Below are 60877 nucleotides of genomic sequence, written 5' to 3' on the forward strand. Positions count from 1 at the left end.
AAATAAGCTCCAAATATTTTCAATAAAATACATAAGAGGCATAGGAGGAGTAAAAACTGGGATGAATATTAGAATTTAAACTTCTAACTCAAAAGATTTTTCACAATTATTTCCTTACAAAATAGCAAATATGATGAAATTTTAGTTTAAAATAATATTGAAAAAAATTAGCAACAAAAAGATGTGTTAAAAAAAAAGTTAACTACAAAAGGTTATTTAAAAAAAAAAAAAAAAAAAGAAAAGGCAAAAGCAAACGACAAAGGTTATATTGAAAAAAGAAAAAAGCTAGCGACAAAAAGTTATATTAAATGATGGAACGAATGGTACAAATGAAGAATACAATGGTCAAAAAAAATCTTTGATGAAATAATAACCATTTGTGTTAAACAAAAAAAAAACAAAAAAACAAAAAAAACAAAAAAACAAAAAAAAAAAAAAAAAAAAAAACAAAAAAAAAAAAGCTTACGGATCATCAGGTGTAAGATTTGGAGCTTCATCGGTGAATGTTGTATCGAAATGCTGCAAATCACGATCACTGGAAACAGATGGATTATAAGGTGGTGTCACTTGTCGTCCTTCTAGCTGCAAATAAAAACTTTTAAAACAGTAAAAAATAATTCACATAAGAAACATAAGAGTTTTTTTTTTTCTTTTTTCGAAGTTTCCTTTTAAAGTTTACAAAAAAAATATAGGAATCCATTAACTAATGCGTCAATAGCGCATATCGATAACTAGCTGATAAAGAATTATATCAGTTCTTAAAGAAATATATCATGTAAGCGAGTGATTTCCAAGTAAAAAATGAGAAATAAATTTTTGGATATTTATAGAAAATATGCAAACCAGAATAACAGTGTGAACATGAAAAGATTTAAAGTAAACAAAAAAAATAATAATAATCTTACTAATTCCCAATCAATGCTTGTTCGAAAAAACGCATGATTTTTCATTTCTTCCAATGCTTCATCAATATTTATATTACATCCCAGTCGTTCACTTGGATCCTACAAAACTTTCAAATCATAAATTTACAGTCCAAATAGTAAGTTTGAAATTTCTATGGGCTAACTTTCACATTCATTTAAAAATATATCTCATCATAGTTTTTCAATAGGTTGAAAACGAACCACATATTTGAATAATCATTACAACCATATAGGAAGACTAATTAAAAAGTCTGATATTGATTTAACAGTAGGATGATAATGATTGATTATAACATTTCAATATTCGCTATACAATTACTAATAAATTACTTGAAATGAAATAGAATATTAACTAACTTTATTCAAAAAACCTTTCAAAATAGCAGCAGCTTTCACCGAAAGTGATCTCGGAATTCGTATTTGCTTTTCAAGAATGATCTGGAATAAATAATCTTCCGTATTTTGCTCCACATCACCTACCATACCAACCACATCAAAAGGTGAACGACCGGCCATCATTTCATACATCAGTACACCAAGCGCCCACCAATCTACGCTAAATCCTGCAAGCAATCAAAAATAAATAAATAAAATAAAATAAAAACAGTACAAAACTTTTGAAATATTAAGCATATATTGATTTACAGTGTCAAATATATATTCAGTCAAATAAATCACAAAATGTTTACTATTTAATTAAAAATCATGAAATATAACTCTGACAATGTCTACTATTTTTTAAATCATGAATTACCTATTAGAAAATTATAAAACAATTCTGAAAATTATTCCATGATATGCAATATTAATGTAACCATATATACTATATAATCATATACTTGTTATTATACTTGTCATTTTAATTACATACTTGTTTTATCAACAAAACAATTATACTGTATCAAGTAATGCATGAAGAAAGCTAGAAAACAAAAAAATAAAGAAAGAGAAAAACTGCGTGTGAAACGTAAAAATTAAAAATATAATCCATAAATACATTATGATAATTCTTTATCTGTCTATTATTATCATATTTCATATAGTCCTAAATTTTAATTACTATTCAAGGATGAATATTTCTTAAAAACAAATGATCCAATTAATTACGAAAATGCTTAGCATTACATAACCATTCATCACTAATTTCTTTATCTCTGTACCATTATCATATTTCATACATTTCTAAATTTCAATTACCATCAACAATTCTTTCGTTTTTTTTTTTCTGGAAAACTTCAGTGAACTTACCATAATCCTCCCCTCTCAAAATTTCAGGAGCAATATAATTTGGTGTACCACAGAATGTACTAGTAACATCACCTGGACCAATATTTTCCTGAAAATCATTACATATATATACACATATGATCAGATTTCAAGTGATACTAGAAATAAAATATTAGTTGAAACTATATAATTTTATCGATTATTACGAATTGTTGCTCCTTTGTTTTAAATAGCACAGAGCCAGAAGAAATATCAGAAATAGTTAACTGTAGATAAGCCTTCTAAAATGCTATTTCTTAAATTGTCACATTTAAAAGAATCAGTTTACTGGGCTATCACTCGAAAATTTTCATAAAGCTATAATACCTTGCACATGCCATAATCAGTAAGTTTAATATGTCCTTCGGCATCTATTAAAACATTATCAAGTTTCAAATCACGATAGATAATCCCACGTGAATGCAGAAAATGCAAAGCTATTATTATTTCTGCTGAATAAAACCTGAAATCATTCTCATAAGAATAACATATATAAGCAAATTGATAACGTTTACATGTAAGTATGTAAATTAGCACTTACCTAGCATGATCTTCAGGTAATTTGCGTTGCCTTTGCATATGAAACATTAAATCACCACCAGGAACAAATTCGATAACAAAAAATAACCGTGAATCAGTCTGAAATGTAAATCATATTCTACAGATTCAAAAAGAGAAAAAAACTTTCTAATTTAAAATCTTCAATGTACTAAAAGAATAATACACGAAAAAGAAAACCAACAAGCATACGGGAAATATTAACCTGAAAACAAGAATGAAGTCCAACGAGGAAAGGATGGTTTGATGCTGTTTCAAAAACCGATTTCTCCGTTTGTACCCAATCAATATCCTAAAATATGTATGTATATTTGTAATGCATCCACAAAAATTCATTAACTGAACGACTTTCTAAAGCAAAAATAGAAATGAATAAAATAGCATTAAAAAATCACCTCATCATCACTAAACATTTGTTTTTTGATAATCTTTATTGCATAAATTGCACCTGTTTTTTTATGTTCTGCTTGAATAACTTTAGCATAGGAACCTGAAAGCATTTAAGTTTTATTTGAAAAAAATAATAGGTGTTCGTCATTTTTTCGAAACTGCAAAATTGTAAAGGAAAAATCACAATGCCATAACATTACTACATGCTGTCAGATATAACATGTTAAAGTTTAAAATTTATTTAAACTGTACTTATACTCAACATTATTGTTTTAATTTTGTGTTATGAGAATATTTTAATTATTAAACGCATGATAAGTTTAATGCAGTTGACATTTCTCAAAATCAACGATCAAAAATGCTATTATTCTTACCTCTTCCAATTACCGTTAAAAGATTGAAATTATTCAACGAAACTGCCCATTTTGAATCTTTTGTTGATGTACTACCAGCACAACGATCTACTAAATTTTGTTGCTGGAAGTAGAAAATTAATATTGTTTTTTTCTTTAATATGAAAAATCAAAATTATTTACATCTCTTCTGGAAGATTAAATATTTTTCATTTGGTTCATTCTATATTACAGTTACTTATAATTAATTTTCAAATTTTATCATATTGTACACTTCAATGATTTTCAATTTTTTTTTTTTTTTTCATACTTTTCAATATTTTGCATTACTAAACTCGTCGTACTGTATACATTATATTTGTCACATAACATCTTTTATGGCAATTCTTAAAGCAATTTATATTTTAAAAAGAAGAAGCCAAACTTACAGCAGCAATATGCTCAGCTTCAATTTCTGATTCTTTAAATGCATGATTATCAAGTCCAATACGTTCCACTGTGGCTCCATTAAATTTTGGTGAAATAATTGGTGCAGAAGGTGATGGCGCAACTGCCATTCCACTACTGTTCTACAAATAAACAATATTCAAAAACCATTTAAATTATAATTTTTGTTTATACTTTAGAAAATAGTCAAAAAAAAAAAAAAAAAAAAACCAACATCACCACAAGGTTGTCGTACAGCTCTATGACATTTTTTATGAACACATAAGCGACAATCAGCACAACGATATCCTTGACGTCCAAGACCCCAAATATAATCATTGCAAAAGAAACATTGTACTCTTCGATTAAGTCTCTTAGCTTGAAATCGATGTCCATTAACATGATAAAATTTCTTCCAACGACGAGCACCTCTTCGATATACCGCTTCTGTTATAACATATCACTTTTTTTTTTTTTTTTAAATATTAAGTGAGAGGAAGCAAAAAAAAAGAAAAACATTTCAATATTACTTATCAGGATTTTAAGAAAAAATGATGATTCAAAAAATAACTACAATATTTCTCTAATGTATTAAATTAAATTTGTCGAATGAAGGAAACTCATGAATTATATGAAATTATATAAGCAAATCGAATAAAGAAAAAAAAAATTTTTTTTTTTTTTTTTTAAACATACTATCTTCTCCATGGCACGGAAGACCAGGTAAAGGAGGAATGCCAAGGAAAACATGAACGTTAAGTTCTGCTTCACCATTTGCATGTAACAAACGTATCGCTTCGTCTAATTCACGTTGAGATGATATCGTACATGGATCACCTGAATTTGTTGATTAGTCGAAACAGTAAACAATAATTACACTTAAAGGGATCAATAATAAGTAGATTTTTGATTTTCTTTGATTTAAAAATTCAATTTCCATTAAACTTCTACAGTATAGCAGAAAAAATAAAACAAAATAGACTGAACTTATAAAGCTTATCCAAAAATATTATGCAATGAATGTTTGTGTAAATTATAAAGTTTGCTATCTTAGAGAAATGCATTGAATTACTAAACATCGCTGAAATAAATCAGAATTCAAAGAAATATAACAAATTACCAGGTATCTTCCCGACGAATCACAACTTTTTACTAATGTATCATAACTTTTTTCTAAAAATCCTACATAGAGCGTTATTTCCTTCTTCCTCAAATCCATTATTAGTTTAATCAAAGCAAACCTTCTTCATCAATCCATTTGACTGTAATCGGTTGATTATAAGCCTGCTTGCAAGCTTCTCGTAAACTGCTTAAAAATGTTTCTAATCGTAGCGGAATTTTAGCGTACAAAACTAACACCTGAAAAATAAAAAATTTGATAAACTAGCAAGAATTCAGAATAACATCTTCAAGAAATAGCTATTACTTAATTATCTAATATTAACTTAATGTAGTATAACATTTAATTGCACATTGAATGACACAAATTGGACTTTCAAAAAGAGGTTTACGATGTTAACTATAAACTAAATCTTGTTCAATTTCTTACCTTTTAAATCTATCAGTGAATTATAATCAATCATTCTTAAAATGAATAAGCAATAGCATCAGTTTGATAGCAGCATAATAATTCATTAAGAAAAATTATGTTTGCAAATAATTTAAAATTTCCGATAAAGAAAAATTCACATACTTGTCCTTGAAAACGTGTCTTTAACTTCACATCTTCTGACGATGATATACTATCTTCATTAGCAACATACATAATTTCTATCGATTAGTATTAGCTAAAATAATGAATAAATAAAATAATAATTAGCTAAAATAATGAATAAATAAAATAATAAAATAATGATGGATTAAATAGCAATCATTGATATGATTTGTGTGTTGGGTAATTATTTTGACTGATGCAACGCAATTATCATAATTCAAATCAAAAATCTCAAAAAAAAAAAAAAGAAAGAAATACATTTGCATAGTCCAATAATTACTATTTATTCATGCACAATCCCTCCATTCTATTATTATACATGAAAAAACTAATATCAAATATTTTTAGAACTATAAAAATCATATAAATCTAATGAATAATATTAGCAAAATTCATTTTTTAAAAAAAAACTTCAGAAAAAATAACTTCCTAAGAAAAAAAAAGGAAATCAATGTTTCAATGGAAATGAAACAATCAATTTCGCTACCTAAGCAATATGGATAATCATACATTTATTTTAAACAACAGAGTATAAGTAACCTGTGAAATGTTTAGGAACATCTTCAAAAGTATATTTATTGAAATTAAAATCTCATAAAAAGCAAAAGCCACAAATTTAATTCCAATAAATAAGAATAAGCAAGTTAAATTAGACAAAAATAACTATTAAATAATCTTATTCGCATTCTATACCAATCCTAATAAATATGATCTAAACTTATTCAACTTTACAGAAATCTATATGTACATTTACAAAGTATAATCTTTTAGCTTTCTGAAAATACATAAACGAATAAGTTTGTTGAAATTAATCAAATGAATACATTTTGCAAGAAAAAAACACCTTAACAAACTTATTCAGAATATATTTTATTGAATTTATTCTCAACCTAAATATATTAAAATGTACCTCACCTGTGTATCTATCTATTAAATATCTCAACCTAGCATACCTTTATTATATTACTGTCCCATTACGTTAACAAAATTTCTATACCAAAATAATAAATAAACCAAATCGAAGTTGTATGACAGAAAAAGTATTACTAAGCCAATTTTAACATATCCATTTTGTTCTTTAATAAATAGAAATTAAAGATAATTTTCCATCATGTATTCATCTGTAATATCAGCGTTACAAAAAAATTTCCACAATGTAACAAGTATGACTGAATTCACGTACGCTAAAATAAGTATTTATCAAATTTATATAAATGAAAATTATTATTATTATTCGTTCTGCAAATAAACACGTATAATACAAAATAATTGAATTTAATAAGTAATAATTATATAACGTAATTCCATTTGTATAATGTGATAAAATTATATATCATATAATTAGTTATGATTATCTAATATCAAAATTGAATTTAATATAACGTAATAATTATATAACAAAATTGCTATAATGTAATTTTATTTGTAATATAACGTAAGTGAATCATAATTATACCATATAATTAATTGTGATTCACGTGATTAATTACGTTTATCTAATATCAAAATTAAGATAATACAACAAAATGTCAGTGTAAATAAGTAAATAAACAAATAACAACAGATGATAACACGTATCATTCAGTAGCGTACCATTTGACGTACGGCCAACTAAATAATCTCGCAAAGCTTTGTGAAAACTCTCATCCCATCCGATCGTTTATTTTTTATTTTTTACTTGTTGAACAATTGAATAAAAAGTTTACTTATTTGAACTTTACTTAAGCATATAAATAATAATGTACTGAATCAGTAATTGTTGTAATTGTAATTTCTTTAAAATATTTTTAACTGCAATTGTAACGTAATAAACGTAACAAAACGTAACAATATTTTAGTACCATTGGGTAATAATACACGATCAATCCGTACATAAGAAATTACTTTACAGCAATAATCCTAAAAAATAATCGAATGACATCAAAGTTTCTTTTTATTTTCCTTTTTTCTTTTTTTTAAATGATGTTAAATAATGAAATATTTTTAAAATTCTTGTTAGATAAGTAGATTTGCGCATTCTCAGATATCACATTATCTTTTTGTTTCTTAAAAAAAATTCTAAATTTATTAATCATATTGTATCATTCAAAAAGAGAAAAGTTTTATTAAAATTATAATGTGATTTATTTACTGTAGGAATTTCGTCTTTATTTATGATGTCATGTAAGAAACAGAGATCGATATCAAAACTTTATTCAATAAAAAAATAAATGTATGTATGTGTAAGAGAGAAAGAATAAAAAAAAAAGAGAGAGTATCAACAACAAAAGATGTAAATATCGATGTAAAATTTCTGTAAAAACTAAAAAAAGTATGATTGAATATAATTAAAAAATGAGTATGTTTTTGCTAATATTACTTGAACATATCTATGTATGATAAAGTTTAATTAATATTTGAGTATTTTTTTTTTTTTTTTTTTTGTTAATATTACTTCAGCATATATTTAATCAAAAAAATCCACTGAGTAATTCCATGTCGTACAACCATTTTTTGTTTTTAATGTTTCTCAAAATATGCTTTACTTTCTTTCACACCAGGCTTAATCGTTTCAGATCCTGGATGCCAATTAGCAGGACATACCTTAAAATCATTTCCAATAAAATATGTGTAAATTGTTTCAATGCTAATTTATGCATGAAATTAACAAATATAGATTAATAATATCAATTCTTATATATATATATATATATTTATAAGATAACTCATGTAAAACAATTAATACAGCTGTCCAATTAAAGTTACAGACTATTTAGTTATCATCAAAAGCACTGCTATTTCAAAATTTCTCCATTCTTTCTGTGTAACTGAAATGATGCGACATTTTTTGTTTTTTTCTTTTAACAAGAGAAAACTTACTTCACCATGCTTGTCAACAAACTGAAAAGCTTGAATTAAACGTAAAGTTTCGTCTACAGAACGACCTACTGGAAGATCGTTAATTGTGATTTGCCGCAAAATTCCTTTTGGATCAATAATGAATAATCCACTGAAATATGCTAAACTTAGTTAACATTATATAAAGATGATCTAATTTTCAGATGCTATTCAATCATTTCAAATAAACAATAATAATTAAGCTTTTAGAATAAAAGAATAAATTGAAGAATACACTGGCTCATAATAAATTATGCATTTGATTAAACTTATACAAATAATTAACTACTTACAATAATCTAATCTTTTCAAATATATCAAATGATATAATATTAATAATATTTCTAACACATACCGATAAGCAATTCCATCATCCTCTTTAAGTACACCATATGCTCGACTTATTACATGATTTGTATCAGCCAAAATTGGTATATTCATTTGACCAAGTCCACCCATTTTTCGATCAGTATTTACCCATGCAAGATGTGAAAAGTGTGAATCTGTTGAACATGCCATAACAGCTACATCTAATTGTTTAAATTCCGCAATACGATCAGAAAATGCAATTATTTCCGTTGGACAAACAAAAGTGCTAAAAAAAAGAATATAATGATAAATATTTAACAAATATATAACAAAAAAAAAAGAAACACATTTTTTCTTTTTCCGTTTATTTCTGTAAATAACACTAAAAAAAAAAAAGTTTTAGAAAAATAGAAAAAAATAGACAATGATTAATATATTTGAAAATGATATTTCTTTTAATTGAAAAAAAAAATATTTTTGCTAGAAAAAAAAAAGGTAAAACATACAAATCAAGAGGATAAAAGAAGAGAACAACATATTTTCCCTTAAATTGACCAAGTGAAATTTCCTTGAAATCACCGTTCACAACAGCTGTTGTTTTAAAATTAGGTGCTGGTTGACCAATAAATGCTTTACTTCCAGCAAGTGTCATTTTCTTTTCTTCCTGCGACATTAATTTATACAAATAATACATCGATCCCATTGATATATAACATTTATGTAAACAAAATATCAAATCGAAGTATGAAAACAATTAGTATCATTAAGAAAGGGAGAAATTAATTAATACTATTTAATATTTCATAGGCACTATAACATTCCAATCATCTTTTCACTATCAATTTTTTATCTCATTTATTAAAATAAAATTTTATCAAATAAATTTTATAATCAAAACAATTAATTCTACACACAAATTAATACATTCTAACAGGAAAAAAAAAAAAGACATCAATTATTTGTTTAAAAAATATCTCATTATGATTGCCAATATATATCATTTAAAATGAAAAATGATAATTGCGCTAAATATTATGAGAAAAAAAAAAAAGAGAAAAAAAAAACTAAATGAATTTATTGAGAACTATCAGAATGATATAAAATTTATCTATCACATGTGAAAATGTGAAAATAAACAAAAATATAATATATTAAAACAATGAGAAAAATAAAATCAAAGAAAAAAAAAAATTATCCTAAATATTATCTAAATATTATAAAAAGAAAAATTAATATCTAAATATTATAAAAGAAAAAAAAAAGAAAAATTAATTTAATTAAAATGACGTAGCATTGATTAAATTTTGAATTAAAGCCAATTTTTAAATGTGTCATTGATTATCGTTAAATTTTTGTTGTTAGGTAGCTGGCAAATGTGACATATGTATAAATCGATGCAAATGCTACATAAAGGGTACAAACAAAGAGAGAGAGAGAGAGAGAGAAGGAAACAGAGAGGGAGAGGGAGAGAGAAAGGTAGAAGAGAAAGAGAAAGAAGAAAAATGAGAAAATGCAATGTAATCTTTAACAATGATGACACCACTATTTCCTTTTATTTCTACAATTTTAAACAATAAGTGAGGGAGAGAGAGAGAGAGAGAGGGAGGGAGAGGGACAGAGAAAGGGAGAAATATCACAGGTAAAAATATCATAAAAGAGTTAAAATGTAATATAAAATTGTATCTCAATTATCACTAAGGATACAACAAGTATATTTTACAAGAAAAAGTAAAATTAAATTAAATTTTAGAATTGAATAATTGTAAAAGTATCTGTATAATATTTTTGATTAGCGCAGATGGCTAATTTATAAATGTATCATATTATTATGCACATTTTATAGCTAATTACAATTAATAGATTTGAGAGTGAAATAAATAATACTGTTTATTGGATTTTTTTTTTCTTTTCCTATAGGAATAATTAAATGATTATAAAATTTCAGATATTTCTAAAATTTAATGAAAACAAAAAAAAAAAAAAAAAAGAAAAAAAAGAAGAAAGAAAGACAAAGTTAAATTAGAAATTTCAGGAACAAAAATTAACTTAATAATATGAATAGTTGACTTTCTTTTTCTTTTTTTTTTTAATTTCTGTTTCAAAGTAGAATGAAAAAGTAATGATATAATTGTTAATTAAATATCTCCAAAATAAAATAATAAAATTAAATAGGTCGAAATAACAATGATAATAATTTTAATATCCCAAATAAAATGAAAAATTTTCATGAAATAATAATATCTCAAATAAAATGAAATATTTTATGAAATAACAGTATCTCAAATAAAATTTCAAATAAAAAAAATCTCATGAAATAATATTTCAAATAAAACGAGAATTTGCTTGAAATAATACTAATGCCAAATAAAATGAATAAATTTCCTGAAAAAAAAAAAAAAAAAAAGTAATATCAAATAAATATTAACTATTCTAATTGTAAATGTCTAAAATATAAGAATAAATCTAGAAAAAAATCAATAAAAAAACTTCCTGAATTTATAACACTTGTTACGTCTAATGCGTGAATTAGGTATATATCATCAGTGTTAGACGTTTACAAATACGTAACAAGAACGTAAAATATGTACGTAAATAAGAAGTGAAATTATTGTACGTTCAATAAAAAGTAAAATATCTGTAATACATTTAAAATATATCAACTTTTAATTTTTTATTAATTTTTTCAATTATTTTTGTAATATTTCATATAAAAAATGAATGCATACGTGTAATACACTTATATAATTATTAATTTAATATAATACAGTGATATTTTAATCGAAGAGAAAAAAAATTTTTTAAATGAAAATAAATAGAACGTACAAAAAGAAAAGAATTGCCAACATAAACATTAATCAGTATAACTAACTTAAAACATATGAAATGTATGAATAATTTGGTAGAAATGATTGCTTTTTATATGTTTGTTACGCACTATTACATTTCTACCATCTAACATTTATTCATTTTAATTAACAAAAAAAAAAGTTAAAAAAAAAGATGAAAATGAAAAAGAAATGAAAGCAAACAAAAATTTTTAACAAAAAAGTTTTCATAGAAAGAATAAAAGTAAATTTAAAAGAATAATAAAGAAGAAAAAAGGGGAAAAAGAGCTAAATTACACATAAGGAGGGGGCAATAATTTCACAATATAAATGACAATTATTTTTATCGAAAAGGAACACAGAAAAAAAAAGGCAATGATTTTAAAAAACGAAAATTGTAAACTTCTTACTCTTCTTCTTCTTCTCTCTCTCTCTCTCTCTCTCTCTCACTCTTTCTATTTCTTGTTTTATTTTAAAATGCCACTAATTTTTGGTGTTTAATGTAAAAATGTAAAAAACATACATTCGTTAAGAAGTACAATTTCACCGTAAATGAACAAAAAAAAAAAAAAAAAGACACCTCATCCAACAAATAATCTTTAACAGTTACAAATAAATTAAACAATTAAATTATATATTTTTGTTTATTTTTAGATTATTCTTTTCTTCTTTCTTTCTTTTTTTTTGATCTTACTAATTCTATCAAACATGATGACATTTCTTTTTTTACGTTAAATTATCCATCATACGCTAGTTATAAATATCAGATACAACTTGACGTGTCAAACTTTCCAGTCCTACAACAAAATTATCCATCGCACCCTATTTATAAACATCAGATACAACTTCACGTATCAAACTTTCTAATTGTACAACAAAATTATCCATCGCAAAAACACTCTCAACTCTTTTACGACCAGCATTACCCATAGCTATTGCTTTATGTTCATCTTTGATAAGAATTGCCATCTTTTCTGCAAATGAATTTGCATTTTCCATTACCAAAAATCCTGTTTCATCATTAATAATAGTTTCACATGGTCCACCACTATTTGATGCAATTACACAACATTTCATATACATTGCTTCCACTGGTACAATACCAAAATGTTCATTGGTTGGTGTATATAGTACTGCTGTTGCACGCCTCAATAACTCCAGTTTCTCCATGTCAGCTATAGTAGTGAATTTTTTGAATAACTATGATTTATAATATCAAATTTCTAGTGTAATAAATAATAGAATATTCGAATTTCATATTCTCGCAAAAAAAAAAAGTGAATAAATAACTAAAAACATACTTGGTGATTTTAGAAATATATACTGCTCTTTGGATAAGCCTAATGCAATTGCATTTTTTTGCAATTCAACAAAATGTGCAATGTTTTCATCATTCATAGTATCATAACCACCAGCAATTACAAGAAAACAATCTTGATAATCATCTTCTGGAATTTTTTCTCGAAGTAAACCTAAAATTGATTGAGTTACTAAGTTTCGATGAATTATTGAGTTCGATGAATTTTGTATACTCTAATTAATTCTTCTGTAACATAAAGCATATCTTTATAAATATTGGAGAAAGAAAAATTTGAAAAACAAACTAAAGGCTTCCAATGCAAGGCCAATATTCTTTTTCCTTTCATACCGATTGATTGATACGAAAATATGCCGTGCTTTATTTGGAATTTCATTTAATTCAGTTATTTCATCGCTATCAAAAAATTTGGTATTCAGTGTCGGATAAAGGACACGAATACTTTGAGCATGAATGCATGGAAATGTTTCACTCACAGTTTTTCTTGTGAATTCACTATTCACACAAATTAAATCTGCCATTGCTGTTGTCCACGTCTAAAAATTATATGAAAAATGTGAGTGGCTGGAAAGTTAAATTTCAAATTCCCCACTTTTCAAACTATGAGAATTGGAATGGAAAAGTTATTTACTTTATAGTTAAAATATGCAAAATATGTATTTCATACAATGTGCTGGATATTTCGAATGAAAACTTTGTGCCTCACTACAGACTATGAATCAAACAGCAAGAAAAGAAAGGATTTGGTTGATAATATATCGTCGGACCAATATTTTGCAGTCATTATCTTTTTTTTTTTTTTTTTTAAAAAAAAGAAACTAAAAATTGATAGTAAGCAAATAAACTCCACTAGTAGATGCATTTATCAGAATTTTATTCTTCTCAAATATGATCATAGGTAAGCTTACTTCAAACCAATCAACAAAAACACGGTAGAATTTCTTCATCATACTTTCCCTCGTTGTTAATAGTTGATCGGGAAAATGACAATAGAAAATAACCGGTGCATTGAATAAACCAAGTAATCGAAATATCCGAAAAATCAACAAACATGAAGAGATCTGGAAAATATTATAAATTACTTAGTATATTGAAATCATAAATTTCAACATTAAAACACAATTAGCAAATAAAAACATTTCAAATAAAATGACAAAGAACATTATGAAAAGTTGCTACAGCATAATAAGATTACAAAACAAGATAAGATTAAAAAAAAAAAAAATAGATCCAATTGTATTCTTCTAAAATATGATGATAGTAAGCTTAATATTTTGCTAAATCAAAAAAGAAAAAATTCTCACAGAATCAGAAAAGACAAGTTCTGTTCTTTTTAAAAATATGCAAATATATAGAGCGGCAATACACATCCTAATATAAGCACATAAAGCATGTCCAAATCCAAAAATTGATCGTGGAAATACATCAACAACTTTGATACCTGAAATTAATCCATGCAAAAATTAGTGATTTTTTGGATGTGAATAAAAACTGACCAATTTATTTTTAGTCTCAATGTTCATGCAATTTTTATTTTTTGTAATCCATGAAAGAAAATCTTTTTCGGTACATTAATAAATAAAAAGAAAACACTTCGTTGCAATAATGCAATCGGATTCAATAACATTTTCTCATTTCACTTTACTAGATAATAGTCGAATGATTTCTTTTTTTGCAACTTTTTTTTTTTTTTTTTGAGAACTAAAAAAGGAAATCTTTCTTAGCACATCAATGAATTAAAAAAAAAAAAAAACCTTCGTAGAAATAATAAAATGTTTCTTTTTTTTTGTCGTTGTTGTTACTATTACTAGTAGCAATAATCAATAATAAAAAGTTGTGGAGTTCAAAACATTTGATTTATTCTACTTCTTCCATCTACTAATATTATGCTGATAATAATAATCTCATATTGTTTCAATGAGTTATTAAAATTATCTCTTCATAAATTATGCATGAAAAATTCTAATGAATTAAAATTTTTTTACTAAAAATTTGTTGCTGCTTGCAAGACTTTTAGTTATTAATAATTTATATCAATAATTTATTCAACAGTAACAAGTTAAGCAATCATTAATTATATTAAATAACTCATCATTAATTATAATAAGTAATGTAAAATTAAAATTAATTAAAATTTAACCAAATTCTTTGGTTTCCAGAAATGAATGCTTCGGATTGAAATGATTTGTCACAAATTGTACTCGATGACCATTTTGCTTCATTGCAATCGCTGCATCCACAACCAATCTTTCCGCTCCTCCGATACCCAAATCCGGATGAATTATCGTTATAAACATACTAAATTGATAATACCATTACTCGTAATTACTAGTAACAATAATCAATAACATTTTTATAATAATAATAGTAATAAATAATTTACTAGTAACAATAATCAATAACAATTAATAATAACAAATAATAATAACAACAACAATAAATAATAATAATAAATATTAATATAGTAACTAGTAATAATAAATAATAACAATAATAAGTAATATATAATAATAACTAATAATAATAATACTCTAATAACTAATAATAATAAATGATAATATAATAACTAATAATAATAAATAATAATAATCACATATAGACACACACACACACACATACATACATACATGACACACAGACACACACACAGACACACACACATTACATACATGCACAACACGTATACTTGTTAGGAAATCATTCTGGAAATGAGGAGAATACGAGACAGGCATACGGAAAGGACGATGAAACGTGTAAGAGACGTGAAATTTTTCTCATATTTTTCGTAACACAAAAGCATTGTCATATTCAACCATTCATATATAGCATAAAAATCTTTCTGTTATTTTCCTAATTTTAGAAATGAACGATACCATCGTAAGTGACGTAAGTAACACGAAACGTAAGAGAAAAACAAAAAAATCGGAACATCCTACTTTGATGCGAAATGTACTCTGGCAAATTGAACCTCACAATTTGCCGTAATAACGTGTAACGTGAAATAAGTAAGTTAGGTAATGTGTTATTGTTTTAGAGTAAGTAAAATTAGTTTTTGGCATATGTTTATAATTCTCGTTGGTAAATTTTCATATTTCATATTAAGAAAAAGGATAAAAATCTTTGGTAAAATAAAATGGATAGTGAAAAGAAAAAAAAAAAATGAATTAAGGAAAAAATTAAAAGCTTAAAGTGAGAGAGAAAAAAAGAAAAGAAAATTAAGAAAGATTTTAAAATTGATGAAAAATTTTTAAATGTTAGATTTCTTTCAGATTTAAATAAAAATAGGATTAAAAATAATGAAATGTTTGCATATTTATTAGATATATATTTAAGTTTATTCTAGCGGTCGATTTATATATGTAATATTATGTTGATGAAAATCTGCACTGTTAGCTCTTAAATTAATATATTTCTATCATTTCTGTTCAGTTAACTTCTATTAGATTCCAAGATAAGAAAAAACAGAGAAAGAGAGAGAAGTCATGTGAATATTGTGTTAAATTCATTTGATCGTAGAAAAGTTGTTGTTATGTTTACATATTCTAAGTAATAATCACATCTGTGTTTTCAGATATTTCTCTTTTTTTTAGATATAAAATACAATGGTTGGTCGAGGTCATCCAAAACGTCATTTAAATAACCAAAATTTGGATATTTCACGACGTATCGGTGAGAATAATATATATTATTTGTAATAAATATATTTTCTTTTTTTGTCAATAGAAATTTTAGACTTCTATACGTTTTTTTACCACTGATGTAATTTTCAGAATTAAACCGATTGAATTTAAAAAGCATTTTGAGATTTTTCATCCCAAAAATGTTTCATTTTCTTTCTTATCGACAGATTTTTTTTTTTATAAATTTTTTATTTTTTTTCTATAGTTTTTATTTTTTTTAAAATTTTATAGTTTTAAATAAATTGTTATAGGACCAATTTTCCGTGTACGTCCAATTTACAGCTATTAAATTAGAAATTGATTAATTCGTAATTCTTTTTTTTTTTTTTCAGATGAAAATCCAAATGCATTTAATTCATCGATTCATTCACGAAATTTGGGATCACAAGTAAGTTGTGGTTCTGTTATCGTTATCAGTTACTTAAGTAAAGCATTAAATGGTATCATTTATTGAAAGAAAAAATACTTCATAGCATTCGTGATTTAATAAAAATCGATAATTTATAAGTAGAGTTCTATATTAGTGACTTATAGTTAGCTTTTTGCTTCGATCTCGTTAATTAGAAAAGGATTATTTTATTATCACAAAATTTCATTTTTATACGATTTTAAGCTTTTTCTCAAAATCATAGTGTCACGATTCTTTGAAAAATCTCAAAAGTTTGCATTTCATAATAGTGTGCTTACGAGTAAAAATTACTTTTATTCAATATTATATTTAAAAAAAAAAATTTTTCTTTTGCATTCTAGAATAACTCAAATTCTTCATCCCGAAATATCTTATCACAGTTATCGCATGATCAAAATATTCAACAGAATGCAAGGTTCAAAATTTTAGTTTTTTTTTCTTTTCTTTATGAATGATATTATACAAGTGAGCAATATTAACCGTTACAGTTTCTCTCAAAGAGTAGAAAAAAAAAAAAAAAAAAAATGGTTTTTGTTGTTGTCAAATTATAAGCGAAATAGATTCTGCTTTCAGAAATTCATCAACTGCTTCTCAGTGTACCATATTTCCACGATTACCGCCAGCAAAAATACAGCAAAAAGTTATTGTAAAAACGAATGTTTATGCCCTAGAAATAACGGATCGTACTGTTTATCGTTATGATGTACATATCGAAGCATGTTCCGGAAAACCTCATACTGCAAATGCTACAAAAGTTGACTTATGTCGTGGAAAACAAGAGTAAATATTTTCTTGTTTTGCATTATTTGCATATGAGTTTTTTTTTTTTTTTAGACAATTACAAAAAAAAGATTATTCTTGTTTACATATATATTATTTAGTCCTTATCGAGCTAAAAAATGTATGCTTTTAATCGATATGGCATTGAGAAGATATCGACAACTTAATGAATTTGCATATGCATATGATTTTTCAAGCACATTATTCACTAATCAACCGTTAGACTTAAAGGAGGTAAGTGTAATGAAATGAAAGAAATAACTGAAGCACTTATTTTTTATAAATAGCATTTATTGAAAAAACTGTTATTAAGTTATTCAATTTGAATGAAATTAAGAATCTTTACCGGTTTCTAAGTAAAATGATTGTTTATTTAAAATTATAAGGTTTGTAAGTTTTATTCATTTCTCAACTTTTAGATTTATATATTTTTTGTGATTAGTCATAAAACTGTAAGAAAAGAAAAATCCTCGATAAGCTTTTAGCATATTAATAATTTTACTATTTAAATGTGTCAGTTGAGTATATAATTTTCTAGAAGTTGCATTAATGTTATTTGCAAAAAGTAAAATATATGAGAAAATCCAAATATTCTTTTGAATAGTTAATATGTATTGTTTTCAGGTGTCTGAAATTACTATATCGTCCAGTAATGTACAGGAATTGCAACAAATGTTTGGTAGTAATGTCAGGATAAGTATACATATTAGTGAATGCCGAGAATATGCTCGTTCATTTCAAACAACAGATTTTAATTCATCCATTACACCTAATTTATTGGCTCAAGATCACTCTTTGCGCCAGTTTTATGAAATTTTAACAAATCAACATGGTTTACGAAGGTTAAGTTTTAGAAATTCTTTAAAAAATTATAATAGTGTAATTTCTTCGTTTTGCTTTGGCTATACGTTTAATTTTCAATGATTTTTACTTGAATGATGGCTATATTAACTTATCATTTTTTTTTTTTTTTTTTTAATAGTATTTTAAATTGTTAATAGAAGTATGACTTGTTTATTTCATCTTGTTTGTGCACAAATTTGATGTTAAAATAATATAAATGATATAGCGTTGAGTTTTCTTATTTCAGTGGACTGTATTTCTCATTTGGTTATGGTCGATTATATCAAGAAAAAAACAACATTAAATTGAAAAGTGGAGTTAAAATATTAGCTGGTGCCGATAAAAGTGTTCGTTTTGTGGAGGGTAACCAGACAACTGGTTTAGTTCCAGCATTAGTACTTGATGGTATGTATTATGCTATTAAATAATTTAGATTTACTTTGACTTTTAAATTTTAGAATTACTTTGAAAATAGTTTTTTCTTTCTTCTCTCTAAAAAACGAATAATTTATTATTTTTAGAAAAGAAAACACCATTCTTCAATGAGGAATCATTGATGGATTTTGCTGCTGAATTATATACGCCAGGAATTCCAAATCCATCTATTCCTAATTTGGATAGAAGAAAATTTCAAGATTTTATACATCGTACTGAACCAATCATCAAGGGTAAAGGAATAAAAATTATTTCTAATGAATGAGAAATTTAATGTTTTCGTCATATTTATGCTCCAAAAAAAATGTAAAAGTTAATAATAAATTAGTTCCCAATAATTATTTCTTGCAGAAATAAAACTCCACCATATTATATTTTTATCTAGAAACTTCAGGTTCCTTTTTTTAGCTAAAGTCATTTATTTGTGATTTTAGCTCAAAATTTCACTAGAAGCCACATATGTTTGAAATATACTTTTTATCTTTCTTTCAGGTCTTCGTCTTCTTCGCTCAAATAATACTAAAACATTCACTGCAAATGGCTTATCCAAGCAACCGGTGATGTATCTTAGGTGCTTAAGTTTAATTAGTTTATTTGCCATTTCATCACTTGATGCTGATCTTTAGAATAAATAATAGATTCATATTAGAATTCTTATAAATTTTAGCAGTAAATCGAGATGAATAAGGAATTCCATTAAAAAAATTGTCGGCAAAAATGATAAATATAAATAAGAGTAAAAAAAAAGAGAGCAGAAAAATAAAAGACAAATGACTAGAACTTTATTATGATGAAGGGCAGAAATTGAATTCTTATTAATTAGACTAAAAAACTAAATATGGTGTTGGTGGTTATTTGCTACTGTAACGAAATTTTTGCTTATAGAAATGGGCGAATGCCACCACTAACGGAAGCATATAAAAGATTGGGAATTAATATCAGGTTAATTTTCATTTATTCCTTAAAATTTATCAATTGTTAAATGACAATCTTTTTAATGGTACTGTCATTAAGTTAAAAAATCCAATTGAATTTTGTTAATTTTACATACATTTGCAGGCCTGATTTGCCGGCTGTTGTTATCAAATCACGCTCTGGTATAGGTTTTTTCCCTTTTGAAATTTTATATGTTACTCCAAATCAAAAAGTTCCAGATTCAAAGCTTCGATCAGATCAAAGGCTAACTGTAATGAAGGTAAAATTTCAATATTTGCAATGTTTTCAATTCATTCTTCATTTTTTCTTTTTTTTTTTTTTCTTTTCTGTAATCTTTATCGAAACTATTTTATCCATTTTCATTTCAAAATACAAATTTACTTTTCTTCATTCGCTCGAGTGATCAATCAATTTTCCATTTTTGTATATAAACGAATGTTTGCGAAACTAACACTTTTGTTTTTTTTTACTTTTCTTACAGCAGTAATTGTTTAAATTCATAATTTGCATAAAATATTTTTGTTAGCTTTGTAATGTACAAAAATGGCAATATTTGATGATAGCAATTAATAATTAAATAAAAATTTTGCTTCAGTCATTAAAATTTATGATTTTTAGAGTTCAGTTGTAGCTCCACATATACGACATGAAGAAATAGAACGACATATGGCAGCATTAAATTTGAGTGAAAGCACATTCAATCCAATTTTAGCATCATTCGGTATTCGAATTAGTAAAAGCCCAATGGTGGTAAATTTTATTGAATTATTAAATTCTCTCTCTTTTTTTTTTTTTTTTAATTTGAATTTTTATAATTTACATATACAAATAAGTTTTTATATGAACTATATTACATGATATGCACATTATCTAATAGATGACGAAAAATTATGTTTTATTTCAGGTTGAAGCTAATCGCCGTATACCACCACAAATTTCTTACAGTCCGAAATGTTTCATGAATGTTGCACCAGATAAGGTATTAAACTCTTAATGTACGGTTAAAAAAAAATGCATCATTTTTATTGTTCATCATTTAAAGTGTTTTAAGTTTTTTTCTTTTCTTTTCTTTTCAATTTTAAGGTTAGTTTTTTTATTATCTCAAAAAATTGCAGCAAAAATGACAAAGGAAGACTAGATAAATAAAAAAAAATTCTTTCTATGTAAAAACTTTCTTCTCTTATACTGTTAGTATAATTTTTGTTTGTTTGTTTGTTTTTTTTTTTTTTTGAAAATTTAATTTTTTAGGCTAGCTGGAACGCTGGAAATAGTCAGTTTACAATTCCAGCAAAAATTGATAATTTTTATTTGTTTTATGATAGGGATTGCAATGAAAATGTCATAATGTAAGTTTCATATGTTTAAACATTAAGAAGCAGTATGTTATAGAAAAAGATAGAGAAATATCTCTGTAATTAATTCAGTTCAAAATATTTTTGAGATATTTGTTCCAGAAAAAAGAGAAAAAAAATTGCTTACTTTTTAAATATAGAATTGATTCATGATAGTGAGGATTGATTATTTTACATAATAATAATAATCTTAGCAACAAATAATAAAAAAAAAAAAAAATCTGATTTTCTCTACTCTCTCAGTGAGCAGAAGTCGATCAAACAATATAGGTAAGTATAAAGATATGAATAAAGATTTTTCTAGTTTCAATTTATATCCTTTCAAAAAATTTGAATCCATAAAATTATCTTAGTTTAGCTTAAACTATCAGTTGTTTCGTGCTTGTTTGTGAGATACTGTCTTATAAATGAAATTCATACCTACTTATATTGTTTAATTAAATATTGTTTGATTGACCTCTATTAAATATAAAAAAAAAAAGTAACAATGAAATCAGAAGGGGAGAAAATTAGCATTCATTTATTTTCCGAAATATGGCAAATCTTCTATTCATAAGTATCTTCTCTTATTCTCTAAGAATTTAATTCGATAGTTTGTATTCTTTAATTAAAATATTTATTTTCAGGAATTTCTTCCATTCAGTTTGTAGTACAGCAGAAAAAAGAGGTATTACTTTTAATAAAAAACTCAAAAAGAAAGTTTGCCCAGATGAATTGGAAGCAAATATTAAAAAAGTGGTAATGGAATCTTCTGGAGAAACAAATTTCTTCATGTATGTTGACAATCAAGAATATACTCATGGTAAGTGTATTAATTAGAGCAATAATTATTATTTCGATGTTTTATGTAATTCATTGATCACTTTTTTTTTTTTGAAAACTTTAACCAAGTTGATTAGTTAATTTGTAGTATGAATGGTTTAGTTAACTAATTAAAAGAGAATAATTTGATGAATTAATATTTTTTTTTTCAAAAACTGGAATTAAATTTGTTTTGTTTGTGAAAAAATCAAATGAAATTTTGATATTTACAATTATGTTAAGTATATTAAGGTATTAAATTAAATGATTATTATAGTTGTAATAATTTGTAGTATTATTATATTACTCTAATGAATGTTTCTAAGAATTTTTTGGGTGTTCGCTTAAGACAATATGCAATTTAAAAAATTATATTTTAAGATAATACAATTAAAATTATATTTAAGATCAACTTAAACTATATGAAGCACTTTATCAAGTGGTCACTCAGCATGTAAAATATTCCACTGTGAGAAATGTGTCACATTCACTTGAAAATATTGTCAGTAAAATGAATGTTAAAAATTTTGGTCACAATTATCATACTGTACCAGAAAATTATGCGTTAGTTTTTCATTATTTTCGTAATTTTTTATTGTCACTTTTTCTTTTCAAATTAAAATTCATTAATTATTGCAAAAAAAAAAAATTATTAAATTTTAATTTATTATTCAATAATTGTTTCATTAGGATTAAAAGATGGTTATCAAGTGGTAATACACTTGTTATTGGTTATGATGTTTGTCATCCAGAACCACAATCAGCTGTTGAACGTCGTCTAAATTTAATATCTACTCAACCAAGTGTTATTGGAGTGAGTTTTATCTTTTTTTTTTTTTTTTCTGTGCATATTTTTTAATTAAGAATGAATACTTCAGATAAATTTTGAAAAAAGAAAAAAAAAAAAAAAAAAAAAAAGAAAAAAGATAGGGGGAGTGAGAGATATTTATTTGCTATGTAATTTTTTTTTTTTTTTGATTTAATGTAAAAGTATATTCTGATTATAAGCTAATTTGAAATTAATTATAGTTTTCATTTAATGCTGCGAAGGAACCGGAAACATTCATAGGAGATTATGCATTTCATGAACCAAGACAGGAACAAGTCACTAGTTCCATTCTTGAAAGTCGAATGTTTCATATTTTGAAATTATTTCATGAAATGCGTTCTAAGTTACCGACATTAATTGTTGTCACACGTGATGGTGTCTCAGAAGGACAACATAAAATGGTAAATTTTATAATTTTTTAGAATAGAAAATAGAAATTGATTTGGTAAAAAAAAGAGATGAAAGAAATGAAAAAAAAAATTGAATATAAGATTAAAAATTTGTAAAATTTAATTAAATTTTATCATAATGATGAAAAGATAAATCATCATAATGCTAGTAATATGTTAATAGTTAACAAAAATAAAAGCTACTAATTTTAGCCATAATGCATTTATATTTATTTATTTCATTGGAATATTTCAGGTGATGATGGATGAATTGGAAGCTTTACGTGCTGGAATACAAAACTATGCTGATTTTTATAAGAAACCAACATATAAACCAAAAATAGTCCTTCTGATTGCTGTAAAACGTCACAACAAACGTTTCTTTATTGAAACTAAAAAAGGTCAAATCAAGTTTTTGCTTATTTTTATATAAATTTTGAGTTGTCAAAATGTCAAATGTTAAGAATAACTTTTAGAATTAGAATGTTTACAGTAAATGATATTGTAAAAAAGATCATTTTATGTGTAGTAGAAGTAGTCAGGTAAGAGAGAAAAAATTTTTGAAATTTTTTTTCTCTCTCTCTCTGTCTTGTAGTTAGTGATAGATATTTTTTGAAAAGTTTTAATTGATTAGTATAATTTATGCAAATTCATGCTTAATTTGCGTATATTAAAATTTATTTATTGTAATTAAAATGACTTCTCTACAACTCAATTCTTTAAGCTTATGTGCACTTTTTATCTAAAATTATATTTTTTTGAAATTTAACTTAGCCTTTTTTTTTTGCCAGGAGAAATTCAAAATTGTTTACCTGGGACAGTTATTGATCATACGATAACACGTGTTGATGCAACGGAAATTTTTATGCAATCACACAAAGTGATAAAAGTATGTTAAGCAAATTGTTGATCTCTGTACTTTTATTATTATTATTATTACTTGGTAATTTCCATGTACACTAGAAAAGGTTTTTTTTTTTTTTTTTTTTATAAATTGCATTTAGAATAAGTAATCTTGATAGAGATAAGAAGATTGTAGTAAATCTAAAGTTTAATTTAGTTTGAATTTTTTTTTTTTGTTTAATTTTATTATTTATTTTTTTTTTTTCAAGGGAACTGGAAAAATTCCAGCCTATACGATATTAGTGAATGAAGCTAATATGGAAATGGATGAGTTGCAAGCATTTATCAATGCTCTTTGCTACAGTCATCAAATTATCACATCAGCTGTTTCATTACCAGAGCCAATTTATCAGGCAGATGAATGGGCAAAAAGAGGACGCAATAATTTTCGCACTATGTAGTAAGTTTATACAATAGTACTTATTTAAAATAATATTTAAATATATAATTTTAAATAATATAGCTTATTTATTATCCAATGAACATTTTCATGATTTTTTCATATCGATATTATTCGTAATTTTTATCATAAAATTGATAAAAATTAATCTTTGTCACAAATTAATAGTTAATTTACAAGTCTTTCAATGTGATAATTTATGACAAAGAAGAACAAAAAAAAAAAAGCAAATAAACTTGTTATATTGTAGATATTCATTACTATTATTTAATATAATGTAATAATTAATGTTTTATTAACATATAATGTCATTTTTAAGTTTTTATTTGTTGTTAACTTTCTGCTAACAAAATTTAATATTTGTATTATTTTTTTTTTTAGCAAACAAAAACTTGATAAATTACCACGAAAACCAAATGGAAAAGTGGATTGGGATGAAGTAACGAATAAACTTTGTTATATGGATCGTAAACTTGAGCTAACAAGATCGAATGCTTAAATATTTTAGAATTTGGTTTTTTTTTTTTTTCTTTTTTTTTTTTTCCCTATCATCAATTTTAAGAGAAATGAAAAGGCAATTGAAATGTTAAATAGAAATCTGTTGTATATATGTATCAATAAAATTGAAGTTTTTAATATAAGTCAATTTGAGTAGCTTTTTTTTTGCCTTCAGAGAGACCATTTTAAGAAGTGCAAAAATGTTGCTTTAATGATTAATACTGGAGTGATATTGGGAGTGTATTGAACATTCATTTATCTTTATGTCCATTAATTTTAAAGATTTAGCTCTAAAAAAAAAAGAATGAATTTTGTTTTGAATAATAAATTGTTATATGCAAAATATTTGCATTATCCAAAAATTTAATTGTTAAAGTTTGATTGTTCAATATACACAGTGTATAAATTGTTTTTATTTATCTCAATTAAATGCTTTTCTGATAATAAATTTAATTGAAACAATGTATTACTACTTTTCATCGCTGTATCAGATATTCAGAGAGTGATATATTAATCAGCTAATCTTCCAGAAAAAAAAAAAAAGAGAGAGAAATGAGTGGCTCTACTTTAGCATTTTTGATTTCATTTTTATTACTTTAAAATTTCATATTTGCAACGGTTTTATTTTTTGTTAAAAATATTATCAATTTATAACATAGGCAAATTGTCCCAAACATTATGCTGATTATTAATAATAGTAATGATAATTTTAAAAAATAATAGTAAAACTAGTGTTTTTCTTTTTTTATTAAATCTTTAATTAATATTAAAAAACTAACTAAACTGTTCTTTGTTCTTTATCATACGTTCTGTAAGAAATTTAACTGTATAAAGGTATTTGTTTAGTCAAATTTATCTAGTGCAACTGTTTTAACAATTATTGTTTAATACTAAATGTGATAAGAGAGTTTTGTAGAATTTTGTTTTATAAATTAATACATATTGTAAATATTAATACATAGTGATTGTTATTATAAGCTATCATATAAATAATAATAATTTTTCGTTGAATAATTGATAATTAATTACTAAAATCTGTTAATAATGATAATATTCATTATGAAAAGAAGAAGAATAACTCCGTTACAATGCATTTCAATGGTTAGCTTCCAAATAAAATGACAATAATTTGTTTGTTTACAAAGTGTTTAATAATTTAGCTTAATTGGCTTATCATTTGGTAGTTTGGATGTTATTGGCTTATCATTTGATTGAATAATTTGGTTATGATTGGCTTATCACTCAATAGTTTAGATAATATTGGCTTATCATTTGTTTTAATAATTTAATTATGATTGGCTTATCATTTGATTGAATAATGTAGTTATGATTGGCTTATCACTCAATAGTTTAGATGATTTTGAATTGTATCCTTTCAAAAGAAAAAAAAAAAAGAGATGAATTTTATTTTTACTCTAAATCATATTTATTTGTTTGTTATTTGTTCTTTATCATACGTTTTGTAAGAGATTTAATTGTATAAAACTGAATAACATATGTTATCTTCAAAATTTTCTGTTCAATTTTCTGTTTTTTATATCTGTGTGAAGTGATTTAAAAAAAAAAAAAAAAAATTTCATTTGTTTGTTTTTTACTTTACAACCATAGTTATTTGCTAATTTATTTTTTCTTTTTTTTTTTTTCTTGTTTGATTAGTTTACTTTTATATTAAAATCAAAAACGAAAAAAACTTTCTTTTTGTTGCTACTTATATTATAATATCTAAATGTGTTTTGTTTTGTTTTGTTTTTTTTTTTTTTTTCAAAATTATAAAAGTTATTAGAGTTTCTAGATAGCAAAAGTAAAATTTATTCAATTCAATCAGTTATTTCTATCTTCACATATTACTTTAATGTTTTCTAATCATTAAGGTATCAATTTAGCTATCCTAAAATTTTTATAGAGAAGATAAGAAGGAGAAGTTTGTTTGAAATATTAAAATTTGCGAATTTTTTTTTTTTTTTGTTTCTTAACATTACTATATCAGAATTAGATGCTATTTACTGATATGTTATAAAGAATTGAATTTTAATAAATGATAAATTTTTGCGCTGAAAAGTTTTATTTGAAAATAAATTTTATAGCGAAAAGAATTTTCTTTATAAGATGGATGATGATGATGATGAGCAATTACCTGAAAAATCTTCCTGTGATAATTCCGATAATGATGACGAATCAGAAGAATTAGAAATTAATTTATTACTATCATCATCAGCAATAAAGGTTTGTCTTTTTATTTTTATTTTACTGTTACATTTGAAAATAATATTTGAATTTTGGGAGTTTTTTTTTTAATTTTTATTTTACAGGATGGAAATATTTTGAAAGCAATAACTTTTTCTGAACTTGGTTTAAGTAAATGGCTTTGTGATCAATTACGACATCTTGCCATAAATACTCCTACACCAGTACAGGTAAGGATTATTTTGTAAGCGTTTTTTTTTTTTTATTTTTTATTTGTTAAAGAATTTAAGATAGTATACTTTTAATAAAACAATTAAATTTTAATGTTTTTTTTTTTTTTCTCTCTTGAAATTTTTTTTCAGATAAATTGTATACCGCATATTCTTGCTGGTAGTGATGTATTAGGTTGTGCAAAAACTGGAACGGGTAAAACATTAGCATTTGGTTTACCAATTTTACATGAGGTTTGCTTAATTTTCTTTTTTTTTTTACGGGTAATTTTATGTAGGTAGTTTTATTATTAAATATACCAAATGATTTTTTTTGAAAATAATGTAAAATTTTTTAATTTCATTTTATATAATTGTATCATTATTTTAGATGATATATTTATTTCATAATGCTATTTATATCTTTTTTTTTTTTTTTTTTTAAATTTCAAAATTAAATATTAAACATTAAAAAAAAAAAAAACTGCTAAAGTAATATAATTTATATAATATTTAATCATTATAGTTAGCAGTTGATCCATATGGTATCTGTGCATTGATATTAACACCAACACGAGAACTTGCAATGCAAATTGGTGATCAATTTGCAGCGCTTGGTGTATCAATTGGTCTTAAAATTGGTATTATAGTAGGTGGAAAAGATCGTGTTGCTCAGAGTAGTGATTTAGCTAGGTATATTTTCAAATTTAATTATTTCATTAATTAGTTAATGTTAAATTTAAATGAGTGGAAAAAAGATGTGATTTCTAGACGACCTCATATTGTTGTTGCAACACCTGGACGATTAGCTGATCATTTGGAGAGTGACTCTGAAAATACTGGAAAGCTTTTTGAGAAATTACGATTTTTGGTGCTTGATGAAGCTGATCGTCTTCTAGATGGACAATACTCAATTGAAGTAAGTAAAATGTCAATTTTTTTCATGTTATCTTACATTTAATTTAAAATTATTATTTTTCTTTTTTCTTGTTTTGTTTTCTCTGTTTTTATTATAATTGTAACATCAGGCATTAATCAATATTGTATAAGCTAGGAATTATTTAAACATTACAGTGATCATAATTGAGATGTAAAAATATTTTTATCATATTTATTGAAATCATGTATTTAATCTAAAATATTTTGCAGCTAAAAACTATCCTAACTTTTCTACCAAAACAACGACAAACACTATTATTTAGTGCTACAATTACATCAGCATTAAGTCAACTACATCAAGTAACTCTTTTTTTAACTCTTTTTTTTCTTCCTTTTTTGACAAATAAAAGTAAATAATTAAGTGAATTATTTGCTGGACGATTTTTTTTTTTGCTTTTACTTTTGTATGTTTTACATTTGTTTTACTATTTGCATTTTAGGTATCTATCAAAAAACCATATTTTTTCGAAGATAAAAGTGAAATTGCTACGGTTGATAAATTGGAGCAAAAATATGTGCTTTGCCCATGTGCTGTAAAAGATGCATATTTGGTATATGTTGTGAAGAATTTTCATGAAAAACATCCAGAAAGTTTAATTCTCATATTTTCACATACATGTCGAGAATGTCAAGCATTGGCAATTATGTTTCATGGATTAGGTTTCAAGGTTTTTTTTTTTCTTTTTTGCATATTGAATTTATTAGTGAAAGAAAAAAAAATGTTATATTCTTATTTATTAAGAAAAATCATTTCTTTTTTAATAACAGTTGATCTGTTATATCAATCATTTCAAGAATTTTCAAGTGTTTGATATGGAATTTTAAAATATTACTTAAATTATGGGAAAATTGCAGGTTGGATCATTGCATTCTCAGATAAGTCAACAGGAAAGAACATCTTCTTTAACCAAATTCCGTTCTGGTCGCATAAAAATTCTGATATGCACAGATGTTGCATCACGTGGACTTGACATACCTCATGTAAGTTTTTTTTTTTTTTTTTTCTTATTATTATTGATTGTTTAAAACAATTATCTTATTTAGATGATAGAAATTTACAAAAAATTTCAGCATTATAAACTTTCATATCCCTTAGATTTGTACATTTTATTCAATAATCTTTTTATTTTGAAGCAATAAAACTATTTGATTAATTGTTTTTCCTTTCAGTAATTTCTTCCATAAATTATTTTTATCATTATTAAGTCGATCCTGTAATTTTTACAAAAAAATTCATAATTATTAAAGCTGTAACTATATGTATATATAATTTAGGTCGATCTAGTTGTCAATCATAATGTACCACAAAATCCTAAAACTTATATACATCGAGTTGGTCGTTCAGCTCGAGCCGGAAGATTCGGTTGCGCACTTCTATTTGTCACTCAATATGATATATATTTACTCCAGGAAATTGAAAAAATAATTAAGAAAAAATTAGATAAACTTGTTGTCAATGATAAAAAGGTTAATTTTATTACATTCTTTTAGAAATAAAAAAAAAAAAAAAAAAAAAAGAAAAGAAAGAGAGAGAAAGGGAATTATCTGAAGATTTTAAATGAATGAAAAAATTATTAGCACTTTATTATTATTTATAGGTAACACAATACGTAACACAAGTGTTAGTAACTAAACGAGAAGCAGAAATTAAATTAGATCAACAAAATTTTGGTGAACGGAAAATAATCAATAAGCGAAAAGAAATGTTAATTGCTGGATTGGATCCTGATGAAGTTGAGAGAACTCTGAAAATGCAACGCGAACAAAAGTAAATATTACAAATGCAATCTACTGATAGTGAAAGAATAGAATTGGATATATTTACCTATTTTATTTATTAATATTATAGTTCTAAATTATGTAAAAAGGAAATTTAATACAATATAGTAAGATCTTTATCAATGATAATTTTATACAATGATAGAAAAATTTCTTCGATGTACGCAAGATATGCAACTAGCATTAACAGTTTCAATTCATTCTTACAATCGGAAACGATTTTGATTCATGAAAATTATTTATATAAAAATAAAGTTTAACTGTTTGAACTGAATATACAAATAAGAGAGAAAGAAAAAGTTACGAACGTTTTTTATCGTTATCATATTTTTAGGCGGAAAACTTTTTTTTTTTGTTTACACTCTGCTGTTGTATATATTTTAATCTTGATATATATTTGCAGAAAACAGACAGGAAAGAAGAGACGCAAACAATTGGAAAAAATAATTGATAAGCAGAAAATGAAAAAAGAAAAGGAAAAAATCAAATCTGCAAGATAACTATTTGAATGATATTGTCAAAAAAAAAGCTTGGATTTGATTTTTTTTATGGTGGCAAATTTATTATCCATCATTTTTTTTTTTTATTTTTGCCCCTATTGTCAGTTATAAGAATGCAATAGAAAAGAGAGAATGAATTTCAGTTCTCATAAAGATAAGAAAGAAGTAATCTTAATGATTTTTTTCATACTAATTGAATTTCCGAACAAATTTTTTGGAATGTTTTAGCAAGAATGCATATCTTCGAATGTTCGATTGAAGTTTTGTTATTTTTAATTTAGTCTTGTTAATTTAAAATTTACTGTAATCAGTTCTATTCAATTGTTTCATGAAAATTTTTTTTTACCTTATATCACTTGCTTGTGAAGAATGAAAGCTGAAGGATATGAAAATGATTTCTAAAGCAAAATGAAGAAAAGAAAGGAAATCCCAATTCATAGTTTATCAAATTTATCAGAATTCATCAGCAAAAAAAATATATATGATTGGATCTATTAAATATCAATTTTTCAAATTTAAAATACGATTGGAGTAACGCTGATGAGAAGGTGTTACGGTGGGTTGATTATTTGCAAAATTCGTTGCATTCTCGGGTATGCATCTGTCATGCAAATTTTGCATTTTAAATTTAAGAATTTGGAAAATTAATAATTTTGTTAATTCCTTTTTTTTTGGTACATTTTTTCATGCCTGTAACAATGCATGTTAAACAGTCTTTTCTCTTTTTTTTTTCACATTTTTTTTTTTACTTAGATGAATTTTTCCGCCTAAATTTGAAATGATACAAACAAAACAATCCACAAATTAGGTACAACTTTTTTTTAAGCTATAATTTGCATTTCGTTTTTTGTTTTCTTGTTCGAAATAAACTTTGCATATCATTTTTATTTTTCATATTATCAATTCTTAGTACTAATTTTAGTGTTTGATTTTTTTTTTTTAGTTTCATTTTTTTTATTTCTTTGAATAAGAAGTAAAAGAAAAAGTAATGATGTCTTTTGAAGTTTTTTTTTTCATTACTTTTTATTTTTTTGAAATTAATTGTCATTGTTTAGGTTGTTGAATTGTTCATTGTTATCATAATTAATGGTAGTATTAATGCTGCTTATTTGGAAATTAAAAGGAATAAAAAAAATGTCTGAGTGAAATAATACTTTCGTTTTTCTTTTCATCGTCAGGAATTAACATAATGTGCTAATTATGCGATCATATTTGATGATTGTTGATGGAACAAAGTACGCCGAAAAGAAGAAAAGAAAAAAATTGCTAAATGCATTACCTGTTATGCATTAATCATTTTTATTAAATTATTATCGAAAATATTTTGTTAATTGACTAATTATCATGTCCATTTTACAGGTAAATTTCCACCTGATTAATTAAGCAACAATTTTTGCTAACTTTTATTAAGCAATGGTTTTTGTAAAATTTTAAGGAAATGATTTCAAACAAAAAAAAAAAAAGAAAATTTTAAGTATTGTTTATTGATGTTGAAATTTTCAAAAAAGAAAATTGTAACTTATTGATCATACTGAAACTTAGCATCGTAAAATATTGCAAAAGTATAAATTTCATTGTATGTGATATGTTTATTATGCCATAAAATGATATAATCATTGATAAAATTAGAATTATATTTATTTGCAGAATCCGAATTGATAAGAATAATACTATATGAATATTAACACAATTGTACGAATAATCTTGTTAAAATTAACATTTTTATACAAATAGTTTTACATGTTAACGTTATTTTTTTCCAATAAATTTTGATACTTTTTCTTTCTCTTTCAATTATTTAATTTTAATTATATTTACGTTTAAATAAATTTAATTGATCATTGCCAAAAATTTCCACATCATACGTAATGAATTTTGCTTTTGTTTCCTTACGTCATATAATAAATTATCTTTTCCTATGTCATGCAATAATCTTCTTCCACGTTATACGTAATGAATTTTGCTTTTGTTTCCTTACGTCATATAATAAATTTTCTTTTTCCACGTTATGTATTTATCTTTTCTACGTAATGAATTTTACCTTTTGTTTTGTAATAAATAATCTTTTTCCACGTTATTTAATTATCTCTTTTACGTCATATGTAATGAATTTTGTCCATTGCTTTCTCACGTCATGTAATAAATTATCTTTTTTTACGTCATGCAATAATCTTTCTTCACGTCACACGTAATGAATTTTGCCTTTTGTTTTCTCACGTTATATAATCTTTCCCCACGTCATATACAATGAATTTTCTATCACGTATAGCCAATTGATTTTTTCTTCTTTAACATATCTTTCATTCCATATTTGCATTTTTGCTTTAAATATTTCATAGAATATTTATGTCCTTTTAGAACACATACGTACATAAACACACACACACACACACATACAAATACGTATATAGAAAAACACAGACATATTTATGACATGTACTACATGCATAGATCATCAAAGGCCGTAACCACACAGACACAGGCACACATACACACAGACACAGACACGCACATACACATACACATACACAAACACACACGTACATAAATATATCCACATGATATAAGTCAATGGAACGAGGAGAGGAGAGGAATGAGGGGATAATGTGGAAAACTTTGGGTTGAATGTAATTTTCCGCCTTTTCTAATGCCTCACTTTTGTTCCGCTTTTGCACTTCTATGTTGTTTCGTCGTTCGTTAAAGTTTTAATTATATAACAATAAATAAACAAATAATGATTACAAAAATAAAAACTACAAGGCTTGCTTTTTTGTCTTCTTATTTGTAATATTCGTTGAGATATTTATTGTTGACCTTTGACATTTAGGTGGTTTACTGCTTTCTTCACTTATCCTATTTATAGCTGCTGCTTTTTTTTTTTCCTCTTTGTCCTCCCATTTATATTGTTGACCTATGACACGTAAGAGAGTTTGTTTTTTATTGGAGCATTTGAATGAATGAATGAATTTGTATTTATGTATCTTGTGATGTTCATTGATTTATGATTTGAAATTATGTTTATGAAATGAAATTTTGCATTTTTTATGAATAAATTAGGAATTAAACAAATTTATATAAATATTCCTAGGATGAAATCATGACTACTTTCATTCATTGTAATTTTAAGGAAGAGGTGAGGTGTAGATTGTTGTTATTATATTTTTATTTGTGTTCAGATTACTTAATTGAATGTTATTTCTATTTTATGGCAGTGAATAGATGAAATTAATGCTTGTCTGATTGAGCTATCATGATTAAACATATTATGTTTATATAATTTTTGCAAAAATAGCTGACAGTTACTAAGCTTAATACTTTATACTTTAACTGGAATTATTATTATTTTCTTTTTTTTTTTTTTTTTAAATTATGTTGTTTTATAAATATATGCATAATTATTTTATATATTTTATTTGTTTTCTCTCTCCTTTTTTTTTTCAGGCTTTTTTTATCAGTGGAACTCAGTAAAGCAATTGATAAAGGTTATAAAATGGCATTAAATAAATTAATTGGAATAGTTGGTCGTTTACCTGTAAAGAATGTCTCTCAATTTGGACAAAAATTTGCTGCATCAACGATGAGTGTACGTGATGCACTTTCGATGGCGTTAGATGAGGAATTATCACATGATGAGCGTGTTTTTTTATTGGGTGAAGAAGTTGGACATTATGATGGTGCTTATAAGGTATTCCATTTAATATTATTGCTAAAATAATATTTGAATTATTGCAAATTAATTTAATATCTTAATTTTACTAATCATTTAGTATTATTTTTGTCATTTGAATTATTGCAGTTAATTTAATATTTTAATTCTAGTAATATTACTTTATTTCAAATTAAATATTTTTAAGTTAAGAAAAAAAAAATGAAGGAAGAAAATTATACTTTCAAAATTTCTAGACTATGTAATAATTTCTCTTTTTTTTTAAAAAAAAGTTCACTTACAGTGTTTGTACTATCTTCATATTAAAAGGTGGTTGGATGAGTTTTTATCTCCACTTTTTTTTTCTTAATGATTTATGGTAAATTGATTAATATAAATCAAAAAAAAAAAAAAAAAAAAGAAAAGGAAAAGGAAAAGGCGAACGTTTAAAAAAGCAAGTGCATCGTTTTTCTTTTATGATTTATGTCAGGAAAAAAAAAGTCAAACTGTGCGAACTCTTGTTAGCTTATTATTTTCTGATATTTAATAGAGAGAATTATATTCATATATATTATCATTATTTACATTTATTATTTTTTTCTGTTGAATATTTACATAGATCAAAAATTAAATGTTTATTTTTTAAAGATCTCAAGAGGATTGATGCGTAAATTTGGCGAATCTCGTGTCATAGATACTCCAATTACGGAAGCAGGTTTTTGTGGTTTGGCAGTTGGTGCTGCATTTGCTGGTCTTCGTCCAATTTGTGAATTTATGACTTATAACTTTTCCATGCAATGTATTGATCAGATTATAAATAGTGCAGCTAAGACATATTATATGTCAGCGGGTCAGGTAAAATGCTTCTGCTGTTATCTTTCTTTAATTTTACAAAATTGTTTCCTTTTTTTTAATACCTTACCTTAACATCAAAGCATTAAAGCTTTTTACATATTGAAGATAACAACAAGAATACGAAAACTTGAAGAGAACAAAGTTCACTTTTAGTCTCTTTTAACAAGAAAAAGTTTCTTTTAGTTAAAAAAAGAAATTTAGTAACTAGTCAGAAAACTATAACCTTTATGACATCAAAAAACATTTAGCTAAATTGTCCGATTGTTTTTCGTGGACCAAATGGAGCAGCTGCTGGTGTTGCCGCACAACACAGTCAAGATTTTACGGTATGGTATGCTCATTGTCCAGGACTAAAGGTATCCTTTCATTAATTTTTTGTTTTCATATTTTATTTTCTTTCTTGTTTATAGTTTGTAACTGATTTTCATCAGTCAAAATTAGTAAAAATGAAAATTTGATCTCTTATTACAATCAACATTGTTGTTATTTTTTTTCATCTTTCATCTGATCCATCTAGATGTTTGAAGCTTTATGATCGGACAGCTGTATACATCAATAGTTTGAAACATTGTTCATTGTTGAAACTTTGTTTAGCTTTGAAATCTTTTGATGTTTGAACGAACTATTGAAATGAACTTCTTCGCTGAGTGTTATAGTGCATAATTCAGATTCGTGATTTTTCACTTTTCAGGTTGTTACACCTTATTCTGCTGAAGATGCAAAAGGTTTGCTGAAGTCAGCTGTTCGTGATGATAATCCCGGTAGGTAGTAGTTATATTTGCGAGAATATTTTTTGGTCCTTAAAAGCTAGAAATTTTTTTTATATATTTAAAATCTTCTAATTAAAGTGCACAAATCTCATGTATCTGTAAATAAGTTTGCAAACTAATGCAAATTAATGTCACTGGATTCAAACACTTAATAGATTTACTATCATAATTTGGTACGATATTCTAGAAACAGTGAAAAAAATCCATTTTGAAATATTTGGACAGCGTTCGTAAGAAAATTTAAAATATGTATATAATTAGACGATTAAGTTCTTTTATGCAATATTTGGACAGGATTGCTGAGAAATCCTATGAAAATTTAAAATATGTATACAATTGGATGATTAAGTTTGTGTGCTATTTTTTACAAAATATTGGAACAGAATTTGAAAATAAAATTAAAATTGCAGATTGTAGCTTGGTAAGATCTTAAATTTAGGTTTATTAATTTTTATTTTATTTTAGTGGTTATGTTGGAGAATGAATTGTTATATAGCGAAACATTCCCAATGTCAGATGAGGCACTGAAAAACGATTTTATGGTACCTATTGGTAAAGCAAAAATTGAGCGAGAAGGAACAGATATAACCCTTATTTCATATTCGATTGGTTTGGTAACAACGATGAAAGCTGCTGAACAGTTAGCCAAAGAAGGAATTAGTGCTGAAGTAAATTTCTATATCATTCTTTGATTTGTTTTTCAAATTTTGATTTGATAAATTGAAGTCTGCTTAGTTCAAATGATATTGAAATTACGACCAATTTGAAGATTGTTTGTTTGCAACTGGAGAATGTGAATGGAGAAAGAAAGATGTAATGAAAAGGAATAGGATGAAATTTTGCTAAACGATAAAGTAAAATTTAATTTTTAATGTTCTATTTTTCTGGTGATCAATCTGCGATCTATTCGTCCATTTGATTTTGAAACGATCAAGAAATCAGTTATGAAAACTCATCACGTAGTAACCATTGATAATGGATGGCCTTTTTGCTGTGTGGGATCAGAAATTTGCATGCAGGTTTGCGCATTTTACATTTTATAAATATATTTGCAAAAAAAAAAGATTTCATTTTGAGTGCAGAAGAAAAGAAAAATTCCATTTTGAAAATTTGACTGTTAATTGTTTTGTTTACAAATAAATTTCAAATTTAGTTAAATGAATCAGAAGCATATGATGCTTTGGATGGTCCCGTATATCGAGTTACTGGTACTGATGTTCCAATGCCGTTTAGTGAATCGCTTGAAATTGCAGCACAACCACAACCAGCTGATGTGATTAAAATGGCAAAGAGATCATTGAAAAAATAAGATCGTAGGAAAATTAATTTTTATTTGCCATAGTGAAATTTTTGATAAATGTAATAGCGATGGTATATTATCTGTTTTGCTAAATTTGCTACAAATTTTGTAGAAAATTTCGAAATTTTTATTGATTTTAGTTTAACCTATATCAATTTTTCTTTAAGCATGAACATTTCAATTTCTTTGGATTAACATATGCATGTTGAATTTTTTGAGTACTTGATTTTATGTCCAAGACACTACTAGGATGAAATTATATTTAGCATTAATACGGAATTACATTTATTCTTAAAAGTTACCTCAGTGTTTTCTCTCGTTCTACGCAATGATCTTTTTAACCATATTTATTCTAGAATGAAGGATTAATTAATTAATTAATTGTCTGGTGGTTTGATATTCGCTCAAGCAATATGATAAAAGTTTTAAATTAAAATGCAATGCTATGATATGCAATTTGTTGAAAACTTCAGTAGTTTTTATCAGTTTGCTCTGATTTAAATTAAGCTTGTTTCAGTTGCTTAAATTGTTATAATGGCAGTGAAGATGTATACATATATAAGTAGGATCGGAAGAATAAATGAGAAAGTTTGCTGGACGAATGAAGTAGTCTCATATGACTGATCCAATGACATTTTAGTGAGAGAAATTTGTTCAAAATGTCAACGAATTTCAATAGTTTAAAAATCGAAAGAAAAAAAAAAAAAAACAGTTCTACAAATAGTTAACTACTAATTAGTATCATTGAATAATTAATTCTTGAGAATCTATGACATTTTAATGGAATTTCTATCTTTCTCGCTTTATAACATTTGCTTAATTGTGTAGCTAATTTAATGATGATTTCATTATTGTTTTGCTAGTTTAATGATAATTGCATGATATGTGTTGATTAACATTAATCGCATATCATATAGCAAACAAAATTTGCATAGTATCATTGATATTTACATAAAATAAATATATCAGAATAAAAAAATAATATTAATAGAATTACAAATTATTAAAGGGAAGAAAAAGATAACATAAAATATATAATAAAATAAAATTGAGGAAAATTATTTTGTTTTCTTCTTTTTCTTCTCTTCTCTCTCTCTCTCTCTCTTTTTTTCCCTCACATCTTTTTTAAGTAAACTTTTATAAATTGTATCATTATTGATTAGCAATAGTTAATTTAACTCGTCGTCGTATTCTTGGAACAACATCTTTGATCATTTGCGCTGTTTTTCGTTCACCTTTTGCCATTTGAAATAGTCGTATCAATATTGGATCATTTTCTTTCTTACCAATCATTTTCATACAATCTTCTGTTAATGCTCTAAAATAGCGCTTTGATTAATTGATTGATTGATTGATTGATATAATTTATTACTAATGTTTACTTTTAAAATTATTTAAGTGATAAATGATAACAAATGATTAAGGAAATATAGCAATAATATATATATTTATGTAATTTGAAAAAGAAATACTAATAATTTTATCATAAAAATAATTGATTAAATATTAAAAAATTGCTTCTCATGAATTCTTGTAAAAATTTCTGAAAATTTCTAACATTTAAAAATTTAACATATTACATATATGTATAAAAACATAATACTTCTCAATAACATCATAACATCAGTTTCAACTAATTGCTTAAATCTTATTTTAAAATCACTTAGAAAGCATATAAGCAATAACACATCAAAGAACTTTTCCGTTTAATTAACCAATTAGTGGGTTTATATTTAATGAAAGCAAAATAATGTAAAGTTTATTAATTCATTAATAAATCTGCAAAAAAAAAAAAAAAAAAAAAAAAAAATTTTTTTTTTTGAATACTTCTTATTATATTAGAAAAAGAAAAGAAAATTTTTTTAATCCATTTTTTGACAAATAAAATAAAAAACAAACAAAACAAAAACAAAGAACTACTCATTACTCATAAATGATTAATAAATATAACTCTAATAATATTTCGAAAAGAAAATAAACCGTGATTCACTGCTTGTTACGTCATCACGAATATCAGTAAGCGTGAAAAGAAATTCTTCCGTCATTTCCGGATATTTACGTAATAACGATGCTATTTCCAATAAAAGCATATCTTTATCACGAAGTGTGATAAATTCAGCAATTGAATATAATACATTTGTTAAATTTCTCGTCTATAATTATAATAATATAAAGAAATGTTTTTTTCCCTCTCTCTCTCTCTCTCTTTCATTTTTTTGTTTATTTATTTATTTTTTTCTGTCTCTGTTAAATAAAAAAATTATTTTTATTTAAACGGAAAGAAAAAAACGATGAAAATAAATTCTTTCAAAAAAAAAATGAAATATAAGAAAAAAAAGAGAAATTAATTCTCTCAATTTATTCATTATCATATATTTATTTATGTTTATCAAAAAATCTATTTTATTGTTAATTTTTAATCAAATGATAATATCATAATATATTATAATAAATTATAGCATTACAATATCAAATAAATACAATAAAATAAATTCAAAAAAGTTTCAAATAAATTAACTTGACATATATTTTTTTAAAAAAAAAAAAAAATATCCAAGTAAATTAAACATATTAATGATTTTTATTTATTTAATAAATAAATAAATAAATAATTTTTTTGTAAAAAAAAAAAACAAAAAAACAGAAGACGAAAAAGAAAAATATTGATAACAATGTATATTACTTAGTGATAAATAAGATGATAAAAATGATATATAAATTAATTTGTATTAATAAATTGTAAAATAATTTAAATGAAAAAAAAAAAAGAAAATTTAACAAAATTTACCTTATTAATACAATTAAATTGTGTAAATAATGCATTAAATGTTACATTGATTATTTCAATATCATTTTGAAGACATTTTGCAATTGCACAACGTTTTTGATATTCTGTGCAAGTTAATTTTCTGAAAATTTAACAAAGTTAATAGCAATTAATTCTTTTCTTTTTCTTTTTGTTTGTAACAAATTTAATAAAATAAATTAGATTAATTATGAATTATGAATTCAAAAATTTTTTAATAAATATTCTTTCTAACTTACCTGCTTGCAATAGCATTTAAATATTCTGCAACAATTTTAAATTCAATAAATTGAAGTATTTCAATATGAATATCTCGTCGAAGATGCATGTAATCATTTTCATAATCTTTTATTGTTTCACAAATTGTTCCAATAATATTTGAATTTTTCATCCTAAATTTTTAGAAATTTAAACTAAATTTTTTTTTTTTTGTCTTCTCTTTTTCATTTACAAATGAAAATTAAAAAATTATAATAATATTAAAAATTTATTAAATATAATAATAATAATTAATTAATTAATTAAAATGTTTTCATTTCTAAAAATTAGTACCATTGTTTGCTTAATAGTTGTTCGAAGCAATTATAAAGATCGCTGCAAATTTCATCGCAAAGCATATTCATCCTAAAAATTTGAATCAAAAAAAAAAAAAGAAATAGAAGAAATAATATTAAATTTTGAGTGAAGAAAATTTTCATAAATAAAAACAAAAAAAAAAAAGTTGCATTTATGTATATATAATTTAAATTAAATTCTATAAAATGTGTAGGAGGAGAAAAACATAAATAAAATAAATTGATAACAGTTTAATAATAATAATAATAATATAATAATAACAATAATAATAATAACAATAATAATAAAAATAATAATAATAATAAATAATATTAATAGAAGTATTATTTATAAAATGGCAATAGACACATTAACTCATTGTCTATTGTATTTGTATAAAAACTTTTGCATAATTCAAAATATTAAAAAAAAAAAAAGTAAATTTCTGCAAATTTTATTTTCGCTTCCTTTTTTTTTAAAAAAATTATAAATGAAAAATTAAAAATAAAAAAAATAAAAGAATTATAAAAAACAAAAAAAAAAAAAAAAAACAGTGAAACATTTACACCGTTCGAAGCATTTCATTAAAACGTTTTTTCAAAATTTCAATACGTTCCCATGCAGCTTCCAATGGTTCCTCATCCTCTAATTCAATCTCAGTTTCATTATCAATTTCATTTAATTGCTTATCAAAATTATCATTTTGCTCATTCAATGATGCATTTTCTGATGATGAAGGTGTTATATTAGCTAATGTTGCTGGTATATCTCGAAGTGCATTCATTGCACCATGAATTGCACCTAAAATTAGAAAAATAAAAAAGAAAAATGTTAAATTTATAAATGATATTAGCACAATTGTTTAAATTTCTTTTCTATTTTATATAAATTTTATTAATAATTTATAATTAAACAAATTCTTTTTTTTTTTTTTTTTATTTAAAAAAGAAATAAAAAATTTAATTGAGTAATTTTTCAAGTTTAAATATCGTTCATAATTCATTTTAATTCATATAATATTATTTAATTGCAGTGATAATTTGAGTGATATAAGCAAATAATAAATTTGTAGCAAAGAATTTTGAACTATAATTTGAAATTGATAAAATTGAATAAATAAATAAGTAAATGAGTGGTAAGTAAAGAACATCTATAAAAGTAAATAATGAATAACCGAAGAATAATGCAAGTAAGAAAATGTTTTGTTAAAATTTCTTTTTTGCTTCTTTCATCTCTTCTTCTTTCTTGTAAATAATAATAATAATGATAGTAATAAATCGTAATAATAATAATATTTAGCAATAATAATAAATAACAATAGTAATAATAATAATAACCATGTAATAGTGATAATAATAATAATAACATGTAATAATGATAATAATAATAATAATAATAAATAACAATAATAATAATAATAAATAATACCTTGCATTTTGCGATTGAAACATTTTTGTTTTTGTTTACAAATGAATGTTTCATTTGCTGACTGTGAAATGATTGATATTCGTTTTTGTTTTTGAATTTCATTCCATTTCAATGATTCATTTCGCATTCCTTCGATATATTTTTTCAATTTATCTATTGAATCAGCAAACATATCCAAATTATTTGCAATCGTTATCTGTTAAATATTAATAAATATTATAATTTATACATTTTAATAAATTAAATTTATTTCAAAATAAAATTTAATATTTAGAAATAATATTTTAATACCATAATTTTTATATATTCATCATTTTGTTCCTTCTGATACATTCCTTTATTTTTTAGTTCGTTAATAGAATCTGCAAAATATGAAATTATTTTGAGAAAAATATAGCAAGAATAGAAAGAAAAATAAAATTAATATTATTATTATTATTGTATTATAAATTAAACAATTTTTAATAAAACTAATTGCTAGTCTTTTATTTTAATTGTTTTTATAATTTATTCATAAATTAATATTAATTAATAATTTTAAGTGTTGCAAAGTAAATTATAAAATAATATTACTTTTTTTTTGCTTTTTTTATTTCTTCTTCAATATAATAATTTAAATTTATAACTCAATTTATATTTTAGATGTATTAATATATAAATATAATTTAATTCTTTTATCATTTTTAGCGTTTATGTTTATTTGTTAACTGAAATGATCACGTACGTTGTACGTCAAATGATCACGTATAATGTAAACAACTATACAAATTAGTGACTAAATTCTCTTTCATTCCTTCTATTCAGTTAATTATTTCTAAAATTCAAAAGGAAACAAACAAACAAATAAACAAAAACAAAATGTTTACCTTCTAAATGAGGACAAATTAATCTGATATATTCATTAAGACATTCATTTAAAATACGTGGCACAATTTCATCAGAAATTTCACAAGCCAAAGTCATCTTAAATAATACAACAAAAATTATTTTTAGCATATCTATAATTTCGTTTTATTTTATTTTTTTATTTTTTATATTATTTACTTAATTATCAAATAATTATATTAAATAATTGTTAAAATGAAATTAATATTATACTAATAGTATATTTATTTGATTGCATTATTTGCTTTTTTTTTTTTTTAATATAATTATCATTTCATTTTTATAAAATTATAATGGATAAATTATTTTATCAAATATTTTTTATTATAATTTCTCAATTGTCAAACATTTATTATATTTTCTTAATTATCGAATATCTATTATGATTTCTTGATTATTACTATTATTAATATTAATATTATTATTGTTATTATTATTATTACTAATATCATAATTTTATTTATCATATCTTAAAGTATTATCAAATAGCTGTTATATTTTCTTAATTATCGAGTATCTATTATGATTTCTTGGTTATTATTATTATTATATTTTTATTTATATCTTTAAGTAATATCAAATAGCTGTTATATCTTCTTAATTATCAAATAATTTATCTTTTCTTAATTATTTTTTAATTTTTTTTTTTTTTTTTGAATAATTTATAATTTTTGATCAACTAGTCTAATTGTAATTTCTTAATTTTTTTAAATTATACTTTTCTTATTTATTATAATTTCTCAATTATCGATTACTTATTTTATTTCTGCTAATTATCAATTATTTTATCAATTTTTCTAATTATCAAATCTTTGTTATTATATTTTCTTCTTTTTCTTAGTTATTTTATTAATTAACAAACACTTATCATATTTTTTCAATTATCAAAAAGTGATAATGATAAGGTTTTATATTGATAATGTAATACCTGATCATTAACAATTGAATAAAGTATATGTGATAAATGAGTATAATAATATCCATATTCATCTTCCATTATATTACTTCGTAATTCGTCAATATTATCAAACTGAAAAAAAAAAAAAACAAACAAATAAACAAATAAATAAAACAAAAAACAACAATAAAATTGAGTTTTTTATTTTCTATTCCTATTTATTATACTTCTTTTGTAGCAATATTTTAATTTCTCAAGCAATAATTAATTTTCATTTAATTATTAAACAAAAGAAAAACAGTCAAAAATCATTTAATTACTACAATTTATCAATATGATAAGATTTATCAGTGATAAGGAAACTAATCATTTATCAATTACATGCATATATTAATTTCGTGAAAAAAAAAAGAATTGATAACTCTTAAACTAATAATTCTTTGAGGAAAAATTTTTTTAATAATAAATTAATAATAATTAATGTTCTAAGTTAAAAATTAATTAAACAAGAGTTTGGTTAAAAATTTTCCTTCATTAATTTATTCATCTAATTATAATTTTCATTAATCATTTGCAATTCTTGCATAAATTAGTATAAAATTAATGAATTAAATTGATAAAAATAATTTAATTAAATTATCTATAAATTATTTATATACTAATAATATGAATTCATTCAAAGGTAAAAAAAAGTTTTTTAAAAGGTTTTTTTTTTCTTTTAAAAAAAGCAATAAAAAAGAAATTTTATAATTATGTTATAATTACCTCTTGTTTAACAGTTTTTAATGCCCATTTTGATGTTTCTGATTTAATTATTTCAATAAATCTAAAAATAAACATACATATGTATTTGAACAAAAAAAAAAAAAAATTTTAGAAATAACCTAAATTTAAAAATATTTATGAATTAAATTTTTAAAATACAAATCTATAAACTAAATTTATAATATACTAAAGCAAATTTTAGACAAGAAAAATTATACATAAACAAACTTTTTAGAATTTTTTTAAAACAAATAAGCAAATATATATAAGCTAATTTTTTAACAAAAAAATATATATAAGCTAAAATTTCAAATATATGTAAACTAACTTTTTAAAATTTTAAAAATTAAAATTAAAAAAAAAATTCTTTCTTTTGAATGGTCACATATAGGTATAGGCTAATTCTAAAAACATATATACATATATATAACTTAAATTTTTTTAAATACATATATTTATAAACTAATTTTTAAATAAAAAAAATACACAAGCTGAATTTTTAAATTTTATATATAAGAGACTTTTTAATATACATACCAATTTTTAAAATAAATAATAAATATGTACAAGCTTATTGTTTATGATATATGTAAATAAACATAAGTTTTTCTTTTTTTTTTTTTTTCAAAAAAACATTCTGTTAAAATTTTTTTTAAAAATAAAAAGAGGCAAACATACATTTCAAAAAGATGCATTAATTCATTTGGTTCAATTAATGGTTTATCTCGAATAAGTGAAATTGCATCAATTTCAAGAAATGCCATACCAAGCATATGTTCTCCGCTGCAACAATTTCCTATAATTTTTATCGCAACTAATTTAATAAAATTAAATGTTACTTTTAATTTCCAAAAAAAAAAAAATTTTCAAATATTAAAATGTTTAAATTTATATTATATGCTATAAAATTTTATTGTTATTATCATTATTATTAATTATTATTATTATTGCTGTTATTATTATTATTACTATTATTATTTATTATTATTATTATTATCGATATTGTTGATTAAAAAGGATTTGAATGCTTAATTTTATTAATTTATAAAAATAATCACATTACTCAAGAAAAAATATTTAAATATTTCATGATATCAATTTTTTTTTTTTAAAAAAAAAAAAAGAAAGAAAGAGAAAACGAACTGTTACGAAAAAAAAATGTTTTTTTTTACAATAATAATACAAATTCTTTTGTTTTTGGAAAAAAAAAGAATGAAAATAGTTATTGTTGATCTAAGAAAAAAAAAAAAAAAGGAAAAAGATTGATTCTAAAAATAAATAATAAAATAAAATTTCACCAATTTAAGCAATAAATTAAACGTAAGTAAAACTTACGGATACTGTCTAATCCAACTTAAAAGTTGTATCAATTCACGTTTGTTTAATTCACTTTTTGCTAATTCAGAAATCTATAAATTAATTAGTTAATTATTAACTTGAAAATAAAAAAGAATCTTTCTTTTTTGGATTTGGATTAAAATAAAATTAAAATTTCTTCCAAATATTTAATATTCAATGATTGTGAAAAAAAAAAGTGTTAAATGTTTGAGAAAATAAATAATTTTTTTTTTTTTTTGTTAATAAATCATTCAATCAATTAATCAAATATTATGAAAAATTAATTTTTTTTTTTTTAATCAAAAGAAATAAATTGAATTTTGTAATTAAAGTTTTGTAATTGGTAATAAAAAATTAAAAATTTATAATTTATAATTGTTTTTACTTCAATTTTAATCAAAAGCAATAAACAGTTATTGTAATTAAAAGAATTAAAGTTAGAGAAATTAAAATTTTTTATTAATTTAATAAAGAATAACATCAACACACACACGTACGCATACTACAGTCACACGCACGTACGTGAGTGTTAGCTGCTTGAAAAAAAATCAAAAACATATGAGAAATTAATGAAAGTAGTGGAAAATATCAAATTAAGCTAAAATTTTATGCAAATTTTTGAAACAAAAAAAAAAAAAAAGAAAAAATTTTTGAAATAATAATAAAATAGAATTTATGAATAGCTTTACCTTCTTAGCAATTCCATTATGATATGATAAAATAAAATTGTTATAAAGTTGATGTTCTTTTGGAAAAATTCGTAAAAAATGTTTTGCTGCGTATAAATCTTCCACAATATACAAACGACATATTTCCAAATTTCTATAAAAATTTTTTTAAAAAAAAAAAATTTTTTTTTTTTTTAGGGAAAAAAAGAAAGTATATACTTAGTTGCTATACTTAAAAAGACTTTAAAGAAAAGTTTATACTTACTTAGATACTTAAAAAGAAAGTATATACTTAAAGCAAATATCTAAATAAACTCATATTTTCTAAAAATTTTTTGTAAAATTTTCCTCTTTTGAATTTTTATAAAAAATTCTTATAAGTGAAAAAAGCAAATTAATTGTAAGCATTTTTTTTTTTATTGAAAAATAAAATGAAAAAAAAATTTGTTTTTTTTTTTAATTTGAAATTAATAAACTATTAAAATAATATGTTAGAATTGTTATAATTAGAAGATAAAATCAACTGGAATATCCGTGTATTTAAATATGTTTTTAATTTCTATTTAATTTTTAAAATTTTCATTTCATGCATTTATTTCAATTTTTTTTTTTTTAGTTTGGTTTGCAATTTTAGTTTAATTAGGGTTTAACTGATTTTGAAAAAAATGTAAAAAAAAATTTTTTTAAATATTTAAAAGAAATAATCATGAAAAAAAAAACTGAAAAATAAAATAGCATAGAAAATCGTTAACAAAATTTTAAAAAAAAGAAAATTTTTTTTAAAAAAATTAAACCAACAAAAAAAGTTTCTAAGTAAATGATCATTGCAATAATAAATTATCAATCATACCTTGTCACCCAATTTTGATTTAATTTTCGATCTTCAATTTGAAATGCTTCTACACGTTGTTGCACACGTTCTTCAACAATTTCAAAAAGCATTTTGCGCCAACAATGTGGACGATTTGCAATTTTGAATTTATTATTCTCATATAATTGATCAATTCTATAATGAATCATAAATTAAATTATAAATTAATTAATAAAAGAAAAATTTAATTAATTTTAAATTCACCTTACTTTCCATCAATTTCAATTGGTTGAAAAATTTTTTTCTATCATAAAAAAACGAAAATAAACAAAAAAGATTTTTTTTTTTTTTTTAAAGTTTAATTAAATTTAAATTGGCTTACTTTTCATCAATTTCAATTACTCGAAGAATTATTTCAAGTTGCTTTTTAGGTTCAGAATTTTTACCACGTATAATATCAATGCCACGTATGCAATAATATTTTGATTCATTTATAAATTTATCATAAATTTGTTCAATTGATTCATAATATGGTGCTAATAGCTGCAAAAAAAAAAAATTATATTTTATTTATTAAAAAATTTTACATTCATTAAATTTAATTTAACATAATCAAATAAAGAAGAAACTGAAGAGAGAGAGAAATATTATTAATTACTTGATTAAATTTTCTATTTTTGTTTTTTAGGATGTTATCATCATAACAATTAAATGTTTTTAAGTAATATTTTGAATATTTATTTAATAAATGCAAATTTTGCTTATTATTAGCTAATATATAATTAGCATTTTAATATGAAAAATTTTGATAAATATGAAATAATGGATGAGAATTTTGTTTTGATTTTTTTAAAGTTTATTTTATTCAAATTATTAATTAATTAACCTTATTGATACAATCAAATTCATTGTGAGATTTAGCAAATACAAGCAAATGATATCGTATACTTTCTGCTTTTAGCAATCTAAAAATGTATTTTTAATCAATTAAATAATTAATTCAATAATTATTTAAACTTTTCTTCTTTTGTAAATTATTAAATAATTTGAAAATATTATACAAATTGTAGTAGAAATTGTTGTAATGCGTTATGTTACGTAAAGATATGGGAGAAAATAAATTAAAATACGTAATATACGTGAATGAAAAACTAATTATACGTGAATAAGGTAATAATATTTTAGATTAAATTTATGAAAAAAACAAAGTTATTACAATGAATAAAAATAAATTAATTAATTAAAGAAAAAATTGTTACCAATTTTATATATAAATATATTTCATTTATTTATTTATTTATTTTTTTTTTGGTTATCCATTTCAATTTTATACTTAAATGTTTTTCAAAAAAATTATTCTATACATTTAATATTTTACAGTACAATAAAATAATAAATATAAAAATATACAAATTTTAATTTATGTTTATAAATTTTTTCATAAATTTGATTTAAAACTTAAAATTTAAAATTTTTAAATTCTAATAACAAATTATCATTTATCATATTATTTTACAAAAATATATAATATAAATGTAAAAATAAAACAATAAATATAAAATAAAATAATAACAAATATAAAAAAAAAAATAAACATAAATTTTAATAATAAATTATCATTTCTAATCAATTTCAACAAATAAACAAACTTTTGAATTGTAGCACAAAGATTGCTATTGCTAAGATAATTTGTCGTTTTCACGATGATATCATCAATATTTAAAAATTTGACAAAAATTTGTTGAAAATTAGCTTCATGTAATAATGTCTGTTGAAAATATTTTCTCATAGCTAATAATTCTTCATAATAAGCTGTATCATGTTCAATTCTAAAAAGAAAAATTAATTATTAAATTTCATTTAACATTTAAAAATTCTAAACAATTAAATTTTCATTTTAAAGGAATCGATTATTAAATTTCATTTAATATTTAACAATTCTAATTTACTAATTTTTTAATTTAAAAAAAAAAAATTAATTATTAAGTTTATTTAACATTTAACAATTCAAAATTACTAAAATTTTCATTTAAAAAAAAAAAAAAAGATAAAATATTAAATTTCAATTTTGATACCTCTTTTTTTTTCTTTCTTCATTTTTAAAAATTCATTTAAATTTATGATAAATCATACATTTCAATAATAATAATAATATTCTAACAATATTGATTGTATCAATCAATAGATCAATTTTTACTTTTTCTTTTTGCAAATAAAAAATTTTGTAAAAAAGTTAAATTTCTAAGAAAATAAATTTAAAAAAGTAAATAAATAATAGAAAAAGAAAAAAAAACCTAATAATATTATATTAACTTTTTATATTATTTTCCAAATTAATTATTCGAAAAAAAAAAAGAAATAATTACCTAAAATTTTTTATATTACTTTTATCAATATCACTAGTATCATTATCAGTATTTATTAAATTGTCTAAAAGTTGTTTACCAAATGATTCTTGCATGCCACCAATTTGTGCCTGTAAAATTAATTAATTATAATTAAAATAAAATATTGAAATGAAAGTTAAAAATTTTAAAAAATATTTTTATTAAAATGATAATTTTTTCTTTTACTTTTTTTTTTTTTGTTTGATTAATTAGTGATATATTAATTAATGATTTATATTTTTGAATAATTAAGATGATATTATCACCGGATTAGCAAATATATTCGTACAAAAACTTTTCCAATTTCGTGGACGATTCAAAAAACTTATTTGACCTTTGCCCTTGCGTACTTCATTATCAGCATCTAATCTGCAATTAACTAAACAAACATATATATATACAGATACTGATTTTTTTTATTTTTAATTTTTATCGTTGAAAAAAAAATTTCTTTTTTAATTTTATATTGAATTCCAAAAAAAAAAAAATTAATATTAGTTTTGTAAAAAAAAAAATTATTGGAAAATTATTTGCTTTAAAAATTTATTCACAAAAAATTTTGCAATTTTATTGAAACAAAACTAAAAAAACTTTCATTTAAAACTTTTAAATTTTAAATTGTAAAACTTTAATGTTAGCATCAAATAATTATCTGAAAAGAAAAAGCATCCAATGGCTAAAAAGATAATTAATTTTTGCTAAAAAATATTCAAATTTTGTAGTATTTTTTTTTTTGATTAATTAATTTTTATTAAATTATTAATCGAAATTTGATACAATTATTTATTTCATTACAAACATTTAATTTTTTTTTTCACCCATTTATTAGTGAATTTTTAATCAATTATTCAAATTACTAAATATTTTCACTTTTTCTTCACAAGAAAAAAAGTATATAATTTATTTGAAATTAAATTCTCTATTAAAATTTTTCATTTAAAATTTCAAAGCATTGTTAAAATATTTATTTGCTTTTTTCATTTGTTTGCTTTGTAAAATATTATAAAATTCTTTCTTTTCTTTTCTTTTTTTTTTTTCTTTTTAATATTTTTAAAATATAACTTTTTTCTTTCCAATTTTTCGAAATCTTTCAAGTACAAAAATTTCCATTTATTCAATTTTTCAAGTACAAAAATTTCAATCTATTCAAAAAAATTTTAAATTGTTGAATTTTTTCAACTAAATATAAATTTTAAAAAAAATTTTTTAAATTGAAAGAAAACAGAAAGTAAAACTTTAATTTCAACTTTCAAATGATAAAATCCTATGAATGAATCAATAATGATAAGCTTACTTTGCATCATATTCGATGATTTTCCCAATTTGTTGCAATATATTATCATTGTTGCAATTCTTATCATTATCATTATCATTATTATCAGTGCTGTTACTAGTGATACCAATAAGTGTTAAATGAATTACATCACGAATTTGTATAGCCATTAATTCAACATCATTAAAATGTTCAATGATAAACTACAATTATTATTATTATTATTTCTTTTTCTTTATAAATTTTTTTTTTTGGTAAATACTTTTCAATCTTATTAAATATTTTAAAAAATTTTCAAAAAAATTGATTTGGTAAGTTAAAAAATTTTTGTTACAAAATGATACAATCATATTTTATTAATTTTGTGTAATATGAAAAAAAAAATAATAACTAATAATTTATAATATTTAAAGTATAATTATTTTTTACAAAAAAAAATGTTTAATATTTATAATATATAAAAATAATTGAAATTTTTGCACCGATTTTTTTTTGAAATATTTAAATTATACTAATAAATGTTTAGGAAAATAAATAATCAAAAATATGATAAATTTAAAATTTAATAAGAATTTAAAAAAAAAATAAAAAATATGATAAATTAAATGTTTAGGAAAAAATAATAAAAAAATATGATTGAAATAAATTCAAAAAGAAAAAAAAAAAGAATGAAAATTCTTTTTTCAAAATAAAAATAAAAATGAAACTTACTGCTTGCTCATCACTTTTATTATCAGTAAGTTCTAGTAAATCATTGCGACATTTTTCATATTTGATAAAACTAAAATTAGAATTAAAATAATTTGATCACTTTTTTAAAATAAATGAATTAATTAAAACAAATAAAATAAAAGTGACAATTTGAAATTGATTGAAAATTATAATAATTAAATTATCAAATTAAACATAACTTTAATTATACATAAAAAAAATCTTAAATCTCGTCTAATTTCCATGAAATGTTAGCAAATATTACAACTTCCAACTAAAAATTTTAAATCAAAATATTTTCAATATTTTCTTTTTTTCTCTCTCCCTTTCTTCTATCATAGAAGAGAGAAAATATGAATTTTATTTTTCAAATATCAAATCAATAATTTTGTATGCTACAAAATTAGAATTATTATTGCGATAAAAAAATGTAAAGATAAAACATTTTTAAAATTTAAATTATATCAAAATTATATATTATCAAAATTAGATAAATTAGATATTCAATAAATTTTAAAATAAAAATATTTGAAAAAAAAAAAAAAAAACAAATAAACAAAAGAAATAACAATGTTTTATTTCTTCTCTTTTTTTTTTTTTAATAAACAAATTATTTTACATAAATTTAATGAAAGTTACTTTTTATATGCTTTAAGTAATTTTCCATCGAGAATGCATGATTTGACATCGGTGACAATATTTGCAGAATCTAAGAGAAGTTGTAAACACAATCCCAATTTACTTTTCATTCTCATATATTCATTCAATGATGGTAACAATTCTGCTATCGTTTCCTTATCATTCATCATTTTTCGAATTCTAAAATTTATATCAATTAAAAGAAAAATTTTTTTTTTACTGAAACTTAAAAAGTATTTCATGGAAATCCATACGTGATAAGCTTTACCTGTCACTTTTCATATACTACTAGTCTTAATATCATACGTGATAAGCTTTACCTGTCACTTTTCATATACTACTAGTCTTAATATCATACGTGATAAGCTTTACCTGTCACTTTTCATATACTACTAGTCTTAATATCATACGTGATAAGCTTTACCTGTCACTTTTCATATACTACTAGTCTTAATATCATACGTGATAAGCTTTACCTGTCACTTTTCATATACTACTAGTCTTAATATCATACGTGATAAGCTTTACCTGTCACTTTTCATATACTACTAGTCTTAATATCATACGTGATAAGCTTTACCTGTCACTTTTCATATACTACTAGTCTTAATATCATACGTGATAAGCTTTACCTGTCACTTTTCATATACTACTAGTCTTAATATCATACGTGATAAGCTTTACCTGTCACTTTTCATACGTTAATAGCATACGTGATATCATACGTGATATGCCTTTGCCTTGTCACATTTCCGACTGTGAAGTAATTGCTTGATAAAAAGTAACGAATTTATAATAAATGACAAAAAAAAAAAAAAATGAGAAAGTTTCGATGACCTTATTTCCATTGCTTCAATTTCATTCATTTCAAATTGACCATCAAATGATTGATCAAGAATTAAACTTTCACCCATTGTAATTGTTGGTTTTAATATTGCCATACCTTTATATTGCTTTCTCACCTGTAATTTTCACCTATTTTACTAGTATTTCTAAAATATTTTACTGTAAATTATACCGCAATACAGATTGGATATGATAATGCATTTGATAAAAAAGTGATAAATTTCATGGAATAATTCAATTCACCAAGATAAAATGAAAGTCGTAATCATTTTATAAATTTAATAACAATAAACAATTTTTTTTTTCCTGGGCGCATAGAAATTTGATCAATTTTAAACTAAATTTTATTATCACCTTTTAATAAATTATCACTTCTTAATAACTATTTTACAAAATTTAAAAACAAATAAATTTTAATAATTACTTACATATTATTACTTAATATTTTTTACATATATTAAGTTAAAAATGGCTAAGTGATAATAAGTAAATGCTGAAAAAAAAAAAAAAGTAATCAAGACAAATGTAATATTTAATTAACAAAGATAAATAGCTAATTAAATACTATTAGCCTTTGAACTATAAAATTAAAAATGATTTTAAAAAAATGAAATAAATTAACAGAGCTAATTAAATTAATGAAAAATTTTTACAATACATCAATTTAGCATTTCAATCACAGATTTAATCATATAATCAAAATTATCAATGAAGTTATAAACAATTTTTTTAAATATGCATAATTTTAGTCCTAAGCTAAATTAATATGCAAAGTAAAAAAATTATGAACATGCAAAAAAAAGTGATGAAAATATAAAAGAAAAATTAAAAAAGTTTAATTAAAATAATTTTTGAAAAAATAATTTTTTCTTTCTTTTTGATTGCATCATATTTAATCAAAATAAAACTAAAATTTAAATGATTCAAAACAAAAACAAAAATTATTCAAATAAATGTAAATAAGAGAAATTAATCGAAATAGACGAATAGAAATGAAATTAAAAAAGTTTTTCTTTCTTTTTTTAACTGTTAATAAAAGTAATTTTGAATGTAAAATATACAATAAAAATATGTCACGGTCACAAAATTTTATTTGAATAAATAAAAAGTTGCATTATTTTTCTTTCCTTTTCCTTTTCCTTTTTTTTTTTGAAATGAAAATGTCATTAACAAATTGAAAAAGTGTCAAATGATTGTCACAGCTAAAATGTTAAAAGTGTATTTGCAAGACGTATTTAAATAATGAAATTCGTGATATTGCTATTATTTACACTCCGTTATAACAGTTATAATTTAAATTTTTTAATTTACATTATTAAATTTTTTGATAAACTTTAGATTAAATCTAATTTTAAATAAATTTAACTTAATTTTATAATAGAATTTTCTTCATATTTCTCTTATATCATTTTTTTTTTCACTTAAATTTAAAGTATAATAGTTAAATTTTTTCGATATGAAAAAAAAAGAGATATATTCATTGGATTTAGATATTTATAAAATACAAAAAAAAAAAAAAAATTTTTTTTTTCTTACAAAATTTAAATATTACTTTTATAATACAATGTTTATAAAATTAGGTTTAAATTTCAAATTTTATTTATTAATTTTTATTTCTTTATTTTTTGTCTTTACATTTTACTCTTATTGCATTGCATTTGTTATTTATACTTATTTAATTTTTATGAATTTTAAGTTTTTGTAAACAAAAAAAAAAAAAAAGAAAATTCTTTTTTACTCTTTGTTGCACTTCAATTTTTTATTTGTTCAATGAATAAGAATGAAAAATCAATGTCAACTAATGATGTCATCAATTTATTTGAAATCAATTAAATTAGTAATTATTACATTAATATCTGCTTACTCATTTAATAATTCATCGATTATCGATAAAAAAAAACTAATTTGAAATAAAATAATTAAATAATCGAAAAGACTGATATTATAGATTGATTATTTTCATGGTAAACTGATAGTATTACGCATATTTTCCTTGTTTTTTTTAAAAAAAAAAAAATAGTTTGAATTGAAGATGGCATTATTATTATTATTATTATTATTATTATTACTAAAATTATTATCACAATTACTTCATTATTTACAGTAATTGTAATTTAAATTAATAAATATGATATGAAATCTAAAAAAAAAAAAATTAAATTATAGTTTTATAATTATTTGGAAATAAAAAATTAATTCTCAAAAATTATAATTAGTAATGATATTAAAGGAAAAAAAACGATTATTAACTTTGTAAAGGAATTAAATTTATAAATAATAGCTTTTTTTAGTTTTTTTTTTTTTTGCAAATTTTTAAATTTACGTAAATTTTTTGTTTGTTTGTTTGTTTATTTATTTATTTATTTTGTTTTCTTATAAAAATAAGACAAAATTAAGATGCAAAAAGAAAATAATAAAAACTTACAATTTTCACAAATCGATTCACAACTGCTTGCCGTATCATAACGAGTGAATTTAATTTTTATCCAAACAAGAAAAATGAAAAAATGAGAAAGAGAGAGAGAGAGAGAGAGAGGGAGAGAGAGGGAGAAAGAGAAAGGTATCATTTATGTAATAATTGCAATTCTAAAAAAAAAAAAATCAATTATATAGGAAATAAAATATATATATATATTATTCAAATTATCAGCAAATTACTCTGATTATCATTACATTATCTTTAAATTGATACAAAATTTAAAAAAAATCCAGTTTTTTACATTTTTAAAAAAAAAAATTTAAAAATTAAAATATGAAATCTTATCATATTTGAATATATTTAAATATATTCATAGTCAGTTTTTTTTTTTAAAAAAAAAAATAGATTAATTAAAGAAAAATAACAAAAAAAAAAAAAAATATTTGCTTATAATTAAAAAGTAAGAAAGTAGAAAGAAAATTTTTTAAATTTTTATCAATTTTTTTTTTTTTACTTAAAAAAGCAAAGATGTAATTTAATTTAAAAAATATTAAATAGATGATGGAATGGAAGAAAAAAATTTGAATTAAAAAAGAATTGCTTAAGTTTAGTGTTCTCTTAATGAAAGGAAAATTTTTTGAAATTAAATTAAATTTCAAAAATTATTATTTCAAATATTTGAATCATATTATTTCTGTTGATAACAAATGGATAGTTCAGGAAAAAAAAAAAACGAATTGATAATTGAATTAAAATTTGAAGAGGAAAATTCATTGATGAATTTAATTGACGAAGAGAAGAGGAGAGAGAATGAAAATTTAACAAATAAGAAGATGGAGATGGAATAGATCATTGATAAAGTGATAATAATATTATATATAAGATATCCATATGATATGACAAAAAAAAGTCAAAAATGATAAATATAATTTTTTTAAAAATTTTTTTTTTTAATGTAATTTTTTTTTAAATAATTTTTTTACAATAAAGTAAGTAAAAAAGCTAATGAAATAATAAGTAATGATATATTTTATATGCAAAAATTAATAATTTAGATAAATTAATTTGAAAAAAAAAAAGAAACAGCAGACAATTTAGCAAGAAATTAAAATCTTTAATTTATTATTAATTAAATTAATTAAATTATCAAATTATGAAATATTTCAAATTGATATGCAATACGAAATATTATTATTACTGTATCACTGTTAAACTAATAATGATTAAAATTTATAGCATATTTTAATTGTATGCTTTAGCATTTAGCAAACAATAAGGTTTACTTATACTTACTTTATTGATTGACAAGAAAGTTAAAAAGTAAAGAAGGAAAATGAAAAGAAATGAATAGATTAGAAAGGTATGAAGGAAGGAGGGAGTGAATAAAAAAATGAATAAATGATAAAGCAAAAGAGCTTAGATTATCATTTCTATTTCAAATATTTATTTATTTTTTTTTTTTTTTTTAAATAATTTTATAAAATAAAAATAGAAGAAAAAATAAATATTAAATAATGAAATATCTGAGAAAGTTAAAAAATTTAATTCTTTGTTGAATTGGTTTTTCTTCATGTATTATTATATAAAATAATAAAATGAAGGAAAAAAAAACGTGAAATCATAGCATATTTCAAATTATTGATATTTACTTTCAAAGTTTATTTGATATTTTGCTGTTGCATTTTATTATTTATTTATCGCTTTATTTTTTTTTAATCATAAATTTTTATCATTTTAAATATAAAACTTATGATAGTGTTTGTTTGTTTTGCTATGTAAATTTCACCTTTTTCGTTCAAACCTTTTTTTTTTAAAAAAAAAAAAAAGCAAATATGTAATCTTCGTTTTTTTTTTTTTGATAAATGTTAAATAGCAATAATTTTATATAAATAATTGAAAAAATTGAAGTTAAAATTTAAAAAATTTAGCACAAATATTGCATAGATTAAAGCATTCCTTCTGAAATAAAAAGACAACGATAAAGGAAGAGCAAAAGATAAACAAAAACAAAAACTAAATTAAATAATATCAGAAAAAAAAAAAAGGAAAAAAAGTTAATCTTAATTTAATAATTCATATTTTATTCTATAATATAAACAACGAAATCTTGCAATAGGCATATTAATTCTAATTATCATAAAATTTTACCTTTTTATTTTGAAGCAGAAATAATTTATAAAATTATTTAAATAGATAAATAATTTATTGTTTATTGCAGTGAAAATGTTAAATATGACAAATAATTGGCATTCATTTTTCAAAATTTTTAAATCATTTGGAAGAAAGAAAAAAAAGCACTTAAATTCTTTAAAGTTTAATGTTAAAATTTTTTTTTACATTTTAGGAAATTCACTTCTATGCAAATATTTACATAGTATAACATAGTTATAACCAGAATAAGTAAGTTTGCTTTGAAATTAAAAAAAAAAAGAAATCGAACAGTACATCGAAACTTAATCCAATATGCAATCCAATTTAAAGATCACAAAAAATAATACTGATAGAATGAAAAAGAAAAGATCATTAATAAACTTTGACTATAACTTTAGATTTTCCATATAATTGAAAAAAAAAAAAAAAAAAAGTGAAAAGAAATTTCCAAAACATTACCTTACCACAGCTATTTCACAAATATGTAATATGCCTTACACTTTTGAAGTGTTCACTGTGTCATCCATTACGTGACACATACAAAACTCGATATTATCGTTACGTGATACATGCAAAACTCGATAGCATTGTTACGTGACACATGCAGAACTCGATAGCATTGTTAAGTGATACATGCAAAACTCGATAGCATTGTTACGTGATACATGCAAAACTCGATAGCATTGTTACGTGACACATGCAAAACTCGATAGCATTGTTAAGTGATACATGCAAAACTCGATAGCATTGTTAAGTGATACATGCAAAACTCGATAGCATTGTTACGTGATACATGCAAAACTCGATAGCATTGTTACGTGATACATGCAAAACTCGACACTATCGTTACGTGATACATGCAAAACTCGATAGCATTGTTAAGTGATACATGCAAAACTCGATAGCATTGTTACGTGATACATGCAAAACTCGATAGCATTGTTAAGTGATACATGCAAAACTCGATAGCATTGTTAAGTGATACATGCAAAACTCGATAGCATTGTTAAGTGATACATGCAAAACTCGATAGCATTGTTAAGTGATACATGCAAAACTCGATAGCATTGTTACGTGATACATGCAAAACTCGATAGCATTGTTAAGTGATACATGCAAAACACGATAGCATTGTTAAGTGATACATGCAAAACTCGATAGCATTGTTACGTGACACATGCAGAACTCGACACTATCGTTACGTGATACATGTAAATTGATAAATAAACCGGGCATGTCATCATACCTTATATATTAACAAACCTTCTATTAGTCAATACACTTTAAATGTCTGAAAATATGAATCAGTGAATAGTGAATACCTCTCTTTGAATAGTTTTTTCTGAAAAGCTAAAAGAACAAAATGATTCACAACAAAAAGAAAAAGAAAGCAATAAATGCTAACTTTTATTGATTGTTTTTCACTAAAATTTTGCTAAAAGTATAAAGCAATCGAAAAAAAAAAAAACATTTTTCTTAAATGTTTTTTAAATTATAAAACCTTTTGAGAAAGATTTGTTTACTTTATACTTTCTACTTCAATATAAAAAGTTTAGCATAATGTTTTTTTTTTTTTTTTCTTTTTTGTTATATAAATCTAGAAAAATAACAAAATAAAAGTTAAGTTTAGGATATGCAAAGAAAAGGATTAAATATATCATTGAAAATAACAAATGAAAAATGACAAAAAAAATTGAAATTTTTTTTTTTCTAAGTAAATTTAAATATTTTATAAAACTTGCATTTTGATAAATGCAAATGATAATTGTTTGCAACATATCAGAAGGATGACAGAACGATTGCTAATACTTTAGATATTATTGTAAATGTTTTAAGCTAACAAAAGTACATTTGAAACCAGAAAACAAAACAAAACAAAAAAAGAAAAGAAACGAAGGAAAGAAAGAAGAAAAACAAAAGATAAAATAACATAAATTTCAATAAATTGAAAACGAAGGAAAATTTTATTATAAAATATAAAAGTGTCAAAAATTGCAGGAAAAATTCATTATATCAAAGAATGAAATAAAAAATTTGTTAATTTTGTTGACAAAAGAGGGAAAAGTTTTTATATTTTAATAATTAATAAATTATTTTAATTTTGAATGAAAAATTATAAGTTTTTTTTTTTTTTTTTTTATTTTAAACTGATCAATTTGTCAATTTGAAAATTTTGTATTAAGTTTAATTTAATTGATGTATTTATTTTTGTTGTCTTAACTTTTAGACATAAATAACAAAATTAAAATAAAATAAGCCAATGATTCTTTTTAATAATTATTAACTTTTTTCAATTCATCGAATAGTTTAACGGGCTGTCAAATTAAATGTAATATATATTATTATTTTTAATTTGTATTTTTTCCAAATTGTTTTTTTTTTTCCATTTCTCATTTTTATTTCATTTCTTACTAATTTATTATTCTATACAATTCTATTATGTACAATATCAACAATATTTAATATTAGCATAATGTAAATAATTAATTAATTCATATTATTAAAATTTAAATTTGATGAAACAATGAAGAAAAAAAAAAGAAAAGATAAAAATTTATATGAAATGAATGGAATAATATTATTATATTTTTGATAATATTACAATCATTTGCTATCATAATGGAATAAATAAATGAATAAAAGAATAAAGAATAGATAAATAGCAATAAGTAAATAAAAAAAATTAATTAATTAATTAAGTAAATAAGTTTTTTTCTATAAAAGCAAGTATTATTTTAACAATTATTTTGTTTTAATTAATGCAATTTTCTCTCTTTTTTTTTTTTTTTTTTGATTCAAACTAATATATATAATTTAATGATAAGAAGTGTAAATCAATTGATTGACATTAAGCGTATATTTGTTGACGTGAGTACACGTGAGTGTATCAATATAAGC

General features: G+C 22.5%; 7 protein-coding genes across 7 annotated transcripts in view; 3 read left to right on the forward strand and 4 right to left on the reverse strand.

The window, feature by feature from the left end:
• The window catches only part of Bma-pkc-3 (protein kinase C3,putative), a gene marked incomplete at both ends in the record, with an annotated part of 6412 nt that extends 728 nt beyond the window's left edge, over positions 1 to 5684 (reverse strand). Inside the window, 14 exons of the mRNA XM_043079448.1 lie at positions 467 to 582; positions 906 to 1004; positions 1284 to 1489; positions 2175 to 2262; positions 2520 to 2655; positions 2734 to 2831; positions 2956 to 3042; positions 3146 to 3240; positions 3515 to 3617; positions 3922 to 4062; positions 4155 to 4366; positions 4616 to 4756; positions 5161 to 5278; positions 5613 to 5684. Of these exons, the coding sequence (XP_042935382.1) occupies positions 467 to 582; positions 906 to 1004; positions 1284 to 1489; positions 2175 to 2262; positions 2520 to 2655; positions 2734 to 2831; positions 2956 to 3042; positions 3146 to 3240; positions 3515 to 3617; positions 3922 to 4062; positions 4155 to 4366; positions 4616 to 4756; positions 5161 to 5278; positions 5613 to 5684 (1712 nt within the window). The remainder of the gene's footprint in view (positions 1 to 466; positions 583 to 905; positions 1005 to 1283; positions 1490 to 2174; positions 2263 to 2519; positions 2656 to 2733; positions 2832 to 2955; positions 3043 to 3145; positions 3241 to 3514; positions 3618 to 3921; positions 4063 to 4154; positions 4367 to 4615; positions 4757 to 5160; positions 5279 to 5612) is intronic.
• A 2448-nt stretch (positions 5685 to 8132) lies between these two features.
• On the reverse strand, positions 8133 to 9471 carry Bma-prdx-2 (Uncharacterized protein; the record flags this gene model as incomplete). The annotated part of the gene is made up of 4 exons (XM_043079449.1): positions 8133 to 8216; positions 8493 to 8622; positions 8866 to 9105; positions 9326 to 9471. The coding sequence occupies 4 exons, from the start codon at positions 9469 to 9471 to the stop codon at positions 8133 to 8135; spliced, it is 600 nt and encodes a 199-aa protein (XP_042935383.1).
• Positions 9472 to 12466: 2995 nt separating this feature from the next.
• Bma-algn-2 (alpha-1,3-mannosyltransferase, putative) lies at positions 12467 to 15259 on the reverse strand (the record flags this gene model as incomplete). Its single annotated transcript, XM_043079450.1, has 6 exons — positions 12467 to 12819; positions 12946 to 13116; positions 13249 to 13498; positions 13871 to 14023; positions 14267 to 14403; positions 15103 to 15259. The coding sequence occupies 6 exons, from the start codon at positions 15257 to 15259 to the stop codon at positions 12467 to 12469; spliced, it is 1221 nt and encodes a 406-aa protein (XP_042935384.1).
• Positions 15260 to 16564: 1305 nt separating this feature from the next.
• On the forward strand, positions 16565 to 25218 carry Bm11640 (Uncharacterized protein; the record flags this gene model as incomplete). Its single annotated transcript, XM_043079451.1, has 22 exons — positions 16565 to 16631; positions 16975 to 17030; positions 17393 to 17466; positions 17625 to 17831; positions 17933 to 18065; positions 18456 to 18673; positions 18922 to 19079; positions 19196 to 19342; positions 19602 to 19680; positions 19995 to 20051; positions 20169 to 20304; positions 20664 to 20795; positions 20950 to 21024; positions 21294 to 21391; positions 22024 to 22199; positions 22606 to 22762; positions 22889 to 23012; positions 23228 to 23428; positions 23673 to 23817; positions 24208 to 24305; positions 24529 to 24719; positions 25101 to 25218. The coding sequence occupies 22 exons, from the start codon at positions 16565 to 16567 to the stop codon at positions 25216 to 25218; spliced, it is 2847 nt and encodes a 948-aa protein (XP_042935385.1).
• A 2105-nt stretch (positions 25219 to 27323) lies between these two features.
• On the forward strand, positions 27324 to 30828 carry Bm4663 (Helicase conserved C-terminal domain containing protein; the record flags this gene model as incomplete). The annotated part of the gene is made up of 11 exons (XM_043079452.1): positions 27324 to 27440; positions 27527 to 27631; positions 27764 to 27865; positions 28137 to 28303; positions 28382 to 28529; positions 28760 to 28849; positions 28990 to 29217; positions 29405 to 29530; positions 29825 to 30016; positions 30148 to 30317; positions 30732 to 30828. 11 exons carry the CDS (start codon positions 27324 to 27326, stop codon positions 30826 to 30828), a joined length of 1542 nt encoding a protein of 513 aa, XP_042935386.1.
• Positions 30829 to 34318: 3490 nt separating this feature from the next.
• Positions 34319 to 37408, forward strand: Bma-pdhb-1.2 (pyruvate dehydrogenase, putative; the record flags this gene model as incomplete). The annotated part of the gene is made up of 7 exons (XM_043079453.1): positions 34319 to 34513; positions 35123 to 35329; positions 35578 to 35685; positions 36021 to 36090; positions 36565 to 36767; positions 37035 to 37118; positions 37253 to 37408. The coding sequence occupies 7 exons, from the start codon at positions 34319 to 34321 to the stop codon at positions 37406 to 37408; spliced, it is 1023 nt and encodes a 340-aa protein (XP_042935387.1).
• Positions 37409 to 38551: 1143 nt separating this feature from the next.
• Bm13613 (Uncharacterized protein) lies at positions 38552 to 55873 on the reverse strand (the record flags this gene model as incomplete). The annotated part of the gene is made up of 25 exons (XM_043079454.1): positions 38552 to 38717; positions 39380 to 39552; positions 40188 to 40308; positions 40445 to 40597; positions 40758 to 40829; positions 41327 to 41561; positions 42189 to 42384; positions 42480 to 42550; positions 43055 to 43151; positions 44002 to 44103; positions 44737 to 44797; positions 45415 to 45519; positions 46072 to 46145; positions 46764 to 46896; positions 47593 to 47748; positions 47936 to 48096; positions 48440 to 48518; positions 49203 to 49382; positions 49920 to 50029; positions 50207 to 50309; positions 51235 to 51416; positions 51925 to 51994; positions 52564 to 52743; positions 53401 to 53525; positions 55835 to 55873. The coding sequence occupies 25 exons, from the start codon at positions 55871 to 55873 to the stop codon at positions 38552 to 38554; spliced, it is 3144 nt and encodes a 1047-aa protein (XP_042935388.1).
• Between the last annotated feature and the right edge of the window lie 5004 nt (positions 55874 to 60877).

The sequence above is a fragment of the Brugia malayi genome (assembly GCF_000002995.4).
Source record: "Brugia malayi strain FR3 genome assembly, contig: Bm_v4_Chr2_contig_001, whole genome shotgun sequence".
NCBI lineage: Eukaryota > Metazoa > Nematoda > Chromadorea > Rhabditida > Onchocercidae > Brugia > Brugia malayi.